The following is a 72,089-nucleotide window of genomic DNA, read 5'->3' on the forward strand; positions in this document are numbered from 1 at the left end:
TGTGTAGGATCAAAACAGGCTGCATAGACTTATCCAGCTCTCTCATGGGCACTAATCTCCCTACTGAGGACATCTTCAAAAGGCAGTGTCTCAAGAAAGCAGCTTCTATCATTAAGGACTTTCACAATCCAGTATGTCCTCTTTTCATTATTACCACCAGGGAAGAGGTACAAGATCCTCAATACCCGTGCTCAACATTTTAAGAATAGTTTCCTCCCCTTCATCAGTAAATTACTATAAAGATCCATGAACCCATGAACACTACCCCACTATTCCATTTTTTCATACTTACTTTTTATAACTTATCGTAATTTTTATGTCTTTCCCTGAACTGCTGTCACAAAACAACAAATTTCACAATATATCCGTGATAAAAACCTGATTCTAATTATGAGATACAGTAAAAAGCATTTTTTTGCAAGCCAGATCATTCCAAACATCAGAACATTGTGATAGTCCAAAAGGAAAGACAATAACAGAATTTGGAATATAGTTTTACAGGTACAGGGAAAGTGCAGTGAGATGGACAATAAGGTGCAAGGGCCATGATATGCTTTGACCATGAGATGAAATGTTCATCTTCATCACATAAGAGGTTTGCATAAGAGTAAGATAGAAGCTGTCCTTGAGCCTGGTGGTAAGTATCCTCAAACCTTTGTGTCTTCTTGATGGAAGAAGGAGAAAAGAGACTGGCTGTAGTGGGAGGAGCTACTACTGCTTCTACTTCTTACGCTCTCATGTTATTATTCCTTTGTATAGTCACAGTTATATAGCACAGAAACAGGTCCTTCAGCCCAACTCATCCATGCTAACCGAGCTTGTCCTATTTGCTTGTGTTTGGTCCTTATCCCTCTTATCCTTTCCGATCTATGTGCCTTCTTAAAAGTCTTTTAAATATTGTATTCATACCCAGTTCTACAGATTTTTCTGGCAGTTCATTCCAAATACCTGGCTTCAATGTGAAAAAGTTACCCTTTGTTTCTATTTTAAACTTTTCTCCCCTTATCTAAAACCTATTCCCTCGGGTTTCAAACTCCCCTACCCTGGGGGAGAAAAACTGCCGCATTCACCCTATCTCAGAATCAGTATCAGATTTAATATCTTTGGCATATGTCATGAAATTCATTGTTTTGTGGCAGCACTACAGCACATTACATAATAAAAACACTATAAGTTACAGTAAGCTAACAAACAATATTAAAGTGGACAGTAAAAGTTTTTCCAAGTGTGTTAAAAATAAAAAAGAAATGAGAGTGGATACAGGACCACTAGAAAATGAGGCAGGAGAAATAATAATGGGGGACCAGGAATTGGCTGATGAATTAAATGAGTATTTTGCATCAACCTTCACTGTGAAAGACACTAGCAGAATGCCTGATGTTGTAGTGGGTGAAGGAAGAGAAGTGGGTGCAGTTACTATTACAAGAGAGAAGATGCTCAAATTGTTGAAAGACTGAAAGGTACATAAGTCACCTGGATGAGATGAACTGCACCTGAGGGTTCTGAAAGAGGTAGCATCAGAGATTGTGGTGGAATTAGAAATGATCTTTCAAACATCATTGGACTCTGGCATGGTGTCAGAAGACTAGAAAATTGCAAATGTCAATCAACTCTTTAAGAAAAGAGGAAGGCAGCAGAAGGGAAATTATAGACCAGTTAGCCTGACCTCAGTGGTTGGGAAGATGTTGAGGTCAATTGTTAAGAATGAGGTGATGGAGTACTTGGTGTCACAGGACAAGATAGTACAAAGTCAGCACAGTTTCTGTTGTAATGTGAGTACTATTAAAAGTAAGTTAATACTAATCGGGAAGCTGTTGGTAACAAGGGGCTAGTTCCGGGGCTGGTGCAGTTTTACTTCCGGTATGCATTGTATATGGTTCTACCACCCATGCCGCACGAGCTACCTGAAAGCCTCTGTATTGTAAATATAATTTGCTGTCCCAGATCAAGATGTTCTTTAGGCCATGCAATTGTCAAGTGGTCCTTTTTTTAAAGTAGAAGTTACCACAGTTTCCTTCAGGGAAAATCCTGCCTGGCAAACCTGGTGGAATTCACTGAGGAGATTACAAGTAGGACAGATAAAGGGGACGCAGTGGATGTTGAATATTTGGTCTTTCAGAAGGCCTTTGACAACGTGTCACACGGGAGGCTGCTTACCAAGTTGAAAGCCCATGGTATTACAGGAAAGTTACTAATATGGTTAGAGTATTGGCTGATTGGAAGGAGGCAGTGAGTGGGAATAAAAGGATCCTTTTCTGGTTGGCTGCCAGTGACTAGTGGTGTTCTGCAGGGGTTGCTGTTGGGACCACTTCTTTTTATGCTGTATATAAATGATTTAGATAATGGAATAGATGGCTTTGATGCCAAGTTTGCAGATGATACGAAGATTAGTGGAGGGGCAGGTAGTATACACCTTGAGTATTCTGAACAGTTTGGGCCCCTCATCTTAGAAAAGATATGCTGGCATTGGAGAGGGTCCAGAGGAGGTTCACAAGGATGATTCCAGGAATGAAAGGGTTATCATCTGAGGAACGTTTAATGGCTCTGGGTCTGTACTCGCTGGAATTCAGAAGGATGAGGCGGGATCTTATTGAAACTTTTCAAATGTTGGAAGGCCTAGACAGAGTAGATGTGGAGAGGATTTTCTCATGTTGGGAGAGTCTAGGATAAGAGGGCACAGCCTCAGGATAAAGGGTCACCCTTTCAAAATCGAGATGCGGAGAAATTTCTTTAGCCAAAGAGCAGTGAATTTGTGGAGTTTGTTCCCACATGCAGCTGTGGAGGCCAGGTTGTTGGATGAATGTGTCAATGGGTTAATTGTCCAGAAAGAAATCTGATCATGAAGGGGGAAAAAGCTGTTCCTAAAACACTGAGTGTGTTTTCTTATGATTCTGTACCTCCTCCTTGATGGTAGCAATGAGAAGAGGGCATTTCCTCGATAATGGGGGAACTCAATGATGGATACCACCATTTTTAGGCATCAACTTTTGAAGATGACCTTGGTGCTGGGCATGCTGGTGCCCGTGATGGAGATGACTGAGTTTGCGACTTTCTGCAGCTTTTTATGAAAAAGGCGATGCAACCAGTTAGAATGCTCTCCATAGTATTTCTGTATAAGTTTGCTAGAGTCTTTGGTGACATACCATATCTCCTAAAACTCCTCATGGAATACAGCCACTGAGGTGCCTTCTTTGTAATTGCATCAATATGTTGGGCCCAGGATAGATATTCAGTGATGTTGACACCCAGGAACTTGAAACTGCTTTCCCTTTCCACTGCTGATCGCTCAATGAGGAATGGTGTGTTTAATTAAAGTCACCCTGGATCCCAATTCATCTAGTTTACTGGACTATCTTACCCTGTGTACCTGTTTAAGGCTTTGTAAGACAAAGGAGATGATCATGGATTTTAGGAAGACGAAGCCTAAACCGCTCTCTGTTACTATTGAAGGCCAGGACGTGGACGTGATGAGGACCTACAAGTGCGGGGGTGCACCCAGCTGACAGACTTGACTCAAGCACCAACACAGAGGCTATGTAGAAGAAGGGCCAGAGTCATCTCTACTTCTTGAGGAGACTGAGGTCCTTTGGAGTATGCAGGCCTTTCCATCACAAGCTCTACCAGTCTGTTGTCACCGGTATGATCTTCTATGCAGTGGTGTGCTGAGGCAATGGCATCAACATGGGTGATGGCAACAGGCTCAATAAGCTGATCAGAAAGGCTGACTCTGTTATAGGAGTCAAACTGGACACACTGGAGGCACTGGTAGAACAAAGAACTCAATGGTAAATCCTGACAATTCTGGACAATGTTTCTCACCCTCTGCATCCACCTTGGCTGAACAGAGGAGCACTTTTAGTAATAGACTAAGATGACTACTGCATTGCTCCAAAATGTGCCATATGAGGTCATTCTTGCTCTTGGCCCTTAGGCTTCTATAATGAGTCAACCTATAGCCAGGGAATTGATGACCCCCTCAAGTTAAACTGCTTGAGGTAACTTTTTTTTATTCTTTCTACTTCTCTAATATTTATATCTGTGCTCTTGTAATGCTACTGTGACACTGTGATTTCCTTTGGGATCAATAATGTACCTATCTATCTAAAGTACACGTAGAAAACATCCATTGTCCTGCCTTCAGCAATATCATGAAGGATCCTACCCACTCTGCTCATAGATTGTTTGTTCTACTCTAGTCAGGGAGGAGGCAGCACATCATCCACATCAGGACCACTAGACTCAAAAACCCAAGCACTAACCCATTCCACCACCACTACTTTATCATTTCCTGTTAGTCCACTTATTTACAGATACTCCTGTGCCTAGCATCATTTTAAGGCCATAAAATCAATGTATGTATATAAGCTTTCTTATTTATATTTACTGTTTTTTATTATTGTGTTATCTTATTGTATTTTCTTGTGCTGCATTAGATTTGGTGTAACAATTATTTTGTTCTCCTTTACACATGTGCACTGGAAATGACACTAAATCCTGATTCTTGAATTATATTCAATTCTAAAAAATCCCTATCAAATTTGTAAGACAGGATTTCCCATACATAAATCTATTCTATCCTATCAATCCTTGACTTTCCAAATGTTCCTTAGAATCCCCTCCAGTAATTTTCACACATTGAAGTTAGACTCACTAGTCTGTAATTCTTTAATTTGTCCTTGCAGTCTTTTTTAAGGTCACATTAACCATCCTCCGGTTTTCAAGTACCTTATCCATGACTGGATGATTCAAATTTCATTGTCGGGGATGCTGCATCTAGGAGTTTTCTGGAGTTACCACGGAAACAGGCCCTTTATCCCACCACTTCTCTTCCAACTATCAACCACTCATTTTATTCCCCCACACTCCAACACTGTCAAGGTTATACCTGTGGCAATTGTCAGTGGCCAATAAATCTACCAACCTATATGGGAGAACCCCCTTAACCACAGGCAGAACCCACACAGAGAATCAGAGGTCAGAAATGAACCCGATTCACTGGAACTGTGTGCGCCGTGTCAGCTAATGAGGAACAGCTGAGGAGCAAAGCGATGTGAAAGTCCAGTTGTATAAATAATTAAAATCCATCGTAGAAAGGGTGGATATGCAGTGGAAAACCTTCCTCTAATATTTTTTTAAGTTTCTGTGTACGTCCGACGTGCTTTGGCTCTGCAAATTGAAGAATGACGACAATGCATCAACTGGTCCATCTCGTTAATCAAACGGGACGGTTCGCCAGGGAGTCCGGGGAATGGGTCACGTGAGAGGCTGTGATTGACGGTAGAAGTAGCCATTCACAGCCAGTCGGTGATGACATCATAAAGCTGGTTCGGGAGCTTGCGGGGCGGGGAGAGGGGAAATGGGCCAATGGGAGTGGGCGAGATGTAGGGCAGGCGGCGGGATGTCTCTTTGTTACGGTCGCGCAATGGAACGGCCTTGGGTGAAAGGAGAGGGGCGCCGCGGTGGTAGGATCGGCAGGAGATGGCTCTGGTTGCACTGCCTGTGCTGCTGCACCCTGCTGTTCCTCCTTGTGACTTTGCAGGTTAGCTGCTTTCTTGCTGCTCTGTCCCCCAGGAGCACAGCGGCGTCACTGGCGTGGTCCCATTGCCACCTTCCCCCATCCCACTCATTCCACGATACAGGTATTGCGGAGATAACAATAAGACCCTCTCTGTAAAATGTAACGCTTTCCCCTTATTTGCGTGTTTTCATTCAGCTCTACATTTTTGATGCACACTTACCACGTACAACTTGCGCCGTATTTGCAAATAGGCTCTTGCCCACCATTAAAGTTGTAATTACGTGGCGTCTTTCACTTCCCAAGAGACCCCACCCTTCGAGTAAATAATGAATTAGGTTTGAAGTTTAGGACAGAAACAATCGGTAGAAAAACCCATCTGTGGTGGGACTGCTTATAGAAGTCCTTCCCGTGATGAGAATGGAAAAGGACTTTATGAATTGAAAACCTGACTAGTGATGTATGCACATAGACTTTTCTGAGCAGATAGTCACGCTTCTTTATTATGAATAATCCTTGGGGTTTCTTTTAACATGTTCTTTTATATTTAAGATTGCCGATGTAAAATAACTTTTAGACAATTATCTCCATTTGAAAGTTTCCCGTTAATTTAACATTTAAATTGTACTCCCTTTCAGATTAACAGTTCTGTACTCAAATGCAGAATTTTGATGGCTACACTGAAGCTTATACTTTCCTCCCACCACAAAGAAAGCACATTTGCTCCGTTCTATTTATTACATATCCATATCAGCTTCCAACAATGGAATTTTGTTTTAGTAGCTCCGCAACCTATTCTGTCACAAGCCTATCACACATGTTTTAAATCCTTTTTCTTCCCACTTATAAAGCGGTAGTTTATATTTGCTGGTTAACCCACATCTGGATAGTGATAGGAAACTGGAGCATCTTGTAGGCACCCACAGACCTGAAGAGAATGTGACACCTGATGTCAGACTCAAACCTGGGTCACTGGAGCTATGAAGCAACGGTATTAACCATGGTGCTCTTTAGGGGGAAAAATTGTTTAACCCTTTAAAATAAAAGTATCTTCTTCTTGGTTGTAAATGATATCAGTGTTTGCCAAAATTCTTATTACTTTTTACAAAAGCAGCAACTCAATTATTATTAGGTATTTTACTGTTTACTGAATGAAACAATGACTGGAACTTATTCTGAGATACTGTTGAATAAGTTTTTTTCAAATGAAGTATTTTTATAAGGAACTTTATGGATCCCTGCTGACAGCCCTACCAATTCCTACCTGTGTGCTTCCATTTTTTTTGTACTGAGGTTTATTTTGAACATGGCAGATTTTCTGAATGAGTTTTCAAGGCTCTGAATACTGACAGCCCTGTGTAAGGTAATTGATAATTTAAAAGTGGCCTTGATCATAGGTTTCATCCTGAGAATATAATGCGGTAGTGGCTTATTTCGATATCATTATGTTAGGTAGATAGGTGATTCAAAGCTAATAAGAGAAAACTGAGGGTTTATAAGGCATTGGTCAGACCATACTTGTCAGTATTGTGAGCAGTTTGGGGCCCCTTATCTAAGAAAGGATGTTCTGGCATTGCAGAAGGTCCAGAGGAGGTTCACGAGAATGATCCCAGGAATGAAAGGGTTAATGTCTAGGGAGCTTTCAATGGCTCTGGACCTTTACTTGCTGGAATTTAGGAGAATGAGGGGGAGCTCACTGAAACATCGAATATTGAAAGACCCAGATAGAGTGGACGTGGAGAGGATATTTCCTATAGAGGGGGAGTGATACTGGAAGGTATATCCTCAGAATAGAAGGACATCCTGTTAGAACAGAGATAAGGTGGAATTTCTTCAGCCAGAGGGTGGTGAATTTGTAGGATTTATTGCCAGAGTTGGCTGTGGAGGCCAATTAATTGGGTATGTTTAAAGCAAAGTTTGATAGATTCTTGATTAATAAGTGTGTGAAAGGTTATCGGGAGAAGGCAGGAGAATAGGGTTGCGAGGGATAATAAATCAGCCATGATGAAATGGCACAGTGACTCAAAGGGCATAATGGTCTAATTCTGCTGCTACCTAAGTCACGTGGAAAATTGCAAAACAAAAATTCTGGAAACCATATAGATTATAATGTTATTTTTGCTATCTCTTCAGTTTATTTTAACAATTTTCTCTTGCCCTTTAATACACTTTTCTCCATTTCTCCTGTCAGCTCATGCTGGTACATTGCCTGCTTATGTTCCTGTTTATGCTGGAACAGCTCCCATCCCTTCAAAATCATAGTGCAGCAGATAACCCAGTGATCCCCTCGTGGCCCGAATTCTATTTATTGCCATTTCACTGCTTGAGGGAATTAGTGGATGTGACAGATCTTGCAAAACTATTGACCCCAAAACGTTGACTACTAGTTTTCTTCAGAATCACATCACTGAATTAAAGCTTATCCCTGCAGCAGTTTACATAGTTAGAAAACTGAATGTTGTAGAGCTGCCAAATGTATCTGAAAAAAGAAACGGAGTCATCATTTTAGGCCAATAACCTTTCATAAGGCCATTAATGTTGTTACTCTGAAGTCAAATCTTTAAGGAATGGAACGTGATCCATGCCAGAGCGGAACGTTGAAGTCCAGCCTAGGAACTCCCAATGAGTCTGCTAGATGATTGGGACCAGAACTTTTCTCCTTAACCTCAAATAACTAAAGAAACACTGCTAGCACAAATAAACAAACCTACTTAGAAAATTCATCCTTTCAGCACTCTTAAAATATAAGTTAGACACATTTTATAATGTCACTCATGATTTTTACTTAAAGAAAATGATTTTCAAAGTGCTGATGTTGTGCATTGAGTATATGTGTGTGTAATTAATAGTGGCAAAGAGCAATGTGATGAGGGCGGAAATACAGGTAGCGATGGATAATGTTAACTGTGTGGGTGGATATCTGTTTTGTCATTTCAAAATTGATAGTTTTTAAAATATGTGAGAGGTTGGTGTGTTTGCCCAGTTTTATTTTGGTAATTGAAAATTCTTGATCTTCCAAACGGTGGGCAGTTATGGATGGGATGCTGTTTTTGTGTCTACCAACAAGAGGCAGTTGTTTTATGGATCCTTTTTTTCTATTAGCAATCAATCCTGCTTCAATTCTACCCTGTTAAATTGAATGGGTTATGCCCAGAGTGACTTGGGACTGTTTCCTTTTCTTCCTACCTATTTAGAATGGAGTAAGATGCTCTTAAAACACCATTGTGCTCAATGTGAAGATGAAACATCCGCATTGATGCGTAAGGTGCAATATGTTCTAAGCGTCTCCCTGCATGAACGTCAAGAGCTCTAAATCTATTCCTTACTAGTGGTACCAGTTCAGCAATGTAAAGTGCTCTAAACTTGCCTATTTTTCCTGCTTTATAAATCAACTTTAAGCTTTATAGAAATTATAATGTTCCCTTTAAGTCATGCAGCTAAACAAAAGTTACTGTAAATGTTGTGTATGATGCGGATTGCTTATACCTGTACTTTGCTCTCTTTTTGCAGGCTGTACTCTACAGTAGTTTGCGATTTCTTCCAGACTTTCCTTTCTGCTTAAGCAGCTTTTACCAGTTCCTGCCTCCTGTTGCTGATCCTGTAGCTTACAGCTTGTGGATGCTCTTCTAATTCCACTCTGTTCCTCCTGGTATATATGTGTCTATATTTATACGGATTTATAAAATATAGTGTGACTTTCTATTGTTGCCACTAATTTTCTTTTTCAATGCCCACTTTCAATAAATTGTACTGTGACTAACAATCATGAACTCAAAATAAAAATAAAACTGCAGATGTTGTAAATCAGAACATTAAGAAGCATCTTCAGGTCCTTAAAACAGAGTCAAAATCTTGGTTGAGTAAACCTTCACTTGAAGATGTTGAGAGACTTAGTAAAGCTATTATGAGAGATTTACAGGCAGTGGAGTGGGATGAGAGGAGGATAGACAAATGACAAAGCGATGATGATACGAAGGAATGGAGGTAGATGTGGGACAATGGAAATCCTATAAGCAAAACCAGAGGAGGCTTAAGTACAAAATTAGGGCAAAAATTCTGATTTAAACTTGCTGTACTTGATGCTGAGGGTGGAAGGTTGAACAGACCAGGCCTGGATGCTGAGGTGCTGTTTACATCCAGGTTCAGTCCAACAACAAAGGAGACTGAAGTCAATATATGTGTAGAGTTGAAAAGAAGAATGGCAATGCTTTACCAGCAGACAGTGATCCCTCTTTGAGCACAGTATAGATTGGAAGATATATGAACTTCTTCTTGTCCTTGATACTCAGAAGGAGTCTTGCAGACTCCATAAAACATCATTAAGGCTGATTTATACTTGTGCGTACGGGCTATGCCATAACCCTGATTTTCACTTCTGCATCGCTCTACACCATAGCAAGCATGCGTTGGTGTGTGCCGAAACGCTAGTTGGTGGTGGAATTTCTGTGCCACTGTGTTGAGTTTCTTTGTGAGAGGCATGGACAAGGAAATGCATTTCAAACATTTTTGCATTTCGGCAGGTAGATTTGATGATTTGGTTCATTTATTTTGCATCGGTGTACGTATAACCTACAGACCTGGCAGAGAAGAAGCAACCGGAAACGCGATGCTGCCAAGCGGACCAATCACAGTTGTTGCGGTCTGCATCGCCGCGACACATGAGTAACTTTTCTGGAGAGGTGCATGTCACCCAATGGCATAGGGTACGTGTTACCTATGGCGTAGATGCGATGCACAAGTATAAGTCAACCTTTAGAGTGTGGAAAATCGTGAGCTCATGCAGGTTTCCCTTCCCTCTATAACTCTGGTTAACTTTCAAAGGTGATTATAATCCCAGGAATGTTTAGTAAGTGGTAGTTGCTTATCACGTTAAAGAGAAGTGGTTGAAGCAAGACCTCTCTGTGCCTTTGTCACTAATTCTATTTATCCATACTATGTGTTTGTTTGAGTCAGACTGTTTGGCATTTCTGCAAAACTTTTCCTTTGTGTTTCCATTTCCATATCCTCTTCACAAACGTTAAATTCCTAATCACTTAGAAAGCCTTTTAAGCTCCTTGTTAATGTAACCTTTCCCAGCACTTCAACTACTTTTCTAGCTTTCCTGTACTATTCCAAATGACGTTCAACAGCCCTGTACTCTCAATGGTCCATTCCCTTTGGTTGTGACCTCTTTAAATTCTTTTGCTCTGCACTTCGGAATTTCTTTCCAAGACATTGAAACCCAGCCCTCTCACATTGCACCTGTCCAAATCCAAGATCTTCTTTATAACCCCTCCCCTACACCTTCACACATCCCAACCATATCATCCCCTTTAAAGCTTAATGTTAATCATTTTGATCAGAGGGTAGATTCATGTGTATTTTCTTCTACCATTAACAAAAATTAATTCAAAGTCTTTAAGAATTAGATCATAAGGCCATTAGAAATGAAATGAGTCTGTTCTGCCAGTCTGTTAGGGCTGACTATTTTTACAATCCCATTCTCTGGCCATCTTACCTTTAACCCCTTACCAATAGAGAACCTATCAACCTCACTTAACTCCACCCAGTAACTTGGACTTCACTGTTCTCTGTGTCAATGAATTTCACAGATTCACCACCCTCTGCCTGAAGAAATTCCTCATTTTGGTTTTAAAGGATTGTCCCTGTATTCTGAGTGTGCCCTTGGATCCTAGACTCTCCTACTGATGGAAACATCCCCTCTGTGTCTGTATTTTCCAAGCCTCTCATTATGCAGTAAGTTTCAATGAGACCCTCTCCCCTATCTTTCTGAACCCCACTGAGTGCCAGCCCCGAGACTCAAATGCTCCTCTTACATTAAGCTTTTCATTCCTGGGATCATTCTTTAGGACCAGCAGACTTGAGGCCCAGAATTGCTCACAGTATTCCAACATGCTGGCCCAGAACTAAGGAAGAGGCTGCTCCTTGATAATGCCCAGAATTTTATTGGAAATCTTTTACAGCCCTTTTCACAATAGTTCCATAACATGCATGGAATGGGTTAATTGAAACAACTTTTCTGACTCTGCAATCCAGCAATTGAAAATAACGTTCCCTATGCTTACATTTTGGTTTTGGCCTCAGCAATGAATTCTCTACCCAGGATTGTGTGTGAGTGTATTTGAGTATTCTTGTTTGGTAAACATATCTCTTTGAAGTGATGAATACAGATTTTGTGTGTGCACAATTTGTAAAAAGAAACTTTCTGAAATGCTTAACAAATGTTGATTTGTGTCCTTGGAGGTGTTTATTAAATTTGTTACTGTCTCAATATAACTTGTTGATTGTTGAGATGAGTCATGTGTTAGCTGTTTGTTGGCACTAGTTCAAATCTAGTTTGTTGATATTATTTCGCTAAATAAATTGTAGTCAGTAACAACAAGTTTGTTATTTTAGGATTGTGGTTTTTAATCTAATTTTCAATAAATCCAAAATTAAAATAGTTTAAAACACGATTGAACTGCATCAAAATTTATCTTGCATTATTATATTTTAAGAGTAAAATACCATTAATTTTCTAGTTATTACAGGTTAATTTCATAAAATTATTGAGAATCAGGCTACCACAAGCTTTTGGTTATATTGATTAAGATAACATTGATCTTTATTAATTAGTGGGTGAGAATGTGTAAATGTGTAGTTCAATTGTAGCTTGGATTTTGAATTGTGAAGCTGGTTGGAAATTGATGAAAGCAGGGTGAGAAAGTTTGCTGCTTTAGCAAAAAACAAACCGCTAAAGGAGCTCAGTGTGTCAGGCAGCATCTGTGGGAAGAAACGGATCGTCGATGTCTTGGGTTGAGACCTTCATTTGGATTTCTGGCATACCATACTCATGGATCGATATTCCCAACCGCTTGCCTCTGGAACCTAAAAACAAAATTAAAATGCTGGTAGCTTGAAATAAAAACTGCAAATGCTGGAAATGCGCTGCAGGTCAGGAAGCATTTGTGGCGGGAGGAAGAATTGAATTAATGTACAGGGTGAATGATCTGAACCTCTATCTCTCTCCCTCACTAAGGAGAGTTTGTGGCATTTTCTTTTATTGTTTCTGACACAACTTGAAAGATGTGAAGCAGGAAAGAGTGCAGAGAAGATTAACCAAAATATTGCCAGACTTGGGGCCTAAGTTATAGGGAGAGGTTGAGATGGCTCGAACTTTAATCATTGGAGTAGAGGAGACTGTGGTGACCTTATGGAGCTGTATAAAATCATGAGAGGCATAGATGGTGTGAATATAGTCTTTTTCTCAGGGAAAGGGAATGAAAAGCTAGAGGGCATAAGTTTAAGATGACATGGGAGAGATCTGAAAGGGACCATGTAGTGGGTGGTGAAAATATAAAATGAACTGCCAGAGGAAGTGGTTGAATCAGTTAAAATAACAATATTTAATAACCTCTTGCCTAATGGATAGGAAGAGTTTCAAGGGATATGAGCCAAATGCGGGAAAATGAGACAAGCTTGGATGTGCATCTTGATCAGCATGGGTGAGGTAGGCTGAAGGACCTATTTCTTTGCTGTATTATTCTATGATTTTATGACTAACTTTCGACAATCCACTACTGCTAAGTGAACCTGCATAGAACTTTACCTCCTTGTTACTGACAAGCAAGGAGGGAGAGATATTGCTGTGGGGATGTTAATTATGCAGGTAGAACGGCATGTAGGCATGGCAACACAGACTGAATGTCAGATGGTAAGGAGACCTTTGTTATCAGTAACAGAGAGCATAATGACTGATGTAACATGGAATGAAAATGCAATATTTTCTGTAACTTCTTATGGTTGGGGGTTACATGTCCAGCAGGGGTTCCTTGTCGCAACAGGAGATTGAAATCGAGCATCCTAGCAGGTATTTAATAGTCTGCTGTGTGTAAGACTCCAAAGGTTTGTATAGGACTTAGTATGATATCTATGCATGCTAATTTTTTGATAGGCACTGTTAATATATAATTTAATATTCATAATTAAATTTGAGAAGTACATTTTCTGTCTGTACAAAAATGGAACAATGCAGAAGCTAGACAAATTAAGCCCTTTCCTACTGATGTCAACACAGACCTTTTAGTTCATCAATAATTTTATGTGCCTGGGTGGTTTTAGAAATGAGCCTTGGAAATATGGCTGTATTGCTACCCCTTGAATTGGAAGGTATTAAGTACCCCTTCTGATTGCCTCTCCGAACAAGGGATTAGATCTATCATCCCTCATTGCCGGATAATCGTCCAGTGAGCTCCTTGTGTCTGACAGAAGTAATACAGCCCTCACCCCACTCCGTCAAAGTTGAGTTTCTGTTCATATGCACAGGTGCACTGAGAAACCTGCTTGCAGCAGCACTGCAACACATAACACAGCAGCATTCTCAAGAAAAACATTAACTACTATACAGATTTAGTAAGAACGAACACAAATAGATCCAGAAATGAAAAATCCATTGTAGTCCAGGAGTGGTCATAGGATTGCTCTAGTGAGGTAGTGAACACGGTTGTGCAGGATTGTTCAGGAACAGAATGGTTGAAGGGAAGTAGAATAAATGGATTTGAAATGGCGATGTGAGACTTCAGGCTTCTGTACCTCCTGCCTGATGGTAGCTGCAAGAAGCTGGGCATGGCTCATGTTGGGGATGTTTAATGATAGATTTTGCTGCCTTGAGCCAGTTCCTCCTATAGATACTACTGATGAGGAGGGATATTCCCATTATGTATTGAGCTCAGTCCATAATATCTAGCTAGTAAAAAGTTTCTCTGCATAGACTACGTAAAATTTTAACCAACTTCTATAGATGGACTGTTGAGAGTATCCTAACTGGTTACATCACACCCTGGTATGGAAACACCAATGACTAGTATTGAAAAGAGCTGTAAAATTGGCAAATACAACCTAGTTCATCAAAGGCAAAGCCCTATCTAGCATTGAGTACCTTTACATGAGTACTGATCCACGAAAGCAGCACCCATCAAAGACCCCTCCATCCAAGCTATGCCTTATTCTCACCACTAATACCATTGGCAGGTGGTGCAGAACCTTGGGTCCCATACCTCCAGCTTCAGGAAGAGTTATTACTCGTTAACTATCAGGCTTCTGAACAAGCATGGATAACTTTAATCATCTCTACTCTGAACTGTTTCCACAACCTGTAGAGACACTTCCTAAGACTCTTCACAACTCTTGTTCCCAGTATTAAAGTTATTTTTTTAAATTTACAGTTTGTTTTCTTTTGCATTAGTTCTTTATCAGTCTTTCATAAAATTTATTATATTGTTTTTCCCCCATAAGAAAATGAACCTCAAGGTAATATACGGTACTTTTGTAGTACAATTACTTTGAATTCTGAACATAAAGGAGTAGAGAGTCTCTGTTGATAACTTGGTGTGAATTGAAACTTGTGTCAGTTTTCACCATTTAAAAAAAACTAAAGAGCCAAAGAAACAGAATTTTGAAAGAAACTATGGTAGTTTTATTTTACAATTCAAACTGGCTTTTTAGGCCAGTGACAGTGGAAGTATAGGATGGATAGGTGTAAATTTTGCACTTTGTTTCTCTCGTAGTGGAGCCAAAGGAACCAAACGGCCTGCTCCTGCTCGTAATTCTTGTGCTGTATGTTAGTTGCAGCTTAGATTATGTTACTAGTTATCAGGATTGAATTCCCAGTAATAACCAGTATGTCTTACAAAATAAGCATCAATGACATTATTGCAAAAAGCAAAAGGGAGGTGCTGTTATTCAAATTACCCAGAGAACAATCTGCTGCATGCAGCTCCATTAAAGGAATGGGTTGTTGCATGGGATAGCTGATGAGAGGCAGATTAATACTAATGTATATGTCCCTTTGTATGGTCATGCACTTCAGCAGCAGTGGTATAATCTCTTCTTGAAGATCTGGCTAGTGGGAATTAAAGCTGTCAGATTTGATTTGTGTTGCACTTTGTAATACTTGCTGGGTGCCCTTCACCCAACAACATGGTGTATAAGTTCAGGGCATTGTGCCAGCCTGAAGCTGTGTGTAACTGAAGTGCTTATATCTACAGGTGGTGGTTGAACTGGGACAGTTTGAAACAAAGGAAATAAAGGGTGAGGATTTCTACAGCGACAGAATGGAGGATTGGAATCTGTTGAATGACGCAAATGATTTACAGAGCAGTGTGAAGCAATATTCCAATTTGGGAATTGAGTGTCCCATTATTCTGTGGTGGTCACCACTGACTGGAGAACCGGGCCGCCTAGGCCAATGTGGAAGAGATACCTGTTTCTTTACAGTAAACAGGACCTATCAGGATCATCAAATGACACGAGCGTTCTTGTTTTATGGTGAGTTTTCTTTAAATTCAATGTTCTGTCATTGTAGCCTGATGGGTATTAAGTACACAAGTACAGTGACTTTTGCAGAAATTAAATGCAGACTAGTGAGAGCACAAAATGGATAGCGATAGTTGGCCACCCGTGTATGTAGAAGAATGGGTGAAGAATCAGATAGCATGTAACCTGTTTGAAGCCATCTATTTCCTCTTCCCATCCAAAGTTGAATTACATTATGGGAGATAGGAAGAGGAAGCCATTTGGCGACACAAACCTGCTCTGTCATTTAAGGAAATCTTCTATCGGAAATGCCATTTTCCTGCCCCATCCACAAGTACTATGATTCCTTTAATGTCTAGAGTCATACAGCACAGAAGTAGGCTGCTTCTATCAACCATTTTGTCCATCTGCACTAACCCCATTTTCCTCCATTAGGTTTGTATCTTGTGCCTTGCCTATTTAAATGACAACTGAAATGCCTTTCAAATTTGAAGTTGTCTGCACCACTTTCTCTGACAGCAAATGACGGACATAAACCACTCTGTAATAAAAAAAATCCCATTAGATCTCCTTTAAAACACCTCTCTCCCACTTTAACCTCATATTCTTTTGCTTTAGACATCCCTACTATGGGGGAAAATATTATTTACCTCTGTGTCAATCTCATAATTTTATATTTTCTTTGTTCCAGAGAAGACAATCCCAGCCTGTGCAATCTCCCCCATTAACTGAAGTCCTCTGGTGAATCCGTTCTGCACCTCTCCAGTGCAACCATATCCTTTGTATAATGGCAAGTAAAACTGTATGCAATAGGAAGGATGTGATTATGCTTGAGAAGGTGTTGAAGAGATTCACAAGGATAAACGATTTTTTCTGAAGCAAAGGAGGCTTAGGGGTAACAAAGTTTTTTTTTAAATTATGAGGGGCATTGATAGCATAGGTAGTCATAATCTTATTCCCATGGTTGAAAAGTCTAAAATAAGAGGATATTGGTTTAAGGTTACAGGGGAAATATTCAAAGGGGATCTTGGGGACAAGTTTTTCTCACAGGATTGAGCTGAGACAGTAAGTGGTCAAGGTAGATGAAAATTAGTGCCTAAATGACTTTTGGTAAGACGCATGGATTGTGAAATTTGAGTGGGATATTGGCCAAATGCAGATGATGTATATCCAGTAATTTTCTGTGAGCTGTCCTCAAAACTTCAACATCTACCACCAGCAGCATCTTTATGCCCTCTTCTCGCTCATGCCATCGCACAGGAGGTACTTTAGCCTTGGATCCCACACCACTAAGTTCAGGATCAGTTATTACCTTTCAGCCATTAGGCTTCTGAACCAGCACCGATAACTTCAATAACCACTGCTCTAAACTGATTCTACAACCTATAGATTCACCGATGAGGATTCTTTAGAACTCATTCTCAGTATCAGTTTTTATTTGCATAGTTTGTCGTTTTTTGCACATTGGTGGTTTGTTAGTTATTGTATGTGTAGTTTTTTGTAAATTCTATTGTATTTATTTTCTTGTAAATGCCTACAAGAAAATAAATCTCAAGGTAGTATATTGTAACATATGTACTTGGATAATAAATTTATTTAGAACTTTTAAACATTGAGATACAAGTATATGGGATTAGCACAGGTAGACAATATGGACAAGTTGGATTAAGGGCCTTTTAGTGAATGCTATAACTCTACGAATCTGTCCATATCTTCAGCTTCTTTCCTAACTCAATATACTCACTGTGTAGGATCTCTTCCCTTTTTCTGCATATGCTTTTGGTGCCAATATGCACCAAGGCATCTGGCTGTTCACCATCCCCCTTGAGAATATCCTGCAGCTGCTCCAATACGTCCGGCCATAGAATCTCCTGTCTGACCCCCTAACTACTATCAAGTCCCCTTTCTGCCATAGTTGGATGCATCAGCAAGGGAGATGAGGCTGAGTACAGGGCTATGGTGGGAAACTTTGTCACATGGTGCGAGCAGAATCATCTGCAGCTTAATATGAAAAAGGCTAAGGAGCTGTTGGTGGACCTGAGGAGAACAAAGGGACTGGTGACCCCTGTTTCCATCCAAGGGGTCAGTGTGGATATGGTGGAGGATTACAAATACCTGGGGATATGAATGGACAATAAACTGGACTGGTCAAAGAACACTGAGTTTGTCTACAAGAAGGGTCAGTGCCATCTCTATTTCCTGAGGAGACTGAAGTCCTTTAACATCTGCCGGTCGATACTGAGGATATTCTACGAGGCTGTGGTGGCCAGTGCTATCATGTTTGCTGTTGTGTGCTGAGGCAGCAGGCTGAGAGTAGCAGACACCAACAGAATCAACAAACTGATTCGTAAGGCCAGTGATGTTGTGGGGGTGGAACTGAACTCTCTGACAGTGGACAGTGACTCCCATCCACTCCATAATGTACTGGTTAGTCACAGGAGTACATTCAGCCAGAGACTTTTTCCACTGAGATGTAACACTGAGTGTCATAGGAGGTCATTCCTACCTGTGGCCATCAAACTTTACAACTCCTCCGTCAGAGTGTCAGACACCCTGAGCCAATAGGCTGGTCCTGGACTTATTTCCACTTAGCATGATTAATTTGTTATTATTTAATTATTTATGGTTTTATATTGCTATATTTCTTCGCTATTCTTGGTTGGTGCGGCTGTAACGAAACCCAATTTCTCTCGGGATCAATAAAGTATGTCTGTCTGTCACTACCGCACTGCCTGACTTTACTGTTCCCTGCTGAGTCTCAGAGCCAGCCACAGTGCCACTAAACTGGCTGCTGCTGATGGGTCATTTCCCAACAACCCCCCAGCAGTATCCAGCAAGGCATACTTGTTGCTGAGGGGAAAGGCCATAGGGGATCCCTACACTGTCTTCCTAATGCCCTCTCCTGGTGGTCACCCATCTACTATCCAAAAGGTGTACTCAGAATTCTCATCTATAATGTCTTCAGCCTCTGAGATGATCTTGGGTACATCCAATTCCAACTCCTTGACCCAGTCAGTCAGGAGCTGATGTTTGGTGTATTTCCTGCAGATGTAGTCATCAGGGATACATCTGACAGGGGAAGCATTCCATCCTGACTACTCTGTACTAAAAAAAATGTTACATCTTCTTGTCTGTGCCTCCGTCCGAATACTCTTATGCCAAAGCCTTTCTGCTCTCTCACTGGTACACTCTGACAATGGCCTCTCCACTGAGCCCTACCTTCCTTTTATTTGCTGTTGAGTTTAGGCCTCTTGCTCTGACACTTACCATGTCTGCACAGCTGAAAAAAGACCAGCCTTCACAAAGCTGCTTTTTTTTTAACTCTCTCGTTCTTGACCTTTGGTAGGGCTTTGACACCGGCATTTACCGCACCTGAGCTGCCAAAACAAAATTAGAAAAATAACACAGAAAGTGGAGTATAATGTTGTAGATAAGAGAAAGTGCAGTGCAGGTAGGCAAAAATCAACATTTTTAAAGAGACTGTAAATTCTGGTTTACTCCTCAATCTTCTCTGGCCATTCCTCTTATGGAATTTTACCATGCAATCACAAGGATTGCAACATTTCTCTTTTTATCAATGTCTTTGCCAATATCTAGCAATCCAAGCAAACCTTCCAGGTGGAGCAGAAATTCACTGGTGTTTCTTCTAGTTTAGTAAATTGCATTCAGTGCTCACATTGTGCTGCCATTGAAGGAAGCAAATACAGATCGAGTGACCATTTTGCAGTGCACCTTTGAGAGCTTGTGGATCTCCGTCGGTTAGGGTTGACTATGTGTTCTGACTGTCTACATGCTGTGTAAGCCAGGAAAGTACAAGGGGGAGAGCAAGTTGTTGCCCATGCAGCAGGCTCCCCCTTTCTACACAGTTGAATCCAAAGTAATGGTAGAGACCAATGTAGTTTGGCACCAGAGCATTGCAAGAGTCGCCAGTCAGTATTAAACTGAATATAGGACTGCGTTCGGGACTCCAAGTCTGGATTTTTTTCTCCTGAAGCTTTCCCCGTGAGTGGGTGTAGCCACAAAGCAGTTGAGGTTTGAGATCAGAGTTTTCTTTCTCCTAGATGAGTGGCCAATTATAGACAGTGAAGTAAACTGGTCTTATGGCATCAGTAACCCACCTTTTTCCCTTATGTCAGTAGGAACTGTTTTGGAGGGCTTAATAGCTAAGCCACATATGAAAGTGAGGAGCTGGTTTTGATTACCAGAGGCTATTTGAGATGCACACCATTAGGAGCATTTCATAGGTAATGGGAGCTTATCCCACTACCTTCCCCAACTATGACACCCTAAAGGGTCTAACACTTGCCCTCAGACCTTTGTATTTGACTTCTTGTTCTGCTGCAACAAACACCAAACTAGGGTGGAGGAAGAGCACCTCATCTTCCGAATAGGCACTTTGCAGCCTTCAGGACTCCAATATTGAATTCAGTAACTTCAAATAACCAACCTCTCCAGTTTCTTTAGAGGTCTGAAGCCTGAGAAATGGAGGAAATGAGAGAAGGCTCCGTCAACCACAGAAGGAAAGCCATGTTTTTTTTATTATATAAAAAAAAGGACATGTGTTCTGGAATGAAAATAACTATCCTCTCATGATTTTTTTTGGAATGAAGACTCTACTAAGGCTGCCCAAAAGCAGCCACTGCTGTAGAACTAGGGATGGGGAGATGAATCCATCTTTTCCAGAAATATCCACATACCAAAAACAAAGATTTTGTATTTGTTCAACAACAATTAGGAGCAGAAAATTCTTCCTCCATCTGTAACTAAATGCAAAGATCTAACTGTAATAGCAGTTTTACTTAAGATTGGGCTGATATTTCTTGTATTAAACACATTTCATCCAACTGACTGCATTTGTGCCCTATCCACTGCCTGTCCTTCCTTACGGTCTCACTACACACTGCATCCACCCTTACACCAACTGCTCCATCATCTGTCCTATCACACTGATTCCCATCCCTCTGTCAACCTAGTTTAAACCCTCCCCAACAGCTCTAGCAAACCTCCATTTTGTACAGGTTATGCCTTCCCCAGAAATAATCCCGTTGATCCACAAATCTGAAACCCTGCCCCCTTGCACCAGCCCCTCGTTCATTTGCCATATCATCCCATTCTTACTGTCACTGGCATAGGCAGCAAGGTAGAGATGACTACCCTTGAGGACCTGATGTTTTTACCTTCCCTAACTCCCTATACTTGCCCTTCGGGACGTCATTCCCTTTACCTAGGTAAGGTCCTTTGATACCAAAGTCCACCATAACCTGTGTGTGTTCACCCAATCCCTTTGGAACATGGTGGACTTGATTTGAGACATCATTGACCCTGGCACCTGGGGGGGACAACATATCATTCATGAGAACCTTTTACATCCACAGAATCTCCTGCCTACTTTCCAAACAATTGAATCCCCTATCACAACCACTCTTTTACCCCTTTTCCTTTCTGAGCCACAGAGCCAGACTCAGCATCACAGCCTTGATTGGTATGGCTTTCCCCCTCCTCCCCCAACCAATATCCACAGTGGTGTATGTATTATTGAAGAGAACGGCCACAAGAGTACTCTGTTCCCTTTCCCTGTCCTGATAGTCACTTAGCCACTTGCCTTCTCCTTTGATTTAGATGTGGCTGCCTCCCTGTAGTACCTGTCTGAACCCCTCATTCTCCCAGTAGATACATAGGTCATCCCGCTCCAGCTCTCGTTCCATAATGTGGTCTGTAAGGGGATACAGCCAGATGCATTTCTCACATGTTTCTCATCAAAGACACTGCACATCTCCCTGACGTCCCACAAGAAGAACACTTCACTGCCCTGGGTTCTATTCTCACTGCTCTACCTATGCAATAAAGAAAGACAAAGCTTAGCAGAAACTCAACTTGGCTTTCACCTCCTCTCAACAAAGCTATTTGAGCCAAAGCTTTAATTCCCCACTCTGCTTAAACCTAACTTTTAATTGGCCCTTGCCAATTGCCTACTTACCCAGTCAATTTGAACAGGAAATCTTGACAGACACTGTGTTTTAAATCTGCCACTTCTCATTCCAAGGAATGGCTCTTACTACTTGAGACTGAACTGGAAGTTCTGATGGGTATTTTACCAAATTCTAATTCCATTTCTTAAAATGGAATGTTAACAAAACTGCAAGGAAACAAGGTAAAATTCTTGAAGTGTGCTGCAGCTCGAGTGAAAGCAAGCTTTTTTTTTGGCTTCTTATCAACGTTTCCACTGGGAAAGTGGCATCCATGCAAAAGGATGTTACAAGAGAAGCCAACAGTTTCTGCTGAAGGACAATAATCCAGAGAGCTGTTCAGTGTAGCAGCAGTATATTGCAGATGATGCTCCTGCATCTATGCACTTGGCACTTTGGCTGCCTTTCTGTTTCTATAAGTGGCAGCGCTAGCACTTTTTAAAATAAGTGATTGTGTCACCTAAGAACTGACCTTGGCAAATAAATAATCAAAAAGCACGTATAATGTATTGTGCGGCTTTCTACTAGAAAAGAGAAAATAAGGCAAAGAAGAATTGCATTGAAATCTTTTCATTGCAGTTTTAGTAGTTAATGGACTTCTGCGCCGATGAATAAAACATCACATGGTTTGCCCTTTCAACTGGATCAGGCAGATCTTGTATCTCATTTCAAACAATGGCTGGTGTCTTCTTTCATTTTACATTCCCTTTTTTGTCTACTAATAAGATATCAAGGTTTGTTCATTTTTCAAAAATGAAAGAAGTTAATCTGGTTATTATCTGAATTTGGGACTTTGCTGTTAGTGAGTTTGTGTGCCCTGCAGTTATGAATGTGGTTACACCTTAACTGTGTTTCATTGGTTGATAAGTACTTCAGGGCATCCTGAAATCCTTAGAAGAGCACTTGCAAAAACATTTCGTCAAAAAATCCTGACAAAACCTTTCTGCTGCTGCCTGATCAGAATCTATGAAGTTGAAATCTTTGCAGTCCATGCTGTATATTAGAGACCACCAAAATTGCTGACTTGATGCAGCTGACCTGCATCAGGATCCTCCAACATTAGAGTGCAGAAGTTACTTCAGAATCCTTTCAGTGGGTCTTTTCCTGATCTGCTGACCAGAGCAGTACACACTATGATGTACATCGTGCTAAAACTTCCATTTTCTCCTACCATGTGTAGGCTTGTTCACCGTGCCCTCAGTGTTTCCTTCCATACTCTTAACCTGACTTGTAACCCCTTGAATTTAGAAACCTGACAATAATTGGATCAAATTATTTAAAATGTCAGTGGAAAGAAGTATATAGTCTAAAGTACTTTCACTGCTTGCAGATACAAGGATGAACAAAATCTTAAAGTGAATGTTAGGTACTTTTTTTCCCAACCAAAGTTTATCAGGAAGATGGAATTCTCCTCAGTTGATTCATTGGTTAATAATACTGAGGTTGATTGGTGTTAGTGTAGGTTATCAAGGGTTGTTGAGCTGAAAATTTTAAGAGTTACTTTGCAGATCAGCCATGATATTGAATATACCAGTGCTGATGAACCTTTCTGTAATCTGAATTGTGTCTGTACACTCTGTACTATTGCTCGTTGCAAAGGCAAATAGTACAGCTAAAGTGAACACTAAAAAATCCTTTATTGAAGGAATTGGCTCAGAGCAAATAGTATCTGGCATAGCAATGTATCAGGAGTCATCTTACATGTACTCTCGGCTTTTAAAGATAGAACACCAATGAAATGGAAAATGACAAAGGCCTGAACGACAATTGATATGGTACGTAAATGAGAACTTGTCTCCAAACAAGGCCAAATCGGTTGGCTGTAACGATACATCTAAATTCATATTTAAATAGAAGCATTGTGTTCCAAAGTATTAGAAAATTGATACCAAATTACAGAAAGAGCCATTAAGGAAAATGAATGGTAGCTATAATGGACCACTGTAAGATCAAGAAAAGTGGAGAAGGAAATTTTAGGAAATTGGGTTCTTGGCAGCTGAATACATGGCTTTTAAAATTGGAGAAATTAAGATACAGGTGGAGCATCCCTTTTCTGAAAATCTTAGGGCCGGAAGTATTATGGATTTTGGACTTTTTCAGATTTTGGAATGTCTGCATCTATATAATGAGATGCCTTGGTGATGGGATCCAAGTCTGAATGGAAAATCCATTTATATATACAGCTTATGTACAGCTGATGTAAAGCTCACAGAGTGAACAGTCTGCAGTCAGAGCACTGTCTGACATGATGAAGCTAGATCCTCTGTAGACTGGACCATTGGAGATGAATGACCAATCCCGACTGCGTCTCTTACTGGTTTCCAGTGCTGTGATTGGCGTCATATCACCTTAAATTCCAAATAGCCGCCCATTTCACACCAACTACGATGGGGGGGGGGGGGGGGGGGGAAGGGTAGTTTGTGCAGGAAACAATTACTTTTAATTTTCAGTTTGATATGATTGATCTTTGCTTGTTTCACGATCAGCATACTATTAAGCGGCATATGTTCACTCCGATGCTGACGAATCCACTCTTACAATACACGATTGAGTTCTTAATTTTTCACTTTATTCAGTGTTTTTCTGTTTTTCATTAACTTTTGTTCATTAAATATGTGAAGTCACTTCTGAGAACTATCTGCATGCACAGAGACTCTCACATCACCTGGGAACCTTCCCAAAACTTTGTGGAATTTTCCATTTGTGATATCATACCAGTACTCAAAAAAACATTTTTGAAGTGTTTTCGGATTTTAGAATTTCTGGTAAGGGGTACTCAATCTGTACAAGGCAGGGTTGAAATATTGTAGAGGGATGATTTTGGAGCATTAAAACCATGGAGTGCTTGAAAGACAATGAAAAGAATTTTGAATTAACAGTTTTGGGCAATCAGATTGGTGAGCAGAGGGATGATGGGTAAAAAAAAAGATCCTGATGAAAGTTAATGTACAGGCCCCAGAGTTTCAGGTGCCTAAATTTAAAGCAATAGAAGAAGGCAAATAACCTAGGGATGTACAGGAATTGTCAAAGCTAAAGATACCAAAGTCATCAATAAGGATTTTGAACTGAGTCAGTGATCGAACCAGGTCACTAGGAAGAAATATCCAGTCTTAGTGATAATATGGATATCTGATATGAAAATCATTACAGAACTAAGGTTACAAGTTGGTTCAGCTGCAGAAAGAAAAATTAAAAAATGGTGACAAGAGAACAGAGTACATGAATGGGATTAAAGTAGCGCTCTTCACAAAGTTTCAATGGGGGATCACTTCTTCATCAGATGCTGCATGCTGGACCTGCAGTATGACAATTTACAGGTAGTGGAGCAATCAGTCCATTTCATTCCACTGATAGAACATTAAAAGTAGCTCACCGAGATCTTCCATAAATACTTACATTTTGGTGTTTATTAAAACAAACTACTTCTGAATCCTTAAGCAGACAATGACCTGTGTTGTGGTCAATGTTGAAGTAATTTCTAGAGTAAATTTCCCCCATTATGCCGTCATCTAAATGTAGATGAATGGAAAGATGACGCTGGTGTACATCGATGATTCTCTGTGGGCTGCAAGGATTTGAACCAGTTTTCCTCTTAAGTATGCTCCTTTTAAACTACATTTGTTGCAGTCTGCTGCATGTAAATTTCCTGTTAACAACAAACTACAAAATTACATCAGTGATTTCACGTTCGACAGTTAATTGCAGAGCAGTTAAGTGTGGCGCCTTAAGGGTCAATGCCATGGCCATAGCTGTAAGCATGGCAGGAGAGGTGGGATTCAAACCAGGCTGAAGCGCAGAGGGATAAGGCCTCCTCTGCCTACCATCTTGTTAGTGAATGCCCAGTCACTTGAAAATAAGATTGACGATTTCAGGGCAAGGCTGCTGTATCGATGATTCGAGGCAGTTGAGGCAGGTCTCAATTGTTGCATTGAGATGTGGTTAACAGCGAACATTCTTGGAGCAGCTATGCGACTAAAAGGTTTTGCAATTTTCTGAATGGAATTCTAGTAAAGAAGGAGGTGATGGCTTTTAGTCAATTCTCACTGGTGCACTGTTGTTGGGGTTATGTCGACTTCTTGTTCCGCTGACTTAGAACACCTAAAGATTAAGTGTAGACCATTCTATTTGTCTCAGGAGTTCTCATCCATGATCCTGACCAAAGTTTGCATACCACCAGTGGCCAATTATAAGCAAGCACTTGCAAAACTGCATGGTGCTGTCTGTAAAGGAGAAATAGCCCATCTAGACAGATTTCAAATTATAGTCTGCAACCTTAACTGGGCCAGCTTGAAGAAAATGCTGCCAAATTATCACCAGCACATAACCTGTTGCACCAGAGGTCCCAACACACTAGACCACTGTTACACTACGATAAGGAATTCCTATCACAACTTTCCAAGATGCATTTTGGCAAGTCAGATCATTTGGCTGTACTCTTGTAACCTGCATACAGACAGAGCCTAAAGAGCAAAGCTGCAGAGATCAAGACAACCAAGAGGTGGTTGTGGAGGCAAAGGAATGGTTTGCCTTAACAGGATTGCCTTAAGTCAGTGAACTGGGCTGTGTTCAAGAACTCGTCTGAGGACCTGAATGACTACACCAGGGTTGAAGACTTTATTAAAACAGCTGTGGATGAGTGTATCCCCCATGAAATCATTCAAGGTTTTCAACAATCAGAAGCTGTGGATGAACAATGAAATCCAGGACTTTCTGAGAGTCAGATCAGAGGCATTCAAGTTTGGAGATCAAGAATGCCTCAAGAGGTGCAGGTATGATCTCAGGAAACCCATCTCTCAGGTGAAATGGAGATTCTGGACTACACTAGAATCAACGAGGGATCTTTGACAACTGTGGTAGGGTTTCAATGCCATAACCTCCTACAAAATTAAATCTTGTGACAAGGGGGACAGCAGAGCTTCGCTTGCAGATGAACTCAATGCCTTCTGTGCTTCCTTTGATCACCAGGACAGAGAGGAACAATTGCATACCCACATGTCTCCCAAGGATACTTTGGTCTCGGTATCTGAAGATGATTTGTGGGCTGCCTTCAAGAGAGCATCTGGCCGAGTACTGAAGACCTGTGATGACCAACTAGCTGGTGTATTCATGGATATCTGCAATCTCTCGTTCTGGCAGTGTGTGGTATCCACCTGCTTCAAGCAGGCTCAGTTGTACCAATACCCAGGAAGAACATGGTAACTTGTTCAAATGACTTTTGCCCGGTGTCACTTGCATCCACAGTAAGGAAATGTTTTGAGAGGCTGAAGCATATCCGTTCGCTTGGATCCACTCCAATTTGCTTGTCGAAGCAATAGGATGCAATCTCGTTGGCTCTTCACACAACCCTGGAATGACAGGACAACAAAGATGCATACATCAGAATGTTCTCTATCGACTACAGTTTGGCATTTAACACCAACATCCCCTCAAAACTGAACAGTAAACTCCAATACCAAGGCCTCAATATCCCTGGTGCAATTGGATCTTGGATTTCTGCACTTGTGGACCCCAGTCAGTTTGGATTGGGAAAAACATCTCCTATACAAGGACTGTGTGGCTAATTACAGCTCCAACACCATATACAAGTTTGCTGATGACGCCACTGTGGTGAATCAGCATACAGAGGGAAGACTGAAAATTTGGCTGAGTGGTGTAATAACAACAACCTTTCTCACTCAATGTCAATAAGACCAAAGACCTGATTGTAGATTTCAGGAGAGTTAAACCAGAGGGTCCATGAGCCAGTAATCATCATAGGATTAGAGGGTTAGTAACTTTAAATCCCTGGGTGTCACTATCTCAGAAGACCTGTCCTGGACCCATCAGTTAACCATTATTGCGAAGAAAGCACAACAGCGCTTTATTTCCTCAGGAGTCTATGAAGGTTTGGCATGTCATCAAAAGGCTTGGCAAACATCTATAGATGTGTGGTGGAAAGTATGCTGACTGGCTGCATTATGGCCTGTATGGAACGCCGACGCCTTTGAGTGGAAAATCCTACAAAAAGTAGTGGATTCAACCCAGTACTCCACAGGTAAAACCCTCCTAAACTTTCAGCACATCGACATGGAGCATTGCCATAGAAATGCAGCATCCATCATCAGAGATTCTCATCACCCAGGCCATGCTTTTTTCTCACTGCTGCCATGAGGCAGAAGGAACAGGACTTGCACCACTAGATTCAAGGACAGTTACTACCCCTCACCAATCAAGCTCTTGAACAAAAATGGATAACTGCGCTCATTTGAGGACTCCATTATATTGTTATTTCATTCTCATTTTTTACTGATATTTATTTATATCTGCATTTGCAGTTTGTTTGCAGTTAACAGTTCTTGATGTTTACTGATTACAGTTCTATAGATTTGCTAAGTATGCCCACAGAAGATGAATTCCAGGGTTGTATGTAGTGACATGTATGTTCTCTGAAAATAAATTTTACTGTGAACTTTGTAAGAACATCACATGAGCCAAACAGCCAGTTACACTGAGGAAATTAGGAAATGAGTCTCTTATTTTTAACAGCCATTTTACCAAGAGCAAAAAAAAATGATTAGGGTCAAAGTTGAAATATCAAACTCTTACAGAACAACATAACAAAGTATAGGATATCGAAATGTTTTGAAGGAATCAAACCAGGATCAAATGGCTGAGTAATTATTGGTAAATTGGTTTACTTCAACAAGGGATACATAGTGGAAAGGATGAGCAGTTTCAAAATCCTGGATGTCTAAACTTCTGAAGATCTATCCCAGGTACAATATATTGGTGCAATTACAAAGAAACCACAACAATGGCTAAATTTCATAGGAGTTTGAGGAGATCTGTTGTAACACCAAAGACTTGCAAATTTTTACAGATATACCATGGATAGCATTCTAATTGGTTTCTTTGGCTTCTGGTATGGAGCGGCCACCACACAGGATCAGAAAAGGCTCATGGACCTCTGGTTTATCTCTCCTGAAATCTACAATCAAGTCCTTAGTCTTATCGATATTGAGTGAGAGGTTGTTGTTATTACACCACTCAGCCAAATTATCATTCTCCCCTCTGTATGCTGATTCACAACAGTGGTGTCATCAGCAAACTTGTATATGGTGTTGGAGCTGTTCATGAGCCTCGTGGTATGTGCTTCAGTCTGTTATATCAGTCTGTGGGTGGAATCTTTGATTATGTTGGCTGATTTACTGAGGCAGCAAGAAATATAGACAGTCTGTGGATGAAAGGCTAGTTTCCATGATATGCTGAGCTCTGTCTATAATCTACGGTTTAATGTGGTCATGTTCAACATCCCTTTTATAAACTTAGCCACAATTTATTCTGCAAGGTTTTTACACTGAGAATGGTTTAAAAAAATGATTCAGTATGTTTTGAAAAATTTTGCATCTTTGAGAACGAGAGGCATGGACTGTCATTGGAACTTTAGCTGCTGTTGGATTTCTGTGTTAGCTGTCTGTATTCCTACAGATTCCAGTGATGGATGCAGAAACTATAGCATAATGACAGTGATTACTGAAGGTTCTTCTGTGGCTACAACTCTAAAGCCATGACTCCAAAGTTCCAGACATAATCACACAGACACACACACACACACACACACACACACACACACACACACACACACACACACACACACACACACACACACACACACACACACACACACACACACACACAGCCATTTTATTAGGTACATCTGTGCATTAATGCAAATGTCTAATCAGCCGATCATGTGGCAGCAATCAGACATAGTCAAAGCGTTCAGTTGTTGTTCAGATCAGACATCAGAATGGGGAAGAAATGTGATCTAAGTAACTTCTAATTGTGCCATGATTGTTGGTGCCTGACAGGGTAGTTTGGGTATCTCAAAAACTGCTGATCTCCTGGGATTTTCATGCACAATCATTATAGAGTTTATGGAGTCTGGTGTGATAAACAAGAATAAAACATCTAGCGAGTGGCTGGTCTGTGGGTGAAAATGTCTCGTTAAAGAGAGAGGTCAGAGGAGAATGGAGTTTAGGAATTTAGGAAAGTGGAGAGTCATTAGTGGAGGAAGGGAGGGAGGGTGTCGTTGAGGATGGTGAGATGATTGAAGTTCTGTACATCAGGAGATTTCCAGTTGGAGGAACCAGTTGGGACTCTAGCCTGTTCTTAATTGTCACTGATGGGGGCCACCACAACCCTCTAGTTTGTGTATCTGAAACACATGGAATTCCCACTTCTGTACTCTGTGAATTAGTAATCAATCAACTAACTTCCACTCCAAGCTAATCTTTTGTCCTTGAATTTTTTCTTGATAGTTCTATTATTAATGAAGTAATTAAAATATTCCAACAACAATTTGTTTCTTCATGCAGACCTAAATTGATATGCACATTTGACCAACTTCAGTGAATTGCTCAATTGTGTAGTTTGAACTGCTTTAATAGATTTTTGGTCAAGATGAAAGAGCCTAACCTAGTTGTTAAACATTTGGTGGTATGTTCCATTCTGGGATTGTAGAAACGATTTTGTCAAGATTGTGGGAGTGATATGCTGGTTCTCTGTTCAGTATGGGGGTGGGGGGGATTCTGTTTCAATCCACAGTGTATAACAATTTGACAGAATTCTGGATATTACCTCAAATGTTATCAGGAAAGGGATGTTCTGGAGAAAGTGATTCATCTCGTCTCACTGAAGCCTTTCCTTATCTATAAGGCATAACTCAGAAATGTGATGGATTCTCTCCTCTTGTCTGGATAAGCGCAGTTCCCAAAGAATATTCAAGAAACTGTCAACCATCCAGAAAGCACCAACTAGTTTCACACCCATAAATTTTGCCTCCTTCATTAGAGATGCAACATCACTGCATCATTTGCAAGGTGATCTGCAGCCTCTTCAAAGTTCCTGTAACAAGTTTTATGGAGATTCAAGTGAAGTTTAAACCAGACAGCAGGGAGATCAACTTCTGTAATAGTTTGTAGAGATATACATATGATATCCATAAATACATAAATAACTGCATGTGTTTCCAGTGCAGTGATGGGGGTAATAATTGGAATGAGTGGGTGGGGGCTAATTAGCTCAGGGCCTTTAATGACTTTTTGGTCAGCTGCAATCATCGCCAGCACTTGCTTGTGGAAGAGACAGCACGAGGTTTAAAAAGAGCTCAGGGCCTTTTGAGGATGCAATCATAATGATCTTTTGGGCACTAGGCAAAGGCCAATAAAAAGAAGCTAGGTGTAAGGAGAGCGGCCATTGTATAAGTGGACCAGTGTTAGAGTGGTCATGCTTTGTCTCAGCAGGCTTAGGCAAGAATAGGTGAAGGCTCTAAGTAGGTTTCAAATAATTTTTTTCTCTTTCTTTGGCTATTAGCACATAGCTAGTGCAGTGAGAATGGATCCAGGGGTAGTGGTATGTTCTTTCTGTGAGATGTTGGAACTCTGAGAGACCTACAGTTTCCCTGATAAGTAAATCTGCAGAAATTGCATTAAGCTGCAGCCCTTTAGAGACTGTGTTAAGGAACTGGAGCTGCAGCTGGAGGACCTTCGGCTCATACTGGTGAATAATAGGAGTTACAGGGAGGTAGTGTTGCAAGAGACAGTTACCTGGGTGACGATCAGGAGAGTGAAAGGGAATAGGCAGTCAGTGCAGAGTGCCCTTGTGGCTGTTCCCCTCAATAATAAGTATACCACTTTGAATACTGTCGTGGTGGATGATCTATTTAGGGGAAGCTGCAGTGAATATCTCTCTGGCACAGAGTCTGGCTCTGTGGCTCAGAAGGGAAAGGGGGTGGAGTGCAGTACTGAGAAGGGACTCCATAGTTAAAGGAGTGGACAGGAGATTCTGTGTACACGAAAGAGATATATGGATGTTATGTTGTCTTCCAGGTCCCAAAGTCAGGGATGTCTCAGATTGAGTCCATAGCATTTTAAAGGGGGAGGATGAACAATCGGAAAGCATGGTACATATTGATACCAACAATCTAGTTTGGGAAAAGGATGAAGTCCTGAAGAGAGAATATAGGGAGTTAGGTAGAAAGTGGAAAAGCAAGACTTCCAGGGTAGTAATCTCTGGATTGCGGCCTTTGCCGTTTGCTAGTAAGGGTAAGAATGCGATGATTTGGCAGATGAATACATGGTTTAGGATTGAGTGCAGGTGAAAGAATTACAGATTTCTGGTTCATTGGGATCTCTGCTGGGGAATATATGAGCTGTCTAAAAAGGAGTGAAGTTTCAGGTTACACCTGAACTCAAGGGAGATCAGTATCCTTGTTAATGCTGTGGGGAGGGTTTAACCGATATTGGCATGGGTTGGAAATCGGTGTGAGAGGGCTGAGGATGGGGCAGTTAGCATTCAACTGGATGCAGTGTGTAGTGAGACTGAGGAAGGACAGGCAGATAATAAAGTAAAATTGCAGTCGGTAGGATGAGTTGAAGTGTAACATGGAGGCAAAATTGAAAAGGGTGATGAAACCAGACTGGAGGTGTTATACATAAATGCACACAGTAAAACGGAATAAGATAGATGAACTTGTAGCACACTTAGAGATTGGCAGGTATGATGCGGGCATAGCTGAAAGAAGATCATAGTTGAGAGCTTAACATCCAGGATACAGATTGTATCAAAAGGGCAGGTGGGTAGACAGAGGAGGTAGGATGCCCCATTTGGTAGAAAGAGGTGACACACTGTAGGATCTGAAAAATGTAGGATCCTTGGGTGTAGAGTTAAGAAACTGGAAGGGTAAAAATAATTTAATGGGAGTTATTTATAGGCCTCTGAACAGCAGCCAGAATGTGGACTACAAATTATAATGGTAGATAGAAAATACCTTTGTTGGAGATAGAAAATACATATGAAAAACCAATGGTGCTATAGTCTTGGGGGATTTTAATATGCAGGTAAATAGGGAAAATCAGGTTGGTGATGAAACGCAAGAGAGGGAATTTAGTAGAATGCCTGTGAGCTGGCTTTTTAGAATAGCTTGTTGTTGAATCCACTGTGGAAAATATAATTATGGATTAGGTGTTGTGTATGAAATTAGATTTGATTAGTGATCTTAAGGTAAAAGAACCCTTAAGAGACAATGAAAATAATATGGTAAAATTCATCTTGCAGTTTGAGAGGGAGAAGCTAAAGTCAGACCTATCAGTATTACAGTGGAGTAAAGGGAATTGTAGATGAATGAGCCAAAAGCTGGCCAAAGTTGATTGGAAGGGGACACTTGCAGGGATGATGGCAGAACAGCAATGGCTGGAGTTTTTTGGGGCAATTCAGAAGGCGCAGGAGAGATAACTGACGAGGAAGTCAAAGACAACATGAAATCAATGGGGTGGGCATATAATAGTGCAAAATTTAGTGGTTGGAGGATTGAGAAGTTTTTAAAAACCAACAGAGGGTAACTGAAACAACTGTAAAGAGAGAAGAGATAAAAAATGAAGGTAAGCTAGTCAACAATATAAAAGAAGATAAAAAAGTTTTTTTCAGATATGAAAAATAAAGGAGAAAGTAGAGATTAGTCCAAGGGAAAATGCTGGTGCAGAGGTAGCAATGGGGGACAAAGAAATTGTGAATGAATTTAATGCAGTGCCTTGAAAAAGTATTCAGCTCCCAAACCCTTGTTTACATAAATGAGTATTACAACCAGGGATTTTGATCAATTTAACTGAGAATTTTTATTTGTGGATCACATACTCCCTTTTCCACAGTACAGCCAAAGAAAACGGGAAATTGTAAAAGCATGAAAACTAAAAATTCAAAAACTGAAATATCATCACTTCAAAGGTATTCATTCCCATTGTCCTCCACACCTTTACAACATCTTCTTAGTGATGCTTCGCAAAGTCATTACTGCTAACGAAGTGATTTTTTTAAGCTAGGGCTTCTTCCTTGCCACTCTTCCATAAATACCCTTTTTGTACAAGGCATTGTAAAAGTTGTGGAGCCATGAACTTCATCTCCAGTTGCAACCACTAACTTCTACAACTCACTTAGAGTGACTGTTGGTGTCACAGTAGCCTCTATTACAAGTGACATTCTTCTCTGGTGACTAAGTTTAGATAGGCAGCTGACCTAGGCAGTGTGGCTGTGGTTTCATATTTTTTCCACTTTTTCACTATGGACCACTGAGCTCGGAGGTATTTTCAGTGTCTTTGAGGTGGTCTTGCACCCTTCCCCAGATTTATGCTTCTTTATTATCATTTCCCTGACTTCTCTTGAATGCTCTTTTGTCTTCATTTCGTTAGATGGAGTATAGTGTAGGGAAGTGTGATGTGATGTACTTTGACAGGAGGAGTAAAAGTGTGGACTATTTTCTAAATTGGAAGAAAATTCAAAACTCAGAGGTGCAAAGGGACTTGAGAGTCCTCTTGCAGGATTCCCTAAAGGTTAATTTTCAGGTTGAGTCGGTGTTAAGGAAGGCAAATGCAATGTTGCCATTCATTTTGAGAGGGCTAGAATTCAAAAGCAAGGATGTAATGCTGAGGCCTTATAAGCCAATGGTCAGACTATGCTTGGACTATTATGAGTGGTTTTGGGCCCCTGTCTAAGAAATGATGTACTGTCAATAGAGAGGTCCATAGGTGGTTCACAAGAATGAACCCAGGAATGAAAGGGTTAACATATGAGGAGCACTTGATAGTCTTGGCCTGTACTCATTGGAGTTTAGAAGAATGAGGGGGAAATCTTGTTAAAACCTATCAAATATTGAAAAACCTAGATAGAGCGGATGTGGAGAAGGTGTTTCCTGTAGTGGGATCTAGAGGGCACAGCCTCAAAGTTAAGGGACATCCATTTAGAGCAGAGATTAGGACAAATTTCTTTAGCTAGAGGATGGTGAATCTGGAATTCATTGCACGGATGGCTGTGCAGGTGTATTTAATGCTGGAGTTGATAGGTACTTGATAGGGCATCAAAGGTTACAGGGAGAAGGTAGGAGAGAGGGGTTGAAGGGTAATAAATCAGTCAGAATGGAATGGCAGATCAGACTTGATGGGCTGAAAGGCCTATTTCTGCTCCTACTTTTGTGTCTTACATCTTATGCTGCAGGTATTAACCCTCTATGTAATGATAACAGAAGTGCCTCTTTTTTTCTGGTTTGAACCTCATTAAAATTTACATTGGTTTGATTATGTTGTGTATTTAGACTTAGTAGTCAGTAACCTTGTGAATCAGTTTGTGCCTTGCTAAAGTTTCAATAGCTCTGTTAAACATTAAATAACAGTACAGTGCAATATGCATTGAAATCCATTGTTTTTACATCAACAACCAGCACAATCTGAGATGACTCAGATTAGACCATAAGACCATATGACAGAGGAGCAGAATGAGGCCTTTCAACCTATCATGATGGGATCTGTCATCCCATTATGGCTGATTTATTATCCTTCTCAACCCTATTCTCTTTCTTTCTCCCCATGACCTTTGACACCATTGCTAATCAAGAACCTATCAACCTCTGCTTTAAATATGCTTGAGGATTTTGCCTCCACAGCCGTCTGTTCCAATGAATCACAAAGATTCACGCACTTAGGAAGAGAACTTCCTCCTTATCTCTGTTCTGAATGGGCCTCTGTCTACTCTGTTCTCTGCCCTCTGGTTCTAGACGCCACCATAATCGGAAATATCCTCTCCATATTCACTTTATCTGGACCTTCCAATGCTTGATAGGTTCCAATGAGATCCCCCCCTTATTCTTCTAAAACAAGAGCTATCAAATGCACCCCATACGCCCCTTGTACATTAACCCTTTCATTTCTGGAATCTTTCTTGTGAACCTTCTCTGGATTCTCTCCAGTGCCAGAACCTATCTTCTTAGATAAGAGGCTCCAAACTGCTCACAGCACTCCAACTGCAGTCCGGCCAATGCCTTGGAATGCCTCAGCATTACATCGTTGCTTTTATATTCGAGTCCTCTCAAAGTGAATGCTAACATTGCATTTGCCTTCCACAAAGCCATCAATTCCATCATTCAGATCATTGATATAAAATGTGAAAAGAAACAAAACACCACTAGTCACTGGTAGGCAACTAGAGAAGGCACCATTTATTTCCATTCTTTACCTCCTGCCAGTTAGCCAGTCTTCTGTCCATGCTAGTATCTTCCCTGTAAGATCATGGGCTCATAATTTGTTAAGCAGCCTCATGTGTGGCACCTTGTCAAAGGCCTTCTGAAAATCCAAGTAATGAAAATTCACCGACTCTCCTTTGTCGATCTTGCCTGTTATGTCCTCAAATAATTCCAACTGATTTGTCTGGCAAGATCTCTCTTGATGGAAACCATGCTGACTTTGGCCTATTTTAACATAAGCCTCCAAATACCATGATACTTCATGCTTAATGGACTCCAGAATTTTCCCAGCCACTGAAGTCAAGCTTATTGGCCTACAATATCTTCTGCCTGCCTTCCTTCTTAAAGAGTGGAGTGACATATGCAACTTTCCAGTCCTTCGGTACCATTCCAGTATCCAGTGATTCTTGAAACATCACTACTAATGCCTCTATAATCCTTTCAGCTACTCAGAAGCCTGGGCTGTAGTCCATCTGGTCCAGGTGATTCATCCATCTTCAAACCTTTCAGATTCCCAAGTATCTTCTGCTTGGTATTGTTATCTGTTTTCACTGCTGCCCTCTGACACTCGAAGTTCTGGCAAACAGTATCTTCCACAGTGATGACTGATGCAAAATACTTATTCAGGTTGTCCACCATTTATTTATCTCCCATTACTTCCTCTCCAGCATCATTTTCCAGCAGATCGATATCAACTCTTGTCTGTCTTTAACTCTATATGTATCTGAAAAAACATTGTATATTCTGTTATATTATTGACTTGCTTACCTTCATATTTCATCTTTTCTCTTTATGGCTTTTTTAGTTCCTTTCTGTTGGTTTTAAAATGCGTCCCAATCTTCTTATTAAATTTTGCTATATTGTATGCCTTCCCTTTTTCTTTTATGCCGTCTTTCACTTCCCTTGTCAGCCTTCCCTTCATTTCTCCTTTAGAATACTTCATCTTCTGGATGTGTTTTTCCTGTGATTTCTGAATTGCCCTCAGAACCACCAGCCATTGCTGTTCTGCCTTCATCCCTGCTGGTAACTCCTTCTAATCAACTTTGGCAGATCCTCTCTCATGCCTCTGTAATTCCCATTACTCCACAGTAATGCTGATTAATCTGATTTCAGCTTCTCCTTTTTAAACTGCAGGGTGAATTCTATTATATTATGATCACTGTGATCTTAGGGTTCATTTACCTTAAGCTCCCTAATCAAATCTGGGTCATTACATAACAGCCTATCCAGAATTGCCATTCCCCTAGTGGGCTCAACCACAAATTGCTCTAAAGAGCAATCTCATAGGCGTTCTACAAATTCTCTCTCGGGAACTAGCAACAACATGACTTTCCCAATCTACCTGCATATTGAAATCCCCCCATGACTATAGCAACATTGCCCTTTTCACAGGTCTTTTCTGTCTCCTACTGTAATTTGCAGCCCATGCCCTGGCTACTGTTTGGAGATCTATATATAACTTCCATCAGCGACTTTTTACCCTTGCAATTTCTTAACTCTACCCATAAGGATTCGATATTGTCCAATCCTATAGGATTTGATTTCATTGTTCACCAACAGAGCCACCCCCCCTCGCCTACCTGCCTGCCCTTATGATGTGTATCATTAGATGTTAAGCTCCTAACTATGATTGTCTTGCAGCCACAATTCAGTGATGCCCATAACATCATACATGCCAATTTGTAGCTCTGCTAAAAGTTTATCTATCTTATTCCATGTACTGCATCCATTCAAATATAACACCTTCGCTCTTTTATTTGTCAACCTTTTCAATTTTGCCTCCATGTTACACTTCAACTGATCCCATTGACTGCAATTTTGCCCTATCATCTTCCTGGACTTTCTCACAGTCTCACTACGCTCTGCATCTAGTTGACATCAACTGTATCATCCTCAGTCATATCACTCTGATTTCTGTCCCTCTGGCAAATTAGTTTAAATCCTTCCCAACAGCCCTAGCAAATCTGCTCGCAAGGTTATTAGTCTCCCTCAGGTTCAGGTGTAACCTGTCTTTTTTGTACAGGTCATATCTTCCTTAGAAGAGATCTGAATGATCCAGAAATTTGGAACCCTGTCCTCTGGACCAATTCTTCAGCCACACATTCATCTGCCAAATGATCCTATTCTTAACCTCACAGGCACCTGTCACAGGCAGCAATCCAGAGATTACTATCCTGGAGGTTCTGCTCTTCAGCTTTCTCCCTACCTCTTGGGAACCAGCAACAACCTGACTTTCCCAGTCTGTCTGCATATGGAAATCCCCCATGTACAGAAACCTATATTTCTCATCCCTGGTCTCTGCTTTCTGTGCACATCAATGCATGCAGAAGAGGATACTGGGGTACAGGAACTGGGTGTTAGAACATGATGAGAACAATTTCATTATGCAGAGATCCTACAGTGTGGTCCAAGGAGAGTGGAGAAACAACTTTGGTATAATTTTAATGATAGAACTACAATAATTGATGCCTATTTACAATTATGCTGATACATTAAGTTGGATTTGCAGTTATAGCTCCATATTCTCCTGTCCCACCTGAACAAAAGATAACCTGTCTTATTATTTATGTGAAGTATCATTTTTTTTATTGTTTGAGTGGTGTTGCTCAGAGTGAAGAGTTTTATCTTTGAGCATTTGGAAAACTTGGAGCATTTTTACCCCTTTGCATTCCCTGTCCATTTACACTAACTGAATTGATCACAACTGTAAGCTGCTGAGTGGGAGGTAACACTGCAATGATTGCGCAGTTTTTTGGCCTGTAGAGGGAGATGTTCAGCTTATTATCCACTTAAGCAAGCTCATAATAAAGGTACAATTAATTCTGCTTGGTGGCAGTTCTGTGTGGTTTCACTGTCAGTCTTTTAGGCAGGTGGGCGGAGGAGGGAACCTATACTATAGTGTGTGCTTGTGTCGTTGGCTTTAGATACATTTTGGAGTGCCAAGTGAAATGAGCTATATTCAATGTATATTTGCATTTCATCTATCTATTAGTCTGGGTGGATGGGAACAAAAGCTCCTCTTCCATTGCCAGTATTTTTTGTATCTACCTTGTAGAACTATAGAGGATTGGTACAGGACCTTATAATTCTAAAACGTGAACCATTGCCTAACCAATAACCGCATTCTTCTTGGTAAGTGTCCAAGGCTACAGGTCTGTTTACAGTGGAGCAGATTTACAGTTTATAGTTGCAATGGGAAAGACCTCACTGGGTGAGTGTTAGGGGATGGCATTTTTTTTTAGAAATGTCAGATGGTTTCTGGAAAAAGGGTTCAGTCCAGGTGTCATATTGGTTTGGTGGTTGCTGACAATTTTTCTCTTCATTGCTGAACACATGGAGTAACACCCTTTGGGTGTGTTAAGCACATGGGGACAATTCTACAACATACAACACCTTGGGCTTCACACGCCACAAAATTCAGCGGACTCACAGAATGAAAGGAGGCCATTTGGCCTGTTGTGTCTTTACTAATCATGTGAAGAAGGAACCCAACTACCTCCTTTTTCCCTTACAGAATACTACAGTTGAATCTGCCATCCCAGTACTCCAGGAGTGCATGTCAGACCAGAACTACTTGCATTGCAAAGGATTTTCCTGATGCCATTTTCAGTTCTTTAGCCTATCACCATTATCAAATGGCCCATGACTCTTGGTTCCTCTCAACAGTTTCACTCTCAACACTGCTTATCATCTTCATGACACCTCTATTAGAGATCCTCCTCACTCACTCTGTTCCCACTAAGGCTGTACCCTTACTCCAAGGAAGGGCTTGCATATTGTGTATGCCTTCTTTTGCATGAGTTGCTAATTGTTTTATTATTGTCACATGTACTGAGATACAGTAAGAGCCTCTTGTTTGCCTGCCATCCAGACAGATCATTCCATATGTAAGTACAAAAAAAAAACGGAGTGCAGGGTATATTGTAACACTTACAGAAAAAGTGCAGAGCAGGTACACAAATGTAGGGCTATAGCTAGTTAGACTGAAAGATCCAGACTTCTTTTTTCAAAATATAAGAAATCTTATAAAAGCAGGATAGCTGTTGTCCTTGAGCCTGGTAGTAGATGTTCTCAAACTTTTGTACCTTCTGCCCGATGAGAGGAGGAGAAGAGACAATAACTAGGGTGGGAGAAGTCGTTGATTATGTTGGCTATCTTGAGGCAGTGGGAAGTGTAGACAGAGTCAATGAAGACAAGGCTGTATCTTGCGATGGACCAGACTGTGTTCACAACTCTCTGCAATTTCTTTGCAGTCTTGCTCACAGCAGTTGCCAATCTTGTCTGAGATACATCCAGATAGGATGCTGACTATGGGACATCTCTTAAAATTGGTGAGGGTCATCAGGGTTATGTCAGGTTTGTTGGGATTGATAGGAACATCACCATCTCCAGGTCCTTTGCCATTATCATTCAGAAGTAAATTGTTTGGGTCTTAATCCTGGGGCACTCTACCCAACAGCAGTATGGGAGCACTTTCGCCAGAAGGACTGTGGTGGTTGAAGATGGTATTTCACCACCAGCATCTGAGGGCAATTAGGGATGAGCAATAGTTGCTCACCCTACCAGTTTGCTTGAAAATGAATAGAACAGCTCCATTTGTCTCTCAGGAGGTAATGGGTGGCATTGTATTTCAAAGACAAAACCCTGGAACATTCTTCACCAAAATTGGATCTTTTTCTGTTGCATCGCTGAGAATTGTGGTCGCTGACGCATCCCCAATAAATTGTATCACCAGGAACTAATTATATATAAATTGGTAGGTGTTCAGATTGAACACAACTGTCCTGCAGGTAGATTTTGTAGATGTAGGCTTTGTAGAGCCTGTAACCCAACAGCTGCTTTCTGAGTTCAGGTCCATGATCCTCTGTAGGCAGGAGGTAGTTAACCTGAGCACAGGGCACACTTAGCAAAGCACACACTGGCTACTGCGCAAATGCATTGAAAACCGTGGCATGTGCTCCAAAATGAAATCGTTAACACTTGACCTTGAAGAAATTCTGAGCTTATAATACAGGACGGGCAGCAGCTGCTAAGCCTTCGAACAATGTCAGAAAGGGTAGAGAGGTGGGAGGAACACCTACCTGTGAAGCAAAATACCAGAGTCTCCCTTTAGGAAGAGATTTCCAAATTCATGGCTGGTCAGTAAATTAGCTGATTTATGTCTTAAGTGTGAAAGTTAATGCAAGAACATTGAGCATTCAGTCTGGTTAAGACACAATTGTAACTGTGAATGATTTAGCATACATCAGAGAAATTGCTCAGTTAATTAAGCTAGTTACCTTTGACATTGTGAATAATTATAAGTGTGATTAAATATCCTGCTGGATTCCCCAGCCCCCTTTCCTTAGGGAATTGTCACTTCTGCACATCTATGAATTAAGCAAGCCTCATTTTTCTCCTCATTATGCATCTGGTTCAGGCAGTAGACAGGCACTTTCTCTTAAGTTGGCCTCCCATTGTAGCCTCCTGAAAACCGACTACCTTGAAAGCCTCCTCAGTCATTATCAGAAAAGCTTCTGTCTAACCTTATGCTTATTATTAACAACTATGCAAACAGGACTCTGCAGGTAGTCCTTTAGTTGTGCTTTTTGCCTTTGTTTGCCTGTAAAATGTGAAGCATGCAACACTGAAGTTATGTTTGTAAAGGCATTGTCACACTGAACAAAGAACAAGGTTGATTCAGCTGCTTACAACTTGAAGTGCCTGGTTTTTTTAAATTCCTTCATGGGTAGAAGGCTTTGCCAGCTAGTCCAGCAGTTATTGCCCATACCCTACCAAAAGAAAAATCACCACGATTTATCATGAAACCATAAAATGTTAAAAATTCAAAACCTATCAGGGAGCATTTGTGGAAAAAGAATAGTAGTTAATTCGTTTAAGTTGCAGAGAAGGTGGGACAAGGATGGTGAGCACAATGGGAATGGCTCTGATTGGGTAAGGCTAGAGCTGCCTTAAAGATGAACTGCTGATGCAGCTGATAGATTGATGAAGAACTTAATAAAAGGTGTGAGATGCAGATCAGAGTTTTAGGAAGTGCCGAGCAGAACAGATATTATCAGTGGAAAGAGTTAATGCTGTAGATAGATAATCTACAGCAGAGATGGCCAGCAGTGATACAAAAAAAGTGAGTTACCTGAAAGTATTGAATTTGACATCGAGTCTTTAAGGCTACAACATATCCAGAAGGTGTATGAGGTGCTACTTCATCAAAGTTAAATTATATTTAACCACGGACATCAGGGGTGAGCTGCAGCAGAATATTCAAGGATAATAAATTTCTTGCCTCTGTATCTCTGCCCTTATGTCATAATCAGTGGGTTTAGTGTTAAGAATTAGAAGTGCTGTGTTTTTTTTTTGCATTGAGAGTGATGGATGGGTAGAGGGAGAGCTGGTGTCTTTAGGGAACTATCTTCTATGGAAGTAACGACCTTCATTATTTTGTCCAAAGCTTGTTTGAATCTTGGTGTTAGATACTCTAAAATGATTGAACTGCAACTGAAAAATGGAACAAAAAAGAGAATTAAATAGGCATGTCACTGGCATAGCATTGAAGTTGACTGGTGTCCTGTTTCTTAAGAGTTGGATATAGATTTTATGCCACTAATATTAGATAGTGATTTTGAAGGATGACCGTGGTGGAGGGATTTTGTGATATTCCTTATCTCCCACCCTGTCCAAGCAAACTGATTGTATCTCACAGCCAGAAAATCCCATTGCATGTTGTGAGTGTGTACTGGCAGTGATGTGGAAGATTGTCAGCTCATCAATGTCACCTCCGGTTTATTGTCATTCCTCCTGGAACTGAACTTGCTTTGGTGGTGAACTGTTCCTCATTTCCCAGCACTGTAGAACATTCGGTCTTCTTAAAAATAGAGCAGAGCCAGATCTTAGAAGAAAGCTTTAAATGTCAACTAAGTTTTAAGTTATTGCTATTTTTAAACTTTTGTTAATATTGTTTATTTTAAAACCCTACCATTAAGAAGTAAATCTCCAATTACTATTAGTGGAAAAAGTGCTTAAAGAAATAAAGCAGACTTTGAAATGTTATTGCTGCTTCCTCTCTTGGCATGAAGTTGCAGTGTATTAATAGGTGTTGTGTGTGGTTTTCTTGCCTCAAAGCCAGAGGGTTAGGGATTCAAGTCCTGTTCCACAGACTGGTGAATAGTACTCTAGGTTGACAGGAATGGTGCAGCACTGCGGCATGACAAAGTGGCACTGCTTTCCACAGTTTGTATAACTTTAGGTTCAGTCCTGACCTCTGGTGCTATCTGTCTGCAATTTATACATTCTCCCTGTAACTATGGGGATTCCTCTGGGTGCTCTTGGTGTCTTCTCACGTACCAAAAATGCGCTGGTTGGTAAGTTTTTGTATGGGCCAATATCAAAAGTACTTGAAAAAAATACCAGTATTTCCTTTTGGTTTTCAGTCTATCAGGTCTGTCGATATAAAGTATAGTAACTTTTTTCAGTGGGCTGCGATCAGCATGAGAGGTTGCTCCTTGACGATGTAGCACAAGGTTTAAAAAGAGCTCGGGTGTTTTCAGGACTTATGGCGTACTGCAGTCATTATGATCTATTAGGCAGTGGGCAGGGGCCAATAAAAAGAAGCGAGTTGTAAGTGGAGCGGCAGTTGTACGGTGGACAGTGTTGGAGTGGTCAGGCTTAGGCGAGAACAGGCTTCACCGAGCACAGGTGGAGGCTCTAATTAAGTTTCTAGTAAGTCTTTCTCTGTTGGTACATAGCTAGTGTACTGAGAATGGGCCCAAGGTTAATGGTATGTTCCTTGGGTGAAATATGGGTACTTTGGGAGACCTCTAGTCTGCCTAATAACTACATTTGCATGAAGACCGTGTTAGAAATGGGGCCTGCAGCTGGATGACCTTCGGCTCATGGGAAAATCTGGAGGCAATAGATGGGAGCTACATGGAGGTAGTCATCCCTAGGTTGCAGGGGGCAGGTATGCGGATTACTATCAGGAACGGGAAAGGAAATCGGCAGTCATTGCAGGGTACCTTTGTGGCTGTTCCCCTAGATAATAATTATCCACTTTGGATTCTGTTGGGGTGGGGACAGCCTAGCAGGGGGAAGCTACCGTGACCTGATCTCTGGCACTGAGTCTGTTTCTGCGGCTCAGAAGGGAAGGGGTGAGAAGAGGAGTGCAGTAGTGATGGGGGATTCCAGAAATGGAAAAGCAGACACCGGATGTGAAAGAAACACCAGGATGGTATGTTATCTCCCAGGTGCCAGGGTCAGGGATGTTTCGCATTGGGTCCACACCATTCTAAAGGGGGAGGGTGAGCAGCTGGAAGTAATGGTACATATTGGTACAATGACATTGGTAGGAAAAGGGAGGAGGTTCTGAAGAGAGAGTATAGGGAGTTAGGCAGAAAGCTGAAAAGCAAGACTCCTAGGGAAGTAATCTCTGGATTGCTGCCTGTGCCAAGCACCATTGAGGGTAAGAATAGGAATGTCTGAAGGTAGATAAGTCACCTGGACCGGATGGGCTACATCCTAGTGTTTAGAATGAGGTAGCTGAAGAGATTGTGGAGGCATTAGTAATGATCTTTCAAGGGTCATTAAATTCCTGAATAGTTCCAGCGGATTGGAAAATTGCAAATGTCATTCCACTCTTAAAGAAAGGAGAGGCAGAAGAAAGAAAATTATAGATGAGTTAACCTGACAAGTGTTGGAGTCTGTTGTTAAGAATGAGGTCTCAGGGCACTTGAAGGCACATAACAAAATAGGCCAAAGTCAGCGTGGTTTTCTAAAGGGGAAATCTTGCCTGACAAATCTGGACAAGGTGCCGCACATGAGATTGCTTAGCAAGTTAAAGTGCCCGTGGTATTACAGGAAAGACTGCAGCTGGAGACAGAGTGGGAATAAAGGGGTCTTGTCAGCTGCCGGTGACTAGTGATGTGCTGCAAGGGTCTATGTTGGGATTGTTTCTTTTTACGTTATATGTCAATGATTTTGATGAAAGAATTGACGGCTTTGTGGTCAAGTTTGTGGATGATAGGTGAAGGGGCAAGTAATGTTGAGGAAGCAGGGTCTCTGCAGATGGGCTTAAACAGATTGCGAGAACGGGCAAAGAAGTGGCAGTTGGAATATAGTGTAGCAAAGTGCATGTTAATGCACTTCGTTAGAAGGAATAAGGGTGTTAACTATTTTCTAAATGGGAAGAAAATTCAAAATGCAGGTGCAAAGGGATTTGGGAGTCCTCATGCAGGATTCCTAAAGATTAACTTGCGGGTTGAATCAGTGATAAGAAAGGTAAATGCAACATTAGCATTCATTTCAAGGGAGCCAGAATAGAAAGGAAGGATATAATGCTGAGGCTTTCTAAGGCATTGGTCAGACAGCGCTTAGAGTATTGTGAGCAGTTTTGGGCGCCTTATCTCAGAGAGGATGTGCTAGCATTGGATTGGGTCCTGAGGAGGTTCTTGAGAATGATCCTAGTAATGAATGGGTTAACGTATGAGGAGTATTTGATGGCTCTGAGTTTGTTATTGCTGGAAGAATGAGGGGGGAATTCATTGAAGCGTATTGAATATTGAAAGACCTAGATAGAGTGGATAGAGAAAGGATGTTTCCTTTAGTGGAGGAATTTAGGACCAAAGGATACAGCCTCAGAATTGAGGGACGTTCATTTAGAACAGAGATGAGGAAAATTTTCTTTAGCCAGTGGGTGGTGAATCTGGAATTCATTGCCACAGGTGGCTGTGCAGGCCAAGTTACTGGACATATTTAAGACAGAGATTGATAGGTTCTTGATCAATCAGTGTGTCAAAGGTTACGGGGATAATGCAGGAGAATGAGTTGAGAGGAATAATAAACCAACCATGATGGAATGGGGGAGCAGAATCGATGGGCCAAATGTCCTCATTCTGCTCTTACGTCTTATAATCTTATAGATCTTAATGCAGGGAAGAGGTGATATTGAGTATTATGGGCAGTGGAACATAAATCCTTGAGCCAGTCCTCATTAGGAGGATGGAGTTGGAGAGGGTCAGTAGCTTTCTGTAAATATGTGCAAGAAAATGTAAAGCTAGTATATTGTAACATATATGCACTTTGATACTAAATTTACTTTGAACTTAAAATTGTGCTAAAGGTATAACACTAGGTCTGTGGATGCAGAACTTATAACTCCCTATCTGTCAAGTTAACCTGGCTGAATCCTAATCCGTTGCACAGTTACTGGATTTTTGTGTTGTCTGTGAATATTAAATCTGGTTAGTGGATTTTATGATTGCCCTCTTGTATGTTTGATGCTGAGGAAGCGGGGTGTACTAACTTTTAAAATTTATGACTTGTGGAAGATGCAGGTTGCTTGTTCAGTGACTGCTAAAGAGAGGTTTTCATAAACAGAATTAAAGTTGAGCTGATCTGGTGTTTCTTCCTTCGGGAGGGAAGGATGGGAGGAGGTGGGAGGGAAGAGGCAAATAACAGTGTTTATATTAACACACGAGGGAGGAGGGAAGGCCCTGAGCCAGAGGAAATGTGTGCAGAGTAGCAGTGTATGTTCCCAGTACATGACTGACTTCCCACTCTGTCCATTTATATGTTGTATATGTTTATAGGCTCACCCAAAACCAAATGACACACTCCACATCCTCTGTGCGTGTATTAAATCCCACCCAGAACTGAACATATTCCGCATGCTTGGACATCTATCGATAGTCCTACCCATCACCCGACAGATAATTCTAATGCCAGCTACATTTTAATGTTCTCCACTGTCCTGTTTCACCAATTTTCAGGTTTTCGCTTTCAAATGAATAGATGAGGCTTGCTGATAATAGTTGGTATCTGATTCTAAACCCATGACTGACAGTCATTGAAGCTGTCTTAATTCTTAATACTATCTTAGTTCTTAATACATATACTGCATCATGAAGGAAGGGTCTGAAAGTGTGTATAAAGCATAGGCTTGTGGGTAGAAAGCGCTTTTTGCATTTACATGGATAGAAAATTTTAGAGCGATATGTGCCAAACACAGACAAATAAAAATATGTTCAATAGACATCTGATCAGCATGGACCAGTTGGGCTAAAGGCTTGTTTCCAACCCTATGACTCCTGATGTATGGATTCATTGTGTGTATCTTCTCAGACTCGGTAACAGTATCTTATCATTTGTTGCTGTTGAGCAATTAATGGCAGGCTTCTGTCTATCTGTATAAGGACATTAGCAAATCAGCTGAGGTTTTAAAGCAATTTGAAGGTATTCTGGTCATTTAAATTGGTACCCTGACACTATCACCATTTGATTTTGAAACTGAATTCAAATTGTCATTATGGGATTTAGAACATAAAATATAGTTCAGGTGCATGATTACCTGTCTGATATCAGAACCACTGGGAAGGCAGCTTATCAACAACCCATAAAACTTTTGAATAGTTGACCAACAGCTTCAGAATGATAGACTGCTCTAAGAGAAAGTGCTTTACTGTGGTTGAGACTTGAAATAACAGAATTGTTATTACAGAGATGTAAAAGACTGAAGGTGCTGGAAGCTGGACCAACAAGTAATCTGCTGGAGGAATTCAGTGGGTGAGCAGGATCTGTGAGGAGCAGTGGGGGAGAGGAAATGTCAACACATTGGGATAAAATACTGCATCAGAACTGATGCAGGCTTTTGTCCCAAACTTCAACAATTCCTTCCCTCCTACACAGATGCTGCTCAACTCTGATTTCCTACAGCAGTTTATTTGTTGAATTCTCATTATATTGAACCTTAGTTTTTTTTGTTAGTAGTCATAAATTGATCAGTTAATAGAAGTTAATATTTCTAAATAAAATTAAAACTTCTCTGCAATCCACTTGTAAAACAAATGCTCTAAAGTTATTCCATTGCAGATGTCCACTGTTTGCTGTTGTTCTTGGTCAATGCAACCAGACACTGGATGGAGAGCCATACTAATATTTAATGTATCCCATTAGTGTAATGGTTGGCATAACACTATTACAGCACTAGTAGCCTGGGTTCAATCCCACTGCTGCGTGTAAGAACTTTGTACATTCTTCCTGTAACCACATGGGTTTCCTCTGGGTGCTGTGGTTTCCTCCCACATTCCAAAGTCGTATGGATTAGTAGGTTAATTGATCACATAAATGTAATTGTGTGGCGCAGGTTCTTTGGTCAGAAAGGCTTGTTACTGTACTATATCTTTAAATTTTTAAAAATCTAATTGAATTTGCATATGTGCCTAATTTAAGTGTTTTAAGTTTACTGGCAACATTTGATGTGTTACTCTTTATTCTTCTTTTCCCATTTGAATAGGCACAGACTTTCAAATTGATAGTTTACCGCTGCCTCGGAAGCCCCAGCATGAATGGGCCTTGTTTCACGAAGAATCTCCTAAGAATAATTACAAGCTTTTCCACGAACCCACTGTCACACTGTTTAATTACACCTCCACATTCAGCCGCAACTCTCATTTGCCACTGACAACCCAGTATATAGAGAGTATCGAAGAGTTGAAGTCACATAAATATATGCTCCCTCTGTCTGAGAAGAATCGTTTGAGGGAGCATTTGGCCCCATTGGTGTATGTCCAGTCTGATTGCGATCCTCCATCAGACCGAGACAGTTATGTACGAGAACTGATGAAATATATCCAGGTCGACTCTTACGGTGAGTGCCTACATAACAAAGACCTTCCAACTGGCCTGAAGGATCCCACAGCCATGGATGATGATGCTTTCTACTGGATTCTTGCTCAGTACAAATTCATTCTGGCTTTTGAGAATGCTGTTTGTGATGATTACATTACTGAGAAACTGTGGAGACCATTTAAGTTAGGTGCAGTTCCAGTTTACTATGGTTCCCCAAGTGTGGCAGATTGGTTGCCCAGTAATAAAAGTGCAATACTTGTGGGAAGCTTCACACACCCCAAGGAACTAGCTGACTATATTATACAATTGGATGGTGATGATCAGAGCTATGAGGTCTTCCTCGAGTGGAAGCAGGAAGACTTAATCTCCAATGAGAAGCTGCTAACTGCCATGAAAGAACGCAAATGGGGAGTTCGAGATGTTTCCCAGGACAACTACATTGATGCCTTTGAGTGTATGGTGTGCAGTGCAGTGTGGGAAAACCTTAGAAGAAAGCAAAAGGTATGCTGTGGGTTAACGTCTCTCAGTCATTGACATTGTCTGAGAGGAAAGGAAAAGACAGAATAGAAAATTTTCTTGAATGCCTTACTACTATTGTACATTCTTAATTTGATGTTTTTGACAGTTAGAAATGTGGATAGAAATCTTTTTAGAAATGTTGAGATAGAAGTCTATGTGGAGTGGTGTCCTGCAGGGATCTGCTCTGGGATCCTTGCTCTTTGTGCTTTTATAAATGGCTTAGACAAGGAAGTGGAAAAGTGGGTTAGTAAGTCTGCAGATGACACAAAGAGTGGTGTTGTGGACAGTGTAGTAGGTTGCAAAGGGGCATTGGTAGTGTGCAGAATGGGGCTGAGAAGTGGGAGATGGAGTTCAATCCTGAGAGTTGTGAAGTGATATTCTTTGGAAGGTCAGTCTTGAAGGCAGAGTACAAGGTTAATGGTAGGATTCTTAGCAGTGTGGAGGAACAGAGGGATCTTGGTGTCCACATACATAGATCCCTCAGAGTTGCTGCACAACTTGATAGGATGGTTAAGAAAGCATACAATGTATTGACCTTTATTCATTGGGGGATTGAGTTCAATAACCATGAGGTACTGTTGCAGCTCTGTAAAACTCTTGTTAGACCCCTCTTGGAGTATTGTGTTCAGTTTGGTCATCTCATGATAGGAAGGATGTGGAAGCTTTAGAGAAGATGCAGAGGAGATTTACCAGGATGCTGCCTACGTTAGAGAGCATGTGTTACTAGAAATGTGTCACTAGAAAGTGAGTCATGGCTTTTCTTTGGAGTGAAGGAGGATCAGAGGTGACTTGATAAAAGTGTTCAAGATGGTAAGAGGCACAGATTGAATGGACAGCTAGAGACTTTTTCCCAGGGTGCCAATGGCTAATATGAGAGGGTGTCATTTTAAGGTGATTGTAGGCAAGTATGGGTGGGGGAGGGGAGAGGTGTCAGTGATGGGTTTTTTTACACAGAGAGTAGTAAGTGCATAGAACACCCTGTTGGAGACACTCAGATAAGCAAATTGAGAAAAGAAAAATGGAAGATATGTGGGAGGGAAGGATTAGATTTATCTTGGAGTAGGTTAATAGGTTGATACAACATTGCAGGGCAAAGGGCCTGTAATGTGCTGTACTGTTCTATGTTCTTTGTTCTAAATTCAAAGCTTTGTGGTTTAGCAGTGTTTAAATGAGACTGACTTCTAGGCCACATCGGAGGCTGGGAAAAAGTGGAGTGAATGAACAAATCCTTCATCTGTCCATCTGACAACAATAACAGCTCAGCCATAAGATTCCTACTGCTTATGAAAAGACCAGTGCAGATTATTTCAAAGCTATCTCAAATCCCCTTGGGATCTTCTGGAGTTGTCAGGTTTTAGGAAGTCTCAAGTGATCCGTCATTTCAATAGGAGCCAGAATCATACCAAAGTGGGACATGCAGAAAGCATATTGCTGAATGATGCTTTCATTGAAGCTTGATTTGTGTGTGTCTAAAGTGGCTTGAGCTTTCCACACATGTTGGAAACTTGACTGAGACTCTGTTTGTTCCATTCAGCCCAGCTGACATTTTTTTCCTCTCCTGATTTCTGTTAATCACAGGGTTTATCACCAATTGAATGGCGGGGACAAACCAACCACCTCAGCTGTCCAAGGCCAAAGGCTTTTCCTTTCTCAAGTGGGGGGACACTAGTCCGAGATTTGTGGATGCCAAGCTTTGAACAATCAAAACGAGAAGCTGCAGCACTGAGGCACCTAGTGGAACTGAACCGAAACTTCACTGTGGAAACCTTCTGGAGGATGGTGTTTAGTGACTAATGAGATAGATAGTTATTCTCAAAAATCACCTATTCTTCAGATTCTTTTGAGGACTCCATAAATCTAGAATAAGTACATTCAGTGATAACAGTATTTGCACAAATTTCATACGAAATCCAACAAATAATTACTAGAGGCCATATTGTGGCTTGGTGATTATTTAGTTCAAAGTGATTTATCAGTTAGCTTCGGTCAAAATCATATTGAAGATAGTAGTGTTTTCTTTTGCACTGGATATTTCCTCAGTAAGAACTCTGGCACATTCCATGGGCTTTGGAAGGATGTCATTGCGAGATAAGTGTTCTGAGTGTGCCCTGTTATTTTTCTGCAAGGGTTAACCTTCTGAAATGACTAGAACATTACATCAGCAGAATAAAAGTCTCAGAAATCTTAATTGTCAATGCAATTAACCCACACTGTCTTGGTGAGGTTGCTGTAGCAAGAACTAAATAGAAAATCTAAATCGATTGCACACAGTTGCATATCAAGCAATACTTTTCATAAAAGCACAATTTAGACTTGAATATTACCAGCAAGTAATTGACAAAGTATGATCTATGCAACAGAGACTCAAGAGTTCTGACCTTCTCTCACTTTTGAAACTCATACTTGTGCCTTTGTGATCTATAGATTTAACAATTCCAAAGGTTTCACTATTTGAGCTTCTGTGAACTTCAGTTGCTGGTGATCTTTTTTTCTTTTGCTATTTGGAATTGCACCAATTAGCCTTTGGCTAATATACTGTCTTGATTCCTAGAACTGTGACACCAGAACAAAATACTACTGGGTGTAGATAACAATGTGAAGTTAAGGTTACCATAAGATCTGCTCTGATCTCATTGAATGGGTCTTGAGGCTGAGTGGTCTACTCCCGCTCCTCCTCAATGTACTTTAATTACTCCTTATAACCTACAGTCCTTCCCAGACTCTGTTCTTCACCAGCATTGACCTCATCTACAACACCTAATTTTCTTCATACCACCAATGACTTCTGAGGCCTTATGTTCTTGAACTTACTGCATTAGCCCCTCCACCTTTTGATACCTTCCTCCTCTTGTTTATATAGTTATATTGAAAATTGCTTCAATAAAATGCTTAGGAGTGAACCAAGAAAATGCCAAAGACTCTCAGTAGGTCACGCATCATGTGTGAAAGAAAAAACGATATGAAGTTTCAGATTAAAGACCTTTCATTAGACCCTTCTGATAAAGTGTCTTTCTGCTTGAAATGTTATTCCACAGATGCTGCCTGACCTGGTGAGTGTTCTTAGCATTCAGTTTTTAATATGGATTTGTAGCATTATCTTTTTTCATTTTTTAAACACCTAGGGGTGTTTTACAATGTTAAAGGTCCTGTTTCATTGTTGTGGTTCTGTGTCAGATGAAAACATTCTTGAATTTATTGCCTTTGTGTTACAGGAGCTTGGTTTTATTTTCAATTTGAAACAGACTGTTGGAAGATCTCAACACATCAGGCTATATTTATGGAGGGAAATGGACAGTCAATATTTCGGGGCAATATCCTTCTCCTCAGTTGAAGATTGATTGATTGAAATGACCTCGGGCTAGTGATGTAGTGCTTGATTTTAATAGAGTTGTTATTCTTTGAATAGTTTTGCAATATATATGAGGATGGAATGCAAACATCTTTGGTCTCTCTCTGCTGTCACTGAATATGGTTGGAAAATGCAATGGAGATGATCCATTGTAACTGGGTATTTAACTGCATTTGGAGTGGAATCCTATGTACCGAATATTGAAAAGCCTGGCTAGAGAAAACATGGAGAAATTGTTTCCAGGAGTGGGAGAGTGTAGCACCAGAGAGTACAGCCTCAGAATATCCCTTTAGAATAGAGGTGAACAGGAATTTGTTTAGCCAGAGGGTGGTGAATCTGTGGAATTCATTGCATCAGGTGGCTGTGGAGGCCAAGTCATCGGGTATATTTAAATAGGAGGTTGATAGGTTCTTGATTAGTAGGGGTATCAAAAGTTATGGAAGGAAGGCAGGAGAATGAGTTTGTGTGGGATAATAAATCAGCCATGATTGAATCGCAGAGCAGACGTAATGGGTAGAATGTTCTTCAATTCTGCCCCTATGTCTTATGGTCTTGTGACATTTTGGAATGTTTGTATAAACAATCCTTTCAGGGTTGACTGATTTCAGAGTTAATTTAATAAACACTTTATTGGATTAACCATGGGGCCTGATTCTCTTGGGCTGGAAAGTTTGCTCTTAATGGAATCAGAAGGCAAATGCATTGTTCAAGTTCATTGTCATGGACGTACATACCCAGGATATAAATGCCATGTAAATTAGATTTTTGCAGCAGCAACACAGTACATTACAAGTATAGCAAACATAAGTTAATATAAATTATACATAACCTACACAACATAATAAACAAAATTAATATAACACTAGTGCAAGCTGAGAGAAGAAAAGAAATATAGTCAGTAATTTGAAATATATACATAGTATAGTTTCTGCATTCCATAGTTCAGTGATATATCTGGGGTTGAAACAGGATTGGGGGGGGGGCATGATAACAGACAGTTCTCCTAAAGTATAGCCTTTGACAGTCAGCACAGCAAAGAGCAGGATTCTGCCAGAAGTAAGAGTTGTCATTAATTTTTAATAGTTTTTGAGTGCCTCTTTCCTGCAGAATTACAATCGAACTAAAATGTAAAGTCAGCAATATATAAAGAATTAGAAACATACAACAGAAACATTTTTTAGAGTAATTTGTTATCAATCATTTCCCACATAGGAGATTGGTGGGTAAAATCAGAGCTCATGGCATTGAGGGGAAGATATTGACATGGATAGAAAACTAGTGGGCAGATAGAAAGCAAAGGGTAATGGTGAATGGGTGTTTCTCGGAATGGCAGGTGGTGACTAGTGGGGTGCCACAGGGCTCGGTATTGAGACCACATCTGTTTACGATTTACATCAATGATTTAGATGAAGGCATTGCGATTAACATCAGCAAGTTTGCTGATGATACTAAGCTGGGTGGCAGTGTGACATGTGATGAGGATGTTAGGGGAATTCAGGGTGACTTGGGATAGGCTGGGTGAGTGGGCAGATACTTGGCAGATGATGTTTAATGTGAATAAGTGTGAGGTTATCCATTTTGGGAGTAAACAGAAAGGCAGATTATTATCTGAACGGTGTAGAGTTAGGTAAGGGAGAAATACAAAGAGATCTAGGAGTCCTTGTTCATCAGTCACTGAAGGTGAATGAGCAAGTGCAGAAGGCAGTGAAGAAGGCTAATGGAATGTTGGCCTTTATTACAAAGGGAATTGAGTACAAGAGCAAGGAAATTTGTACAGGGCCCTGGTGAGACCACACCTGGAGTATTGTGTACAATTTTAGTCTCCAGGGTTAAGGAAGGATTCACGAGGTTAATTCCTGGGATGTCTGGACTGTCTTACACAGAGAGGTTAGAGAGACTGGGCTTGTACACGCTGGAATTAAGGAGATTGAGAGGGGATCTGATTGCAACATATAAGATTATTAATGGATTGGACAAGATAGAGGCAGGAAATATTTTCCAGATGCTGGGAGAGTCCAGTACCAGAGGGCATGGTTTGAGAATAAGGGGTAGGTCATTTAGGACAGAGTTAAGGAAAAACTTCTTCTCCCAGAGAGTTGTGGGGGTCTGGAATGCACTGCCTCGGAAGGTAGTGGAGGCCAATTCTCTGGATGCTTTCAAGAAGGAGCTAGATAGGTATCTTATGGATAGGGGAATCAAAGGATATGGGGACAAGGCAGGAACCGGGAACTGATAGTAGATGATCAGCCATGATCTCAGAACGGCGGTGCAGGCTCGAAGGGCTGAATGGTCTACTTATGCATCTATTGTCTATTTGCCCAGCAATTGAGATCACTGGGGTCTCAGTTACTGCTGGGGAATCCCAGCAAGATTGCTCCATTGTTGAATTAGTATATGGGTTCTAGCTGAGGATTGAGCTAAAGGATCTAGCATTCAAACCTGTCACCTGGACTTAATGTTTCGCAGTACATGCAAGGTGTTAGGGTCTTATGCCTCTTTTGATGATCGAATGCCTAAAATTTGCCTGTAGTGGTTGTTTGTCTCAAGATAGTCTATCATGCCCCCCAGTTTTTAACAGCAGGGGTTAAATTTAACCAGACTGCATGAGTGAATCTAATGATTTATAATTAGGACAGAATGTGATAATATGAATTCTGCATACTGCATAAATGCAGTGAGAGACTCATGTAATTTACTCAGCCACTATTGTGCATAAGTGACAATATGAACAGCCATGTCTCCTTTTCAACACTCCCTGTCATTTTCATTGTCATTGCCTATCGTCATACTCTGGCCATTCTATTGCAGGCTGTTATCCTCCATTGCCATGTGTTTACCTGAAAGTACCTGTGGTGTGAATTTTCTAAGTCAGCGCAAAGAGATAACTCACATTTGTGATGAGCAGCCATTGTGGTGAGATAGTCCCAGAACAGATTAAAAGTGATTTCTGTTGAAACTCAATTTTGGACCATGTCCAGGTATGCACAGTTGAAACACCTTTACTGGGAAATGGATCCCGGGCCTATGCACTACATACCAAGCGCATTGTGCTTTACGTCATAGAAGTATTCTATTGAAATCAGTGATTCTGACTAACGGTGAATTTCTGAGGAAAAGTCCACTATATAATTCTGTTCCACTACTCTATCAGGTTGTTCTGAATACAAAAACATCTTCACAAATCTCTTATTGGGCAGCACAGACCCATAGCAATTAGCATAATGTTATTACGGTGCCAGCTGCTTGGTTTCAATTCCACCACTGTCTGTAAGGACAGTGTACGTTCTCCCTGTGACTTGTGGGATTTCCCTGGAAGCGCTGCTTTCCTCCCACCTTCCAAAGATGTACAGGTTAGCAGACGAATTAGTCACATTGATGTAGTGGGTGGCACAGGCTTGTTGGGCAGGAAGGGCTTGCTACCATGTTATATCTCTAATCTTAAAAATTACAGCTATGAGTGGTTTATAGAAACAACCTAAATTAGTAATAAGTGGTGTTATTAGTTTTTAAACTGAGATTAAGCAATGCCTCAAATCAGATGGGTCCACTTTTTGATGAGCCACTGCTAACACAGTCCCTCGTCATAAATCTAACCCCTCAATGGGTAGCCTAGTTTAGTACAGTGATGAGTGGAAACTGAGAGTGGTTGAAGTGGCTCTTACTTAAAGAGCACTTTTTCAATTATTGTTATGTGGACGCTTCTGTTGTTGGATGCTTACATAGAATAGGCTTTGAGCCCAGGATGTCTACACCAACCATAATGCCGATTTTTACCATTCCCATCTGCCTGCACAAGCTCTTTGTTTCCCCCCCCCCCCCCCGATTCCCTACTTGTTCATATATGTCTGCCTAAATGCTCGTAAGCACTGTTACTGTATCTGCTTTGAGCATCTCCCCTAACAGCACATTGCAAGAACATAAGACTGCATTAAAAGCTTACTTTAAACTTCCCCTCTCTCATCTTAAACCTGTGTTCTCTAGTATTTGACATTTCCACCTTGGGAAAAAGACTATCTATCCTATCAAAGCTTCTCATCATTTTATATACTTCTATCAGTACACCGTCAGCTCTGACACTCTGGAGAAAACGAGTTTGCCCAGCTTTTCTTTATAGCAAAGAAAGTTTCTGGTGGTTTTCTGTCCTTCAGACAGCTATAGCAAACCAATTTTACACCACGTTATGAAAGCAAATAATTTTGTTAAATGCAGCATTTGCAATTGTTCTATTTTGGGAATATTTTAACCTAACATCCAATATAATTGTGGGTTTGTTTTAAAATGCTTCTGGCTTTACTCCAGAAAGTAGCAATTATCTGGGTGTAAAAGGAACTTTCCTCTTGATTATGTTGGAATACATGTCCAACTAGTTGGGGCAAATTCACTTGACTCCATAAACTTCCACCTAAAATTCACTCTAGCATGTATATTTCCCACATAGCCAATTAGGTTAATTAGCTCGGTACATCAACGGGCATAGAGTATGACAGAAACACTATGCAGCCAGTAAAAGATTAGCTTTATTTGTCACAGGTGCATTGAAACATCAAAACATGCATTGAGATGCATGTTTTTCATCAAATCAAATCAGTGAGAATTGTGTTGGGCAGCGCACAACTATTTAATGCCTATTGATCCCTGGAAATTTTCTCCATTGTTGTTTTGTTTTCCAGAACTCACTGTTTGAAATCCTGTGCCCTACGTTCAGAAGAGTGGTGATTAATCATTTTTAACTTGCTGTTGCAATCTGTAGTTGAGCCAAGTTACTGCCATAATACGTGTTATCAAAGTATTACTTAACCTCAAAGCAATAATTGACGAATCCAGGTCTACTTGAAGTAATATGTTTTACTGGGATTTACTGTTGTAATTGGATCTCTACGTTTTGCTTTTTCAAATAAATCTATTATAATGTCTCAATGGAATTACAGTTTTGTGACTCCAACATACTGATCTGGGGTATTTTACATCTAATAGCCTCAGAAAATTTTTTTACTAGTAAGATCTAAATTGCTAATACAGGGCTGCAGATCCATACTATACACTTAGAGGACCCAAATGTTGCTGGAAAATACCATTAGTTCTCTCATATTTTAGTAAGAACAGTACAGATATTTGTGAGATGTTATAGTACAGTTACACATGTAGCATAGAATTACAGGTTGAAATTTTTAACTTGATGATTGTCCTGTGTAGATTCTGCCATGATAATGAAAAGACAATAGCACTTATCATTATTATGGGGAAAATCAGGTAGCAGATTCCCTCACCACATATGCTGTCAAATGTGGATTTCAGAAAGCTGCTGTAGGATGTGATAAGGAGATCCTTGCCAATGGTCACAACATTGGAATGACTGCATCGGTATAATTTTGTTGTATCTATCTACTATTCTACATTAATAATAGTTGAAAAGTTTAGGACAGATACATTCTGCATTCAGTCAATTGTTAACAGCATTGAATGTAAAAATCGCTTTTGAACAACCTCTTTGGCCTGAACACTTAATTTTACAGTTATGACATGCATCCCTGAGAAGTAAATTAATGTTTGTGATTTAAAGAGAAGTAATTTTTTAATCTTCTTTTTATTTTGTTTTCTCCCTTTAATTCTGTTTACATTTCCTAATATTTATTTCACTTTCATTTAAATCCTGGCTTTTATGCTGGAGTACCATTTCCCAGATAGTAGCAGCTGGAATAGATTGTGGCTGGGGTGACTCAAGTCCCCAATGATCCTTCAGGCCCTTTTTTCACACTTGTCTTTGTAAATACCCTGAATCATAGGAAGTTCACAACCACAGATGCGCTGGGTTGTCCACATCACTCTCTGCAGAATCCTGTGATTAAGGGAGGTACAGTTCCCATGCCAGGCAGTGATGCAGCTAGTCAAGATGCTGTCAATTGTGCCCCTGTAGAAATTTCTTAGAATTTGGGGGCCCACACCAAACTTCCTCAACCATCTGAGGTGAAAGAGGCACTGTTTTGCCATTTTCATCACACAGCTGGTGTGTACAGACCACATGAGGTCCTCATTGATGTGGATGCCGAGGAACTTGAAGCAGTTTACCCTCTCAACCCCAATTCATTAATGTCAATAGGGGTTAGCCAGTCTCCATTCCTCCTGTTGTCCACAACCAGCTCCTTTGTTTTTGCGACACTGAGGGAGAAGTTGTTTTCTTGACACCACTGTGTCAGAGAGATGACTTCTTCCCTGTAAGCCACCTCATTATTATTTGAGATAAGGCCAATCAATGTAGTGTCATCATCAAATTTAATTAGCAGATTTGAGTTGTGGGTGGTGACACAGTCATGGATATACAGGGAGTAAAGGAGGGGACTTAGTACACAGCCCTGAGGGGCTTCTGTACTGAGAGACAGAGGGGTGAGATGAGGGAGCACACTCTCACCACCTGCTGGTGATCTGACAGGAAGCTCAGGAACGTGAACGTTGGAGTTGTCAGTCAGTAGCATTATTTCTGCACCACAATACCAGAATTGGATTTATATGACAAGAACAGGTTCATTGCATATGTCTACTTGGTTTCAAAGCTGAGTGGCTAACTAAACCAGTTAAAATCCAACCACTTTACATCAGGAGTCATAAATTAGCCAGATTGAGTAAGGAGAGCAGATTTGTTTTATCATTAATTTAATGACTGACATTTCTATGTTAGCATTTTATTGCAGGTTTATTTATTTAAATTAATTTAAATTCCCTATAATGGGATAGATCCCAGGTTATTAGCCTAGGCTTCTGAATTACGCCACAAGTAACCTAAAGAAAAATGGAGGGCTATGTGGGAGGAAGGGTTAGATTGATCTTGGTGTATGTTAAAAGTTTGGCATAACATCATGAGCTGAAGGGCTGTATTATGTTGTATTGTTCTATATCCATTGTGCCCTTATTTCTTTAGATAGATTGTGAAATGTACTAGTTTTCATAGTTACCTCATCAACTCTGGAGAACTCGCATCCACTGCCATCAGACTTACAGTTCCCTCTGCTTGCTTCTACCTCCAACCCGAGATCCACAAACCTGACACTCTGAGTTGGCCTATTGTCTCTGCCTCCCCCACGCCCCACTGAACTCATGTCCTCATACCTCCACTCCATTTTATCTCCTGCTTCGGTCTCCTTCCACCTACATAGAGCTGTAGCACTTCTCATGCTCACAATCTCCTCACTAACTGCCCACCCTGCCTCATTTTCACTGTAGATGTGCTGTGCCTATACACTTCTAATCCACCATCAAGAATGCCTTAATGCTCCCTGTTTCTTTCGCAATAAAAGAACCAACCAATTCCCCTCCATTTCCTTCAGATTCAAGGGATAACCATGGGCACCTGCTTGGGCCCCAGGTATGCCTGCTTTTTTGTTGGCTATGTAGAACTTTCTATGTTCCAATCCTTCCCTCGTCATGCTCCCCAACTCTTCCTACACTACATTGGTGACTGCATTGGAGCTGCTTAATGCACCCATGCTGACCTTGTCAATTTCATCAACTTCCACCTGTACTTAAATTCACTTGATCCATTTCGGACACCTCCCTTCCCTTCCTCAATCACTCTGTCTCCATTTTTGGAGCCAACTGTCGACTGACAGCTTTTATAAACCTGCTAATTCCCGTGGCTATCTTGACCATACATCTTTCCACCTTGTCTCCTGTAAAAATGCTATTTCCTTTTCTCAGTTCCTTTGTCTCTGCTGCAACTATTTCCAGGATGAAACTTGCATTTTCAGGACATCAGAGATATCCTCCTCCTTTAAACAAAGGGGTTTCCCTTTCTCCACCATTGATGCTGCCCTCATCTCCATCTCTTCCATTTCCCAGACATCTCTCTCACCCCATCTTCCTGCCACCTTAACAGTGATAGAGTTCCTCTTGTCCTTATCTACCACCCCATGAGCCTCTGCATTCAATACATCATCCTCCGCAACTTCTGCCATCTCAAAAGGGACCCTATCACAATACATATCTTTATCTCCCTCTGTTTTGCGCAGGGATCGCTCCATCTGTGATTCCCTTGTCCATTTATTCCTCCCTATTAATCTTCCTTCTGGCACTTAGCCCTGCAAGTGGTCAAAGTTCTACACCTGCCCATTCATACCCTCCCTCACCTCCGTTGAGGGTCTCAAACACTCCTTCCAAGTGAGGCAACACTTCACCTGTGAATCTGCTAGGATTGTCTATTTTGTTTGGTGCTCCCAGTCTAGCCACCTCTACAGTGGTGAGACCCATCGTAAATTGGGGGACTGTTTCGTTGAGCCCCTCTGCTCCATCCAGTTGACCTCCTGGTGGCCAAACACTTTAATTCAGATTCCCATTCCTGTTCTAATATGTTGGCTCATGGCTTCCTCCTGTGCTGCAATGATAAGGAGCAAAAGATTGTACTTTGTCTGGATAGCCTCCAACCTGATGGCAGGAATATCAATTTCTTCTTCCTCCCCCTCCCCTCACCTCTCTTATTCCCTACTAAGGCCTCTTGCCTCTTCTTGTCTATCTATCACCTCCCTCTGAGTCCCCTGCTCTTCCTCTTTCTCCCACTCTACTATCAGATTCCTTCCTCTCCAGCCCTTTACCATTCCTACTCTATTCATGTGGCTTCAGCTATTCTAGCTATCCTCCTTTCGCCCCCCCCCCCACTTATTCTGATGTCTTCCCCTTTCTTTCCAGTCCTGAAGAAAGGTCTTGGCCCGAAATGTGGACCGCTTGCTCATTTCCATGGTTGCTACCTGACCTGCTGAGTTCCTCCAGCATTTTGTGTGTTACTTTGGATTTCCAGCGTCTGTAGAATTTCTTGTGTTTATAATTTGCAAACACTTTGGCTTAACCTTTATACTGACATAATATTTGCTAAGTAATTTTGTGTGAAACAAATTATGTTTAATTTATTAATATAAGATAAAAGGATTCAAATACTCAGCAGATCAGTTAGCATCAGTGGAGAAACGGTTAATATTTTAAGTTGATGCTCTTTGCTCAGAATTCCCAACAGATCCATTGATTCAAAACCTTAGCAATGTTGTTTTCTCTCTGCTGATTCTGGCTGACCTGTATTTTCTGTTTTTATTTCATATTTCCATTATCTACAGTTCTTTTTGCCTGTTTTAATGTTTGGATTGTTTTTGAAATATTATTGGAGATTGTGCTGGTGATACTTAGTGTCAAAATTACAACTTATTTCTAGTAAGGGTACAGTGGGATTAAGGCATGACTGTATAAGGACAGGGTATTTAGACTCTCCAACTCGATCTCTTTTCAGTGAGATTGTGTGTAATCTACACCCATTTACACTGAGAACTTTGCCCTAGATACTTGTTAACTGCAGTAAGATGTTTAAAATTAATCAATTGTTATGAAACATTTTGCTATCAACGGAGAAGCCTTCAATCTTCTGCTTCATTTGTGTGTGTAAGTATTTCCTAACTTTGATTTGAAAAAGATTAGCTTTAATTTTATATGTGATTTATCTATCAAAAGAAACAGAAATCATTTCTGCCTGTTCCCCTTGATACGGTGAAAACTACATCAAAGCATCACTTTAACTTTTTAAATACTAACAAATACAAGCTTAATTAGTGTAACTGCTGTTCACAGCTTAATCATTTGACTCCAGGTATCATTCTGGTTAATCTACACTGCATTCCTTTCATGGCATGCTCTTCCTAAGGATCGGTATCCAATTCAGACTCCCTGAACTTAAGTTGCAAGATAAATAAAGCAGTGTAGTCTGGACATTGTGATCTGTAAATCTGATTTTCATGATTTATGTTTGTGCGTCCCCTATACTTTTTTTTAGAACATTATTTGTAGCTTCGTTCAACTTTGATCTTTTCCTGAGTGCTTGTGTTTTATTATGACAAGACTGGAAAGATGTCCACAGTACAGAGTATGCCATTGATAACTGCTTGTCATCGGAAACAGTGAACTTTTACAGAGAAGTATAAGAACATACCAGAGTATCTCAGTCTGATCAAATCTTGCACCTTGTTTTGTCTGCCCACATCTGCCGATGTGAATGGATAGTGTGTCATAAGGATTTGGAAGCTAGGAGCATAAAGCTCCATCACTTTTGCTGTGACCTGAAGTATATGTTCTGTAAATGCTTAAAATTCCCAGCATTACCTGGTGAATTGGAGTACTTAGCCATTGTTGCCTCTGATCACAAGATATAGGAGCAGAATTGGGCCATTTGGCCCATTGAGTCTGCTCCACCATTTCATCATGGCTGATCCATTTTCCTCTCAGCCCCAAAGTCCTATCTTCTTGCCATAACCCTTCAGTCCCTGGCTAAACAAGAACCTATCAATCTTTGCCTTAAATATACCCAATGATTTGGTGTCCACAGGCACCTGTGGTAACGAATTTCACTGTTTCACCACCCTCTGAATAAAGAAATTCCTCCTCACCTACATTCTAAATGGATGTCCCTCTATTCTGAGGCTGTGTCCTCTGGTCCTGGACTCTCATCATAGGACACACCCTCGTCACGTCCACTCTATTTCAATATTCAATAGGCTTCAATGAGATTCCTCACATTCTTCTGAGGTCCAGTGAATATAAGTCCAGAGCTATCAATTGGTCCTCAAGTGGTAACCCTTTCTTTCCCAGAATCATTCTCATGAACCTCCTCTGAACTCTCTCCAATGCCAGCATATCCTTTCTTAGATAAGGGGCCCAACACTGCTTACAACACTCCCAAGTGAGTCCTCACCAGTGCCTGAACATCCTTGCTTTTGTACTCCAGTCCTCTCAAAATGAACGGAGCATTGCATTTGCCTTCCTCACCTCAAACTCAACCTTTAGGGAACCCTGCATTAGAACTTTCCAAGTCTCTTTGCACATAGGATTTTTGAATTTTCTGTTTGCTTAGAAAATAGTCTATACTTTATTCTATGAAAGTGCATGACCGTATACTTTCTGACACTGTATTCCATTTGCCACTTCTTTGCCCATTCTCCTAAACTGTCTTCGTTCTTCTGCAGCTTTTCTACTTCCTCAACACTATCTGCCCCTTCACCTATCTTTGCATCATCCACAAACTTGACCACAACACCATCTATTCTATTATCCAAATATAACATAAATAGAAGCAGTCTCAACACACAGCTCTGAGGAACATCACCAGTCACCAGCAGTCAAGCAGAAAAGGTTCGCTTTATTGTCACTCATTGCCTCCTCTAAGCTATCTATGCTAGTATCTTTCCTGGGGGTTAACTTGTTGAACAGTTTCATGTACCACACTTTGTCAAAGCCTTTCTGAAAATCCAGGTACACAACATCCACTGGTTCCCCATTTATTTATCCTGCTTGTTATTTCTTCAAAGATCTCCTTTAAGAATACCATGCTGACTTCGGCCTATTTGATCATGTGCCTCCAAGTACATCCTTAACAATCTTCCCAACCACTGAGGTCAGACTAACTGGCCTATAATTTCTTCTGCCTCAATTTTCCAGTCCTCCAGAAAGATGCCAGAATCTATTGATTCTTGAAATGCCTCCACAATCTTTTCAGCCACCTCATTCAGAACCCTGGGATGTAGACCATCTGGTCCAAGTGACTATCAACCTTCAGACCTTTCAATTTCCCAAGTACCTTCTCTCCAGTAATGACAACTTCACTTACTTCTGTCCTCTGGCAATCTCTAACCTCCAACATGCTGCTGATACTATATAGAGAAAATTCCTGAGAAGTTTCTTGGCTATCTATAAATTTTAGAGACTTGGTATAGGTTACAAGCTTACTTGGAACATGAGTATGTATTCTGATACTGATATTGTGTTGTGATTCATCAAGGGTTTAAAGTTCACCTTGAAAAGCTCTCTTAAGGTTGATGATTGGAATACAATTTCACTAAGATAGAGAAGAAGATGAATAAGAGTAATAGGAATGCTCTCCAAAACTAAAGAGGAGATTAATTGTTTGAATTGGCCTGCTCTTTCCTGTACGTGGTTTAAAGATCTGTAAAAACAGTGTGAAACCTTTCACCCAAATTTCAGTTCAATCATCAGTTAGTCTTCATTTAGTCCCATAGGACCGCATTGTTACCAATTATTGTTACAAAAAGCTTGAGCAAAATTCACAAGCTGTTAAAAGAGGAAGAACTTGCATTGATGGAGTGATTTTCAGCAGGTGAACATACTCCAAGACATTTTACAAGCAATGGGATATCTTTGCATGGTTGGTGTTGCAATGTAGGAAACACTGGTGTACTCATTGTAATCTGAAGAAGATGGTCTCAGCAAACAATGTGATCAAAGGTGACATCCTTCAGGCTGTCCATGAATCTACTTGTTTTACTACTACTTTTTCTGTTAAGATGGCAGCACACTCGGACACAGCAACCTCGGGGGTCAACCAATGGAGTTTTTATCTTTTTTATGATCGTAAGACAGTACTGGAGTTCAAGAACTTTGAGTACTTCAGGTCCACCCCATCAGTAAAGTGCTTATTGACAGAGGAATTAGACTTGGTGCAGACCATGTTGCTTCCTGCTACAGGAAGACATTGAAAGTATTGGAGTTGGTGCACAAAGGCAACATGCAGTGTAACTGTAGGTGATTATCTTAAACATTTCTCTTGTGATCGCTAGACTCTGTTGGTCTTTGATAATGTGAGATGCCCCAGGCCTTTTTTCCCCAATTTGGTGGCATGACAGACAGCAGGGTTGCTGTGCAGCCACAGTTGTAGTGAGGACAAGGCCTCGAACCACGGGGTTGTCTGCTGCTGCAGTCCAAAAGAGGAAACGCCGAAGGTGGTGTAGTGTGGCATACATGCTCAGTTGGAGGCAGACCTCTCCTTTTGGTGCTGCCCTACAGTGTTAGATCTGTGGAACGACAAGCTGGATTATGTGCGTGTGTGGACTGCTGGGAACGGCACCATCGATTTGCAGGTTATGTCTCACTCAGGGACTTGAGCGATATATATTTTTTCTTTTGTGTGATGGTGTATGTGTTCACTATCTTGAATGTGCTACGTACGTTTAGCACTTTTTCCCCTGAGGGACGCAGCTTTGATTGGCTGTATTCATGTACGGTTGAATGATAATTAAACTTGAATTTGAATTGATTCAATTCTGTGGAACCTCTGATTTACATTATGATGGTGTGTTTTTGGGCTGATTGAGTGATCTGGCTCTTTGCTGTCTCCGAGGTAGATCAGTGAAGTTTTGAGTGGAGTGTGTGGCCTGGAGGCCAAGAATCCTGGAGAAGCAAGACCATGATTGACTCAATTTCTCACCACTCTCACTGATTAAAGTGTTGAGTGAGATTGAAATCAGCGAGGACAAGAGTGGAAGGTTCAGTGCCTTCTGCCTGTGTTTGATTGGTCTCTCTCCCTCTTGCTCACTGCTGCCAAAGGAAGGTGCCTGCATTTGATCAGTCTCTCGCTCTCGCTCGCTGCTTCCAGAAGAAGGTGTTTGCATTTCTCTTTCCCTCTTGCTCGATGCTGGTGGATGGGGCTGGAATTTTGGGTCTCGGACAAGGTTGAATTGAAGCACTTTGTGGATTGGCCGCTGTAGTTCATGTTATGATGTGCTTCTGGTTTCTGGTCACTCCTATTTTTATTGTATCTGCGATTTGGACAGATCGGCTCTGCAGCCTGCTGTCAACAAATGATGCTTGAACATTGTTGAACAGTTGAACATTCCAAGACTGTTTCAATGACACCTTGCTTTGATGTTGTGTATTCTGCTTGTTTTTTGCCATTTGGCGATTTGTTTTTTATGATGTTGGGTGTTTGATGCTTCCTCTCAGTGGGTTCCATGGTGTTTCTTTGTTTTGTGGCTGTCTGTGGGAAGACATATCTCAGGGTTGTATAGTGCATATATACTTTGATAATAAATGCACTTTGAATCTTTGGATTTGTACACAGGAAGATCCCACATTCGACAATTGACATCCAATGTGAGAGGGAGAAAATCATTCCATAATTGTAAGAGCTGGACACCAAATGGAATATTCAAAGTTCAGGGTAAATTTATTATCAATGCATGTATATTGTATGTCACCGTAGACACTACCTATAAAAGTATTCACTCCCCCCGGAAGTTTTCATGTTTTATTAATATATATCAAACACAGTGGATTTAATTTGACTTTTTTGACACTGATCACCAGAAAAAGGCTCTTGTGAAAGTGAAGACAGATCTCTACAAAGTGATCTAAATTAACTAAAAATATAAAACAGAAATTAATTGATTGCATAAGTGTTCACCACCTTCAAGTCAGACACACCAGTTGGTTTTAATAGTCACATAATTACTTAAGTGGAGATCACTGTGTGCAGTCAAGGTGTTTCACCTGATTGTAGTAAAAATACATCTGTATCTGGAAGATTCAACTGCTGGTGAGTCAGTATCCTGGCAAAACCTACACCATGAAGACATGAAGAGGGGGGCACTGAAAGATCCATGACAACTCTGGAGGAGTTACAAGAGTCAGTGTCTGAGATGGGAGAGACTGTACGTACAACAACTGTTGCCTAGGTGCTTCACCAGTCACAGCTTCATGGGAGAATGGCAAAGAGAAAGCCACTGTTGAAAAAAACTCACAATGAAATCTTGGCTAGAGTTTGTCAGAAGGCATGTGGGAGACTGAAGTCAGCTGGAAGAAGGTTCTATGGTCTGATGAAACCAAAATTGAGCTTTTTGGCCATCAGACTAAATGCTATTTTTGGCATAAACCGCACGTCATCAAAAACACACCGTCCCTATCGTGAAGCATGGTGGTGGCTGTGTCATACTGTGGGGATTCTTCACTGCAGCAGGTCCTGGAAGGCTTGGGAAGGTAGGGGGTAAAATGGATGCAGCAAAGTATAGGGAAATCCTGGAGGAAAACCGGATGCAGTCTGCAAGAGAACTGCAACCTGGGAGGTTTGTTTTCCAGCAAGACAATGACTCCAAGCATAAAGCCAAAACTACGCAGGAATGGCTTAAAAACAACAAAGCTAATGTCCTGGAGTAGCCAAGTCAAGGTCCAGACCTCAGTCCAATTGGGAATTTGTGGCTGGACTTGAAAAGTGTTGTCCACTCATGATCCCCGTGCAATCTCAAGGAAATCTGTAGATGCTGGAAATTCAAGCAACACACACAAAATGCTGGTGGAATGCAGCAGGCCAGGCAGTATCTGTAGGAAGAAGTACAGCTGACATTTCGGGCCTAGACCTTTTGTCAGGACTAACTGAAAGAAGAGGTAGTAAGAGATTTGAAAGTGGGAGGGGGAGGGGTAGATCCGAAATGATAAGAGAAGACAGGAGTGGGGAGAGATGAAGCTAAGAGCTGGTAAGTTGATTGGCAAAAGGGATACAGAGCTGGAGAAGGGAGAGGATTATGGGATGGGAGGTCTGGGGAGAAAGAAAGGGGGAGTGGAGCACCAGAGGAAGATGGAGAGCAGGCAAGGAGTTATAGTGAATCTACAACATGCAATCTGTTTTGTACAGAAGAATGAGGAAAGATTGCAGTGTCCAGATGTGCAAAGCTGATAGAGACCTATCCACACAGACTCAAGGCTGCAATTGCTGCCAAAGGTGCATCTACTAAATACTGACTTGAAGGAGGTGAATTTTTATGTAATCAATTATTTTGTGTTATATTTGTAATTAATTTAGATCACTTTATAAACATCTGTTTTCACTTTGACACAAAAGAGCCCTTTCTGTTGATCACTGTCAATAAAATCAAATTAAATCCACTATGATTCAATGTTGTAAAGCAATAAAGTATGAAAATTTCCAGTGGGTGAATACTTAGACACATTGTACTACCTTGAGATTCATTTTCTTGAAAGCATTTGCAGGAAAATAAAGGAATGTAGTAGAAACAATGAAAGAAAAGCCAAACACAAGAAAGACTGATAAACAACCAATCTACAAAAGAAAGACAAACAGCAAGTCATAAAAAGTGAGAACGTTAGTCGTGGAACTCTTGAAATTGAGTCGATAAGTTGTGAAGTTGCTTCAGCACTGAATTGAATGAAGGTTGCAGGGAAATAGCTGTTCCTAAAACTGTATGGAGGGATATGGGCTGAGTGCAGGTCAGTGGGACTAGGCAGAAAAATGGTTCGGCACAGCCAAGAAGGGCCAAAAGGCCTGTTTCTGTGCTGCTGTAATGTTCTGTGGTTTTATGGTGGTATGGAACCTCCTGCCTGATGGTGTTAATGAAAAGAAAGCATAACCTGACGAAGGGTCTCAGCCCGAAACGTTGACTGCTCATTTCCACGGATGCTGCCCGACCAGCTGAGTTCCTCCAGCATGTTGTACGTGTTGCTGTTGACCTGGATGATGACAGTCATTGACGATGGCTGCACTTTTCTTGAGACAGTGATCTTTGTAAGTGTGCTCAGTGATGGGGAGGGCTTTGCTTTCAATGCACTGGGGTATATTTATGATTTTTGTTCCTGGCCAAAGGTGTTTCCATACCAGGACGTGATACAACCATTTAGGGTATGCTGCACCATCACCCGTTGAGAGAATAATTGTTTCCAAAGTTAGAGCACATAGTCTAATACTGAAGAGCTAGGGCTAAACAGTTCTGACCACCAGTTGCACTTGTGGACTCAGTACTGAGTCTGGGGGAGTGTTTGGGACCAGTTGTGTGGGGAGGGAATTTGAAAGGGGCTCTGAGAAGGCCCTTGCTTTAAAATATCTTTGTTTAAAATAGGATCAGTTGCAATGAAGCTAATTAATTACATTTCTAATATTAGGTTTAATATAACCAAAATTTAAGAAGTAAATTAGAATCTGGGTGTACTGCACAATTTCTCTATTACTTTTTGGGATGTTGACTAGGATCTTATAGATATTCCCAGTTACCTTGGAGAATAGAGACAATGTGCCTTCTTCAGAAGCAGTTACAGTCCCACTTGTGATGTGTCCATAGTGACTCCATCCCTAATGCCGATAAAGTGAGGGTATTGGAATATCTTCTGGCCATTGCAGTCCCAGAAATGACAGCCTAAGCTCTCTTGTATTTCATCCAGTCTGCTGTGCTGCATTCAATCTTCACACAGCAGTCTCTTCTGCACTGTAGAAACCAGATTTAGCGGAGTACGAACGCTTAGTCCATAAAGTGACTGAGTTCCTGGTTGCCTGCCATTTTAATACTTCTGCTCACTCCCAAGCTAATCTATCCTGCCCTTCTACAATGAGTTGAATGCCCCATTTTCAGTTTGAGAATGTTGTAGCATTCCAGAATTAATATCAAATTCTCTAACTTCAGGTAGCTTGCACTTTCATTCCATCTGTATAAGTACTGGCTATTCATGCTTGTCATCCAAGAGTAATTTTGGCTCTCTTTTCTCTCCTTTTGTATAGTTTGGTTATCCCACCGCCCTGCTATTAATGACACAATAGAGGCAAAGAAGCATGGACCAATTCTGTCGCATTAATTAATTGGATCTGACCACATCAGAGATAAATTCATTGAGTCAGAGAAGGTGACAGCACGGACCAATTTGCTTAGCTCACTGAGTCTGCACCAACCATTGACCACCTTTTTACACTAACCTCAGATTAATTCCTTTTGTTCTCTCCATAGACTCATCATCTCTCCTCATCTTCTGTCTCTCACCTCTTCACACTAGGGCCAATTTAAAATGGTCAATTAACCTACTGACAGGCTTGACTTAGAGATGTGGAAGAAATCAGAGTTCCCAGAGGAAACCCATGCATTCGAACCTGAAAACTCCACACGGACAGTACCAGGATCAGGATTCAATCCAGGTCTCTTTCAAAGGTACATTTAATGTCAGAGAAATGTATATGATATACATCCTGAAATACTTTCTCTTTGCAACCATCCACAAAAACAGAGTTAAATGTTAGAACCCCAAAGTCCCACCCCAGCTCCCCTCCTCCCGCATGTAAGCAGCAGCAAGCAACGATCCCGCCCCCACCTGCAAAAAAAAGCATCGGCACCCCCTATTGAGCACTCAAGTGTGCAGCAAAGTATCAGTAAAGAAACAGACTAGCAGTACCCCGAGGATTACCCGTTCATTCAGTATTTGACATACCACAGGCGCTCTCACTCCCTAATAAGGGAAAAAGAGGTGTCCCCATTTCACAGCGAGAGGGGAGACATAACAAACAATCCGCTGATTTACGACGTTAAGCATCAGTTGTGTCGCTTTTTCCGAGCTCTGTGCCAAAGTACTCGGGTCTTGGACACACAGCTGGAGATCTTCTGTCTTCCATGACAATTTCCACAGAGGCACCAACCTTGAGTCTGCCTGTCTCCAGAGCCACGAAATCCCGAAAATCCAAAAGCGAGCTAATCGTCTGGGTGGCATCGTTGGCATATCAAATAGCGGCCCGTCATGCGACCCCGAGAGCGGGTCCCATTCCCGCAAAGAACTGAAGTTAGAGTGTAACTCCAGGTCAGGGTCTTCAAAAGAACCCTGAAAAGGAAAAATAGAGATACTAAAGATGGAAATAGAGCTGCTTCCGAAGATGCAAGCAAAGGATTCGCTGTTAGACTCCATTGACTCTCCTAAACTCCTCTTGCACATGCACGCATGCACACTCTCACTTCCACTCTCACACTCTCCCTCAGCCCATTCTCCCTCTCTCTCTCTCACTCTCTTTCGAGCGAGAGAGGGTTGAAATCAATGTGTAAAAATAACCTTTGTCCCAGTATTCTGTACTATTGCATCCATTCTATTAAACTTGGCCAAATGAATATGCAGGGTCAATAATGCACTAACAGTGCTAATTGTGAGATTGTTATACATACTTAAAAATAAAATAAATAAATGGCAGGCAATTGACATTGGAAATAAAAGATTCCTGATGGAAAGACTGGAAGGTGGCATCGACTAGAAACCTCATTAGCAAACTCAGAATGATTTTAAAAAACCAAAGTAATAGTCATCCAATTGGAGCATCACAGTGATTTCAAATGTAGTGGAACCAACTACAACGTTTGTATATTCCCAGTAGTGGCTGCTTCTACAGCTAACATCTGACTGTTTTAAAACAGAAAATACGCAGAAAACTATACATTTGCTGTGTATTATGTTCAAGAGTTAGATATTGAGGTTGGTACAAATTTCATTGAATAATATCGAGCTATTAAATTTATTCCCATAGAGGAATGAAAAATCAATTTTCTTTGTTCACTCTAAATAATATTCAATACAAGGAATGTGATCACTCATGGCTCTAGTCCAGTAAATTATATCCCCTTCAATGAAGAGGATTATTTTTGTAATATAATCCTAGGGTCCAAACAACAGCTGCTTGTTTTAGTGTATGGCTAGATGTGACATGTAGATGTGGATGGTATCCTCCTCATTCACACTTGGTGGGAGTGGTGGTGGAGGTTGTGACTGGATTAAGGTTTGCATGGCCTATGCTGGCAACATTGATGATCATCTATAATTAACCATTGATATATAGTTAGTTGGAGTGCAATGCCATGCTTGGGTAACAGAGTGAGTCTTGGCACCCTTTCTACAATTCAAGCCTCAAAAACTACTTTGTGGAGGAGTATATCTGACAGAAATAGAGAGACATTTAAACACCAATCAGCTGTTAACAAGCACATGAATCAATTGATAGCACATCCTCTTGATAACTTCTTGTATTTCTTTCAAGATAGATGAGACATGTCAGTATTGATTAAATAACAAAGTGTTTTATGGTCGGGTTAAATTTAGCTACACTTAACCATGAAAAATTATAGAACAAATGTCAAGGAGCCATGTATTTCCACTATTAATGATTCTGCCAATTTATTTAATCTTCTGAGGGACCTGGAGAGATAGCAGTCAACGTTCCAGAGGGAT

General features: G+C 40.9%; 1 protein-coding gene across 1 annotated transcript; it reads left to right on the plus strand.

Moving 5' to 3' along the window:
* The first annotated feature begins 5,390 nt into the window (after positions 1-5,390).
* fut10 (fucosyltransferase 10) lies at positions 5,391-53,204 on the plus strand. Its single transcript, XM_059965356.1, has 4 exons — positions 5,391-5,539; positions 15,541-15,820; positions 48,105-48,940; positions 50,537-53,204. Exons 1-4 carry the CDS (start codon positions 5,399-5,401, stop codon positions 50,750-50,752), a joined length of 1,473 nt encoding a protein of 490 aa, XP_059821339.1. The 5' UTR covers positions 5,391-5,398; the 3' UTR covers positions 50,753-53,204.
* The last annotated feature ends 18,885 nt before the right edge of the window (positions 53,205-72,089 follow it).

This window comes from Hypanus sabinus, chromosome 3 (assembly GCF_030144855.1).
Source record: "Hypanus sabinus isolate sHypSab1 chromosome 3, sHypSab1.hap1, whole genome shotgun sequence".
NCBI classification, from domain to species: Eukaryota; Metazoa; Chordata; class Chondrichthyes; order Myliobatiformes; family Dasyatidae; genus Hypanus; species Hypanus sabinus.

Excerpts from the sequence above, each read along its gene's own strand:
- fut10 (XM_059965356.1), top strand. The coding sequence starts at position 5,399 with ATGTCTCTTTGTTACGGTCGCGCAATGGAACGGCCTTGGGTGAAAGGA. Across the intron at positions 5,540-15,540 it reads TCCTCCTTGTGACTTTGCAG|GTGGTGGTTGAACTGGGACA; the intron begins GTTAGCTGCTTT and ends TTATATCTACAG. Across the intron at positions 48,941-50,536 it reads ACCTTAGAAGAAAGCAAAAG|GGTTTATCACCAATTGAATG; the intron begins GTATGCTGTGGG and ends TGTTAATCACAG.